The sequence below is a fragment of the Magnolia sinica genome, chromosome 3 (genome assembly GCF_029962835.1).
Source record: "Magnolia sinica isolate HGM2019 chromosome 3, MsV1, whole genome shotgun sequence".
NCBI classification, from domain to species: domain Eukaryota; kingdom Viridiplantae; phylum Streptophyta; class Magnoliopsida; order Magnoliales; family Magnoliaceae; genus Magnolia; species Magnolia sinica.
The window spans coordinates 118857877-118929965 of record NC_080575.1 but is presented as its reverse complement, the minus strand read 5'-3'; the positions used below and the strand labels follow the sequence as shown (position 1 = coordinate 118929965).

The window sequence follows — 72089 nt, the reverse complement described above, 5'->3', positions numbered from 1 at the left end:
ACATTTTCCGTCTTTCTGCACAACTTTAATTCGAACTAGAAACTCCACACCCAAAATAGAAATGGATACATGCAGTATCCCGATGCCCCTTTCTATGGGTCATATCCTGTGACTGTGAGACATTGATTGTATGTTGAATGCTCCTCAAGCGCTGGTGGTGTTCAAATGGATGGGCCAAGTGAACATAGTAAGTTAGTCTTTTTTTTCATTTTCTTTTTTTTTTTCTTTTTTTTTTTTTTTCTTTTCTTTTTTTGAAAGATGAATGCAGTTAGCTGTCACAAAGAAATGTTGGAAACAGACGGTTAAGAATTAAGATGGCCTGGTTGATATTTTTTCTGGCCATGCTTAATCAACGGTGGAGCCCCTTGACTGTAAATGTTTTGAACATAGTTAGCATAACTCTGTTTTAAAATCCGAATGGTTAAGGAATAAAAACTCGTGTAATCAATTAAACCTTTGGAACAAGGTGTAAATTCAAAGATTTAAAGGGAAAAAGAAAAAGAAAAGACAAAACAAACCGAATTGAGCTCTGTTTTTAATCAAAATGCATTTTATTATAAAAAAAGAACTTTTGGGAAATGGATGGATCTATTCAAGGATTACTTGAAGAGGAAGGGTTTGAGAAGGTCAAAGGACAATATTTGTTTACCTATACATTATTACGCATGCATATAGAAATTAGAATTATTTGGATATTTATATATGATATATATTCACTTATACTGTGCTTTTTCCTCCTCTCTCCTGCCTTTTTTTTTTTTTTTAGTGTTTCCATTTTTAGTGATTTTTTAAACCTTCATTTTAATGATCAAGAACGAATTAAACACAAACATTTCCCGCATGCATATAGAAATGGATGGATCTATTCAAGGATTACTTGAAGAGGAAGGGTTTGAGAAGGTCAAAGGACAATATTTGTTTACCTATACATTATTACGCATGCATATAGAAATTAGAATTATTTGGATATTTATATATGATATATATTCACTTATACTGTGCTTTTTCCTCCTCTCTCCTGCCTTTTTTTTTTTTTTAGTGTTTCCATTTTTAGTGATTTTTTAAACCTTCATTTTAATGATCAAGAACGAATTAAACACAAACATTTCCCGCATGGTTTGTTTCTTGCCAAATGGCATTTCGCCATATGCACATTTTCCCATTTGAATAGTGGAATGGTTGCTATGGTGCTACCACCAGTTAATAAATGGTGGCAAATATGCACCACTGATTGCCTTTCTGTTTATGGGATTTTTATATGTTAACCCCTCATTAATTTTATATTTACATTCAAGTACTTAATTAAATAAACTTTGCGTTAAGCTGCCTGATTAATTAATTTTACCTTGATAGTATACTTTTTGTTAGTTTTATCTCACATCTTGTTTGACACCTTGGATTTGGGGGGGATTCTAGCGTATTCCAAATCCCTTGGTCCTTAGGCAAGGTGGATTAGAGGGTATTCCAAATCTAGAGGATTTCAAATCCTCACTTTTTGACGAGTTTTACTATCCCTTCCTTGTACTAGGGTTACCAATCCGCTCTTCTTCTTTTTTGGCTCATTTTTAAAGGCAAGAGATTTGTGTGTGTAACATGTGTCACTAAGCTATTAATCTATTATAAACATGACCCACTGACGATATCCGAAAACAATTAGATTACCAACTGATTCATTAAAATTACATCAATAAAATGATATGAACAATCCAAACATTGGCCATCTAAATTAACTGTTAAGAAATGTTGGTTGGTCACTGCTGGCCCTTTCATGGCTTTGAACTTAATCAATTTTGGCGAAAGTATATGTTTCAATCACTGTATCAAACATCACCTACATATACTAATTAGGGATATTAAAGTTGATTTAGTAATTAAATTCAAACTCCTATAAATATACTACATAATTTTAGTGCATGGTTATTTTTGGATTGCACAAGATTTTGAATCCAAGGTGCCTAACACAATCGAGAATTTGGAATCCAGTGGATTTTCAGTCTAGGTATGCTGAACCCGTGGTGCCAAATGAGGCCTTACGTTCAGTCAAATTTTTATCCTATATGACAAAAAATGCCCTTCGGTAGATTATTATGGCTCTAATAATCATCTTCTCATAAATAATTGCACACCAGATGATTGCTTTGAGATTGTATTGTCATCTCATCACTTGCTTCATTAAAAAATATATATATTATTTCATAATAGATGACGGGGCTCCCCTATGCTAAACACTTATTTTGAATTAGTAATCAAACACTCAAACCTCTCCACATAGCATGCATGTTTTCAAGATGGTTTCAATAATTGTGTTACACCATGGATAGGACATATATACCAAAAACCACCCTAATCATGTGATCCTAATCGTCAACCAGATTTCATGCAATTTGCATGAGTAATGTTGGTTGAACAGTCCCCTATATGTCCATCTGTAAATTTCAATGTTCTTCTGATCAGTAGGTACGGCCAAACAAATGGAAGGTCAGGATCTTGTACATGTGCATTGCGTGCAGGGATATTGAATGCTTGATCTCCAAATTAATATTTATTAGTATTGAATCAGTGGATTCCTCTCTTTAGGGTATTATGAATGCTATGCTAGTGCACTTGATCACTGAAGGATTTTGCCGCATATTTGCGAACATGGCACATGCACATGTACATGAACTGTGAGATATTCATTGGTTGGAATGCAATCCTCCATGAACATGACTTAGCCAAAAAGTAATAATAATTAGCCAAAATGTGGATAGTCAATATATAGATAATTAGTCAAATTTCCATTAATTTCTTAGTTTTTTTTTTTTTTTTTTCATGTGTGGCCCACTTAATGAGTAGGCTGGCCTGATTATTGGGCCATGGAGTCTAGACACTTTATGAATCTAGAACTATTGACTCTCCTCCATCCCTACCAGGTTAGCATGTGTAAAACGATCACATGGTGAATGTAATTCATTCCAGATCGTCCAAATCAGGGCCCGTATCATGTATTTCTTTGATCCTGGTGATGCATCTCCGAACAATGAATTGTATATGGCATATAAACACCACGGTGGATCCCATGAAAAACTAATGGTGGTTTTACCATCTCAACCTTTTCCTAGGGTATGGCTGCTTGGGTTCTAGACGGTCGTGATTTTATGGGTTCAAAATTAGACATGAGACTGTGTACCTGATGGATGGGGTGGATCTCTTGAAAGTTCCACCTACGGGGCTCCTTATGTATATCGGTAGTTTTTTTTTTTTTTTTTTTGTAATATTAGTATTTATTGTTTACAGATTACAAGATTTTGTTGTTATGTTGGGGGCGTTTTGGTCAACACCAAAGAAAAAACTAACAGAAGGTACTGCCGTGGCATTTAGCTTAATTGGCAAGGCAGCTTGATAAAAAGTTCATTTAAGTAGGTACCAGTCTAGATGTAGATATCAAATTAATGAGCTAGCATTGTACAAAAAACCCTTTTTGAAAAAAATAAAAAATAAAAAAAGAAACTTAAAATGACATGTACGTCTTTTGAAGACTTTCATACTCGGGCTGATTGTGATGCTTGTTACTCACGCACGTAGAAGTTACTTAGAAATTGCATACAAATAAGTTGTATTAAACCTTCCAAATCATCGGTCCAAGTTTACATGCACCCTGAATTAAAAAGTAGTCATATTTGACTTTCTCACTTTTGGTATTGGTGGACGTTAAATGGACGGTTGAAAATCGTCCAATTTCAACAAACAAGTGTCCACGAATAAGCTGTTACGATTTTTCAAACAGAATCCGAATTTTAGACTATGACTTGGCTACAGTGGAATATTACCTCCGAATAAAAGCGTACTACTCTGCCAGTTATCGAATTACTCTAAATACAGATAGTAATCTTAAAAATAGCAGCCGATACTAAACAACCATTTCCCACTGAAATTGTCTGTTATAATGGCTACAGTTGCCAGTGGATGAACGGTTCGGATCATGTAGATGCCTGTTATAAGTTCTGGTATGCCTGCAGTATCACAAACATGTATGGCAAAGTAGTATCTTGACATCGGGAGACATCGCGACCAACATAAAAATAGTAATAGTAATGCGAGAAACACGAAATCTCAGCTGTGTTTCGCGTTACACGATAAAACAACGCCCGTTTCCCCTCAGTGCGTGGCTTTCGAGTTTATAAAACGCGTCTCCTTCGAAAACCCCATCCTCGCCCTCTCCTTTATCTTTCCCGCCCTTAAAAAAAATAAAAATAAAATAAAATAATACTCCTTTTACCCCTTGCAAAAAAAGCATTGGAAACTCTCCTAAAAAGCCAAAATCCCTCCACCACGACCACCGTCCTCGATCCGAGAGTTTAAAGCGAAAGCTCTCTCTCCTCCCCCCCTTTTCATCGCACGCCCGATCCCATCCTTCCATGCCTTCTTCCCCTTTCCTTTCCCCCACCATTTTCAAGAACCGAATCTCATCTCTTTCTTTCTGTTTCCTTCCTTTCTTCTCCAGATGGATTCCATTAAACCGGTGTCTTCCAACGTCAACGGCTTAGTACAGACCTTCGCTAAGAAGGTCCTCCGTTTCCGAACATCTGGAATCGCCCCTGATGATGGGCTTCGCAAGGTGAAGTTGCCCGAGAACACCGTTGTAGATCCGTCCCCCAAGGCCTGTTTTTCTCAGCCTCTGGATGGCCCCAGCATCGAGGAGGAGAAGGAGAAGCTCCGGAAAAGAGAAGCCATGGAGGCGCTTCTCGCCAAGCTTTTTGCTAGCGTCTCTGCCGTTAAGGCCGCCTACGCCCAGCTCCAGATTGCGCAGTCGCCGTACGATCCCGAGACCATTCAGTCGGCTGACAAAGTTGTGATTGCCGAGCTGAAGAAGCTGTCGGAGTTGAAGCACTTCTACGTGAAGAAACAGATACTTCCCTCGCAGGAATCGCAGCTGCTGGCGGAGATTCAGGAGCAACAGAATCTGTTGAAGACGTACGAGATCATGGGGAAGAAATTGCAGTCGCAGCTCCAGCTCAAGGACTCAGAGATCCTCTTCCTCAAAGAGAAGCAGCAGGAATTGGATGGGCAGAACAGATCGCTCGAGAAGAGGCTAAATCCGAGCAGTTCTCTGTCTGCTCTCAACAATCTCCATATTTCTGGATTGAATCCCAATCATTTCATCTTGGCTCTCCGCCACACGATCAAATCAATCCGAATCTTTGTTAAGTTGATGATCGATGAGATGGAGTCTGCAGGATGGGATCTTGATGCCGCAGCCCATTCCATCGAGCCGGATGCAGTTTATGTGAAGCCGTTCCACAGATGCTTCGCCTTCGAAGCTTATGTCTGCAGAAAGCTCTTTGGAGATTTCCAGTTCCCTAAATTCTCTACTCCAAGCGAGCATTCGTCGAAACAGAGGCACCGACGACGCCATTATTTTGATAGTTTCATGCAGTTGAAGTCCGTGAAGACGGTGGAATTTCTCATGGAAAGTCCTGAATCATCATTCGGGAAATTCTGCCGTTCAAGGTATCTAGCATCGGTGCATCCGAAGATGGAGGCGGCCTTCTTTGGGGATCTCACTCAGAGGAGCCTTGTGAGCTCTGGCAAGGTTCCAGAAACCCCATTCTTCGGGGCGTTTGCAGAGGCAGCGAAGCGGGTCTGGCTTCTGCACTGCTTGGCTTTCTCATTCGAGCCGGAGGCCTCCATTTTTCAGGTGAGGAAAGGGTGCCGGTTTTCCGATATGTACATGGAAAGCGTAGTCGACGACACAGGTTTTGTGGCCGATGATGCGCCGGATATCAGGCTTCAGGTGGGTTTCACGGTCGTGCCGGGATTTATGGTCGGGAAGACTGTCGTACAGTGCAAGGTGTATCTCAACGGCTGGAAGTCATCCAGCGAGCGATGACAGCATGGGCTTCCTGTTGGAGAAATGCCAAAGGCTACTTGGGTGAGGACGAGTGGCACGTGTACTAGCATACGTGTGTGAAATATGGACCATTCATCAGCTTGGCCCTGCTCCATGCTCACCCAAGAATTTGGTTGTTTTTAGCGGACTGTTTGGTCGCTCTCGCAGTCGGGGATGGCTGATGAACGGCCTGGATCTCACACGTGTGTGCCGGGCTGGACGCGTGGCTCCTATTCCTCGACCGAGTGTCCTGGCAGGGTTGATCATGTTTTTTTGGGTGGTATGTGACGACGCTCGTCTCTCGGAGGCATCTGGTGGGCCCCACACGGGTGTGGCAGGTTTACTGTCTGGAATTTGCAGAATGGGGCAGCTGGATGGAGTGGCGACTGGTGTTTTTGATGTCTGGGATGCTGTGAAATGGAGATGACAAAGGAAAACGTGTGGACGGAGCTGCGATTTTTTTTTTATATATATAAAAGGAGATCCTGTTTTTCTTACTATATAAAAATGCGGGTGCTAAGATAGTATGAATAGGAAGCGACTCGAAGTTGGGACTTGTGATAGAGTAGAAAATCTTGTGTATATTTATCTTTTGTTCGTCTTGGAAACAACAACAGTAAAAATGTCTCTACACCTCTCTCTCTAGATATGCTTATGCGACATCCAGCCCATCCAGATGGCTGGCCCCACCACGAGTATCATTTAGTATAAAAATCTGTCGGTACGTCTCGTGGTTAGAAAACGTTTACAATGGATCATTCCAATGGTTATTCAATGTGCATCGTGGCCCACCTAATGAATCGATCAGGCTGGTTCTTGCATCAGACGATCATTATGGTATGGATAACCATATTAATGGACGGGATGTCACTCACACATGATAGATTGGAAGTATCCACCTCTTGATTTGGAACTTATGCTCCACTGTTGGATGTGAGCATTTCTCATATATAGTCTTATACAAAGTCGCGTTTGGGCCCACGTGGGACCTACTATGATCATGGTGGATGCCACTAGACAGGAGGATTCGACCAGGGCCCGCTGGACCCCAAAATTCCTGATATTGAACCATTTGTCCATTTCTGGCTGTCATCGGCGTAGTCTTCGGGCAACGCGAGATCTACGGTGGGCCCACTTGACGAATGGATGGTGTCGTAAATAGGTGGGCCTACCTTGCAACCCCAAAGAAGTTTGCATCCTAGGAAGGAAGAAAGAAAATGTAGTCGCCAGCCCTGCTTCCTTGGCCTGGCTGTGGCCCTAACCAGGTTGAAAAGTACCCAGACCTGGCCCTCCAGGCCGGCTTACAATGGAAAGACTTAAAACGAACGAAGATTTGAAATAAAGTTTCTTTTGGTGAGAAATGCTTAATGCTCCTAGTTGCCACTTGGGCTGTTCAATTGATAAATCTGAACCTTCTATTATTTAAGTTCAGAACATATTTTATTGGCTACCATGTAAAAACCATGTTGATCAGACGAGCCGATCCATCCCTGATTTGTCTTCAGACTGGATGCAGAGTGCATGGTGAACTCAACATAACTTAGGTTGGTGTTTGGTGTTAGAACGTGGCCGCGAGATTTTATTGAGCCACATGCCCTGTTTAGAGATGGGGTCATGTAACTACAAAAATTGTTGCTTTTGCTACCTACTAGATTGTGTCCATCTCCATCTCCAGCTGTAGCACATGGCTCAATTAAATCCTGCCACATCTCAACATTACAGAGCTACTTGGTGTTAGCTTACCACACAATCCGTGTCCCTTTGTACTCGTGCGCAATCCATGATAGTCCGGACAACAGGCTAGGATTTGGTGAGGCCCATCGTGGATGGTGATTGGTCCTGAAAAAGCTCTATGGACCCATCTTGTTGTATGTGTTTTATCCACCCGTCCATCCATTTTTAAAGCTCATTGTACGGAAATATCCAAAAAATGAAGTAGATCGAAATTTCAGGGGGACCATACCATTGGAAATGGTGGTGACCATTTAAAACTACTTAGGAGCCACGAAAGTTATGGATCAGCTGATACTTGTGTTTTCCCTTCATCCAGTTCCCTGTGGCCTAATCAACAGGTTGGATGGCAAATAAACATTACAGCGGGCCTTAGGAAGGCATTAAATCACTACTGATTTTTGTGATGTCGTCCACTTGGATCTAAATCATTTTTGGCTTAATGCCCTAAAATGATTTGAAAAAAAAGGAAAAAAAATGATTTGAAAGAAAAGAAAAAAAAAAAAAGAAAAGAGGATAAAACGCATACGTCATGTTAGCCCCACGTATCTTTTCCAACACACACGTCGCCACCGGAAGGGTTACTACGAATCCAATTCCCCCAACAACTACATTGATAAAATTGTTGACTGGAAGAGCTTTTGTGTAAATGATCTTGACCGTCCATATTAAAGTCCAATGATCAAATTGGTGTGACATATGTCTTCCTATCCTATGAAAAAAGTGTTGGACGCGGTGAAAAGTCTAGATTGATTAATTGGATTGTACAAGTTCGCCAGTGCAATTAAGAGCACTCTAACTTTATACTGATGCGAGGGGTTTTGAGCATTTCTGTACTTTTTGGGTGACCACATTGAAACCTGACCCCGATCTATTAGGTAAACTCCGGTTATGACCCGTTCCTTTATATGGACCGTATAATCCAAAATTTCAAACATGACCCAGTCCAGCTAAGTATCTTCAAACTACACATACATGGTGAGCAGTACAGCTCACAAATGTTTCTATACCGTCCATTTATTCTTGTATAGTGACCAACTTGATGATTGGACGGTCCCAACAGGCCCTACACTATCACGTTTGCCTGGCTCACCCGGTCTGAATATTGGGCCATATTTTAAGGCTGCGGCCGGGCTTTGGGAGTTGGGTTTTCTTGGTTCGCGACTGGACCCGCTTAGAGAGAGTAGCACCACTGGACCCGCCCACGTGTAGTCGACGTGGAATAATAATTCGACGTACGGCGTACCGCATGGAAAAATAGTGTCCTTATCACGGCAAACGCTTCCTACAACTGGGCACGGTTGTCTGGCGATCAATGCCCTTGATTTTATGTCACGCACAGCAGACGGTTGGATCACCTGTCCAATGGACCAGAATCAGGCGAAAAATCCCTATGCTTGTGGGGCCACCATGTTGTAGTTGTAAAATCCACTCCGTCCATCAAGTTCTCTATATATTAGCTAGATATAAAGTTCATGTGGGTCACACAACAGGGAACAATGGATATGGTATGCCAATCATATCACTATGTGGGGCCACCATGGTGTGTGTATTTCACTAAACCCCTTAACCATGAAGTGAAAATACAAAGATCAGTCTGATCCAACTATTATTAAACATTTTAGTGGTGGTTTTACATTGTTTCCATGATGTGCCCATCAAAGTTTTTTTTTTTTAACGGTTAAAATAATGGTTCTCACTTGATGGACGGTGTGGATTTGGACATAAAATATAGTGGGTCCAACAGAGCTCGGGTGTTAGATGCTTAGACAATTGGGTCCATCTCTAATCTCCCTCGTCCATGATAAGGCCCATCACTTCATTCCAGATTACCCGTTGATCGTATGCTTCGTCTTCTAGCATTCCGTCCCCTCATGGGGTTTGATTTTCAGCCATTGGCTGTGGGCCAATGTCGCTATCCAGAGTCCTCTGATTTGTCGAAGTCGTATTCATGCAGAGAAAAGGACGCGTTTTCTGGCACGCAGCATCCAGACCATTGCTGGCTCCTTAGTACAGCAGGAATCTTTTCTCGTGCCGTGTTGATAGTAGGTGTATGAAGGCAGTAATAACTGGTGCTCTGGGGGTGTATAACCATCCTTACGCAGGCAAATGGCTTATGTGTAAAATCTGCGGACCTTCTCCAATCCAAGGCGTTCAAATGGTGGGACCCACTATAGATGGATCATTAATTCAAATATACATGAAAGGGTGATGCTAACTGTCCGATTAGTAGCATCTATTAAATTGATTGTCTCCTCACATGCAACCAAAAGATGTTCATCATTCAGAGGTTGGGATTCTGAAAACGAAGTGACGTATGGGAAATGTACCTATTCGGTCCGTGTTTGGACGGTTTGGGATTAGCGACCTGTGGTCTGTAGAGTGGTCCTTGGTACGCACGTGAGTACTCGTACTCCGCCAGCGTAGAATCGTATGCAACACCCAAGCCCTGCAGTGCCGCCACGTCGTGGAAATCCAACGGTCCGTCAGGTGATAACCCTTATCTTCACTATAAATGGAAAATATCATCGGGATCAAAATTTCGCACTGACCACACAGATGGGAATAATTTAAAATTGTGCCCAACCATTGTGTATCTGTTTTATCCATGTCGTCCATCCATTTTTCCAGTTAATTTTAGGGCACTAACCAAAAAATAAGCAGATACAAATATCGAGTGGACCAAAATATAGGAAAACGGTGTTAATTGAATGTCCACTGATACAAATTTCAAAGGTCCTCTGTAACATTTATTTACCATCCAAGTGTTGATGAGGCCACACGAACCTAAACGAAGGGAAAGCACATGTCAGCTTCCTGAAACTTCCGAGGCCCTAAAATGTTTCTAACGATTCCCATTGTTTCACATGGTGTGGTTCACCTTATATTTAGATGTGACTCAATTTTTAGCTCATAAATGGACGGCGTGGATAAAATAGATATTTCATGTGGCCTTACAAAGGTTTGACGCCAGCTAGCTCCTGTAATGTGGTTACATAAGGCGGTAATTGATTTTAAGTTATTTTATTTATTTATTTTATAAATGACTACTTTACCTCTGCCAATAACCTTCCTAATGAGTTTTCAAAGAGCTATTACTTGGGGTTTAAGCATTTCAACGTGTCAAAGTTATTTAACATTGCTACGAAGACACCCACCTCTGAAACCTAATTAATGCTCATTATGATATTTATTTGCCATTAAATTTATTTATAAGAAAACACCTACCTGTGAGAAGGGAAAACAAAAATAACAGCTTGATGCAAAACTCATATAGACCTTGCTACGTTTTCAATGCTAGGCATGTGTTTATTCCCTAATATCTTTGGGCTCATAGCCAAAGGTGATATGAAAAAACTGAAGGGATGGTATGGATAAAACATGTACATTATGGTGGGGCTCATGGTACTTTCCCACATCAACACATTAATGCCTTAGATTGTGGTACCTTCCCACATCAACACATTAATGCCCTAGGTTGTATTCAGGTGGGCTCTATGGTCTGACAGTACCTCGATGACACCAATTCACTTTACCTTTGGAAGGTCGGTTATTAAGTGGGCCGTGATGCTTGTGAGAAATCCATCACCAGCATCGAGGTTTTTAGGTCATATTAGGATTTGGGCTCAAATTATGGGTAATTGGATGAAATTATTAATTTTCAGATATTTTTATCAAATAAAACTTTTTGAATCAAATACTAAACCTCAATGTTTTGAAAAAATTTCAAACAATTTATCAAACAGGCATTCCAACCCTTAACATTACTTAAAATTCAATACACAATAAATCCAATACTTATTCAAAATTATTATTTTTTAATTCATTTTAGCAAAGGCACCAAAGTGGAGAGCATATTAGGTGAGACCTGGCTTCACTGCAGCCCTTGCCATGAGGCCTACCTTGATGTATGTCTTATGCAATCATGCTATCTATTGGTTTCTCCACATCGTTATAGTGCATTATTCTAAAAATTAAACAAATTGAATAACCAGGTAGACTATACCATAAGAAGCAGTGGTGATTGAATGCCCTAACACTAAAATCTTTTTAAGCCGCGCCTTAATGTTTCCATAGTGTTTATTTACCATCAAATGAAAGGAAAAAAACAAATATAAGCCCATTAATGGTTAATCACCATTGTTTCTTATGGAATAGTCCACCTGATAATTGGATTAGTTTTATTTTTGAAATAATGCCCTCATATGATTTGGAAAATGGAAGGATGGCATAGATAGATAATACATACATCAAGGATAGGTCTCATGTAATCTAATCTCACATGAGTGTTGGATTAGGCTGTATTTATTTATTTATTATTATTATTTTAAATCCTCCGGTCATCGTGTTTAATGAAAGATGCACACCTTGGTGGCCCAATAGGCAACCCTATTGTTGGCATCCCATCTCCTTGCTCCCGGCATTGTGGCCCATATCTATTGTGGATCTCGATGGTTTTTGACTTCAACTCCTCGTAGCGAGGAGCGCACCTGATGGACGGAGTGGATTTCGCGTATAAAACATGGTGGGCCCTTTACGCGCTGCGTTAAACGGCTGTTAAAGAGGATTACGGTCACCGAGCCGGAGTGAATGGTTTGCATTAATTGAAGGCCGTCCGTCCAAAAGATGTTTCCAGGGGATTTGATAGATAACTGCCATTATCAGTTCTCTCATCCACCGTACACCTGGTAGGCACGTAGGTGAATGTAGACGGTTCAGATCGCAACTCTGCATGGAGCTTCGCCTGTAAATCTCATTGATTTGATGGCATTAAACAGCCAATTGATGGCATCGCAAAATGGATATTACCATCAACGGTCCAAATTCAATGGGCAAAATCAGACCGTTAAGATCATTTTAGGGCGTGTACGGGCGGTGGGATTAGAAGGGATCATGTGGTTTGGGATTCAAAAAAACATAATTATTACCCATGGCAGGGTTTGTCCCCGTTGTCATGGGATAAGATTAATTGCATGCTTTGTTGGTAATATGGTGGCACATTGAATGGATATACCCACCATTATTTGAAATTATGAAGAATCACACACATGTGTTATATCTAAACCGTTCATTTGTTTTATAACCTTATTTTATGGTATGGGCCTAAAAATGAGGCAGATCCAAAACTTATGTGGCCCGAAAGAAGTTTTCAACGATAAGTATTCAATCCCTATTGCTTTCTATGGTGGGATCCACTTGAGCTTTAGATTTATCTGATTTTTTGGTCCATGCCCTTAAATAATCTCGAAAAATGGGTGGACGGTGTGGATATAGCCCACACATCATGGTGGGACCTACACAACTTGCTAATAATGAGTAAAATTAGCACGGACCCAATGCAATTCCATCTAAACTAAGTCCAAGCTTTTCAAATTTTCCCAAACATTGGCACACGACTAGATGCAATTCCATCCCGCCTAATCCCTTCCAATCCCACCGCCCAAACACGCCATGTTCTCTATTCATTACGGGGCGGGACCCATGATTTGGACCTCATGGATGGACACCTTACAAAAGAACACATGAATTTACAATCAAACCTCACACGAGAAGCTACCATGTGCTCGACTTGTGTGGGGCCCACCATGATTAGTACGTAGAATCTACACTGTAAATACCGTTAGGCACCTTATTTTGACCGTAAATCCCAAGAATCATCGGATCCAAAGGGTTTGGATTGGCACATGTGCGTACAATCAAGATATTTTCGTACGTATCAATGATTGTCAAAACATGATTCATAAATCCAGTAATATAAAGAATGCGATGGCGTTAATTTTGGTATATCCCTTCATCCTTGTGTTTTAAACCTGATGAATGGTTTGGATGGTTCCCTACAAAAAAAGGTGGACCCATTATTCCATCTGGAAGTTTATATGGTAGATGGTGAATGTCCTTGATTACTCCCTTTGGTGTGGCCCATCTGAATTACGGATTAAGTTGGATTTTCGTAACGACGCATAACATGGTGTGGCCCAACGGATGCACGGTGTGGATTCTACATAAACATCACGGTAGGACCCACACAGCACACATGTACATAAATGTGTCCACGGACGCGGCGGCACCCGTGTGTACCCATCGTTGTCCGGGTGGACGTGATACTTACATGCAATACGAGTCACGTGCGACGAATGATTCATGGTTATTTTGAAGACGGTGGGAAACGAGGGAGCGGATTAGCAGGTAACACCCAGTAACATCTCAGTGGGTATTACCTTTACTGGGTAGGGCCCACCTTGATGAATATGCTGTATTGAAATACAGCCCGTACGTTATTTCAGAAAGTTTTAGGACGTTATTCCCAAACTTACGTTATTTCAGAAAGTTTAGGACGTTATTCCCAAACTTAAAAAGATCCAAATCTGGAGTGGCCCACACCACCGGAAAAGGTGGTGAGTAGCATTAAAAGCTTCTCGTAGGCAGCAAAATTTTTGGATCAAGCTGATTTTTGTATTTTCCCTCCATCCAGGTGATCTTATCGGAAGGTTTGATGGAGAATAAACATTACCGATATGCTTACATTGGGCCCTGGGAAGATTTTAATGGTGAGTGTTCAATCGCCATTGTTTCATGTGGTGTGGTCCAAACTGAGATTTGGATCTGTTTTATATTTGGGATCTCGTCCTAAAATGAGCTTGGAAAACGGATGGACTGCGTGGATGTACAAAAACATCATCAAGATAGGCCCCACAGTCAGGGTAACACCCAATCCGCTCCCCGACAAACAACCCCAGTTGTATATCATTCGGTACAAATGCATCAAACAGAACTTGAACCCTCTGCAACGGCTACAGTACCCGAGTTTTGGTGTGTGTGTGTGTGTCATCCACTCCGTTCATCAGTTGCGCCCCTCTATGTTAGGGACTGGGAACAAATGAAAAAATCAGCCCGATCCACCGTTCAAGTGAGCCACACCGAAGGGAAAATTTGACGATGAGAAGACACCACGAAACTTTGTAGATGGTGTATGAAGCCCACCGTAGAGTTTATATGACATCCAACGCGTTCAGCAGCTCCGACACACGAGGATGAAGAGACAATGGAAAAATCAGCCGGTTGTATATATGGGCCACCTAAGTTTTGGGTGGGAGGGCTTTTTGATATCTACGGTGAAAATGAAGGGGCTCACGTGATGGATGGGATGGACGTCCCACATAAGGTCCCTCCCTCGTAGAGAGTAAAACACAAGCGCCTCTCACGTGCGGACATCGCACACGAGTGCAGCATCTGCATTGTTCATCGGCGGTACTCGGAGAGTGCCTCTTACGTGCGGAAATGGCACACATGCGGCATAAGGATGTGGTTGCTAAGCTCAGATCCGTTCTGGCCTGCTAGATAGTAATCTAAGTTTCCAAGTCACCATTCCAACTAAGTTGGCGATGGGCCCATCTTTGGACCGGGCTTCATTTGATGAACTTGGCGCAAGGCTGCCGGATCAACTTTTGGGTCGGGCTTGGGTTCAAGTCAATTCAGCCTGATATGGTCATGTTTTAGGCCATTTTAATGTAGAGTTAGGCAACTTCTCTATCTCTAATGTCGATTGTTGATTTCATTTCTCCTAAATATTTACTTCTTTGCGTATGTATGGCTCACTTGTTTAATAAAAGAATTAGGAATAGGGATTTTATCAATTATTAGGTCGGGTAACAATTTTTTATTTTTATTGTGCTCTGGCTTGGGTTATGCATTGTGAAATTCAATTGGGCTGAACTGTTATTATGGCCATGTATGTCTGGAGTTGCACTTGAGATGAACCGAGTTGTGCTTGGCCTAGCTCGCCAGCGGGTTACACCAGCTTGAGCTCTGCTTAGCTCGATCCTTGAGCCTGACTGGAAAGATTGGCTTAGCTCAAGCTGAGTTCCAAGCCAAGTTGAGTTGAGCTCGGTCTATCTTGGACTCGGCTCGAAACTTTTTCAAGCTCAAAAAATTAGCTTAACTCAGCTCGAATCCAATTTCAAGTTGGGTGAGTCAAGCTTTTTGGAGTTAAGTCAAGTGAGTTAACTAAGCTAACTTAGCTTATATACAGCTTTATGTATGGTGGTCCCAAACCTTGGCCTGGCCCATTTAACTCTTGAGCTTCATTTCTGTTGTCGAGCCAGGCATCCTTGGCTCTAATCCAGCCCACGTTTTGATCCAAACAATTCATCAGTGCGGAATTGCCCCAAATAAGTGCCTCTTGATCTTAAGAGAAAAAGGACCACTCTGGTCCTATTCATATAAGCAGCTAGAAGTTACACGGATTCCTCAAACCGTTGTTACATGACATTTACATCATTGGCGACACGCCCGGCCCAGCTTGGCTTTGGACCTATTAGCTTGGGTTGGCATGTATGGCCTGATAAATTTCAGTCTTGACTTGGGCTAAGTCATGTTAGCCATACCTGGCTAGGCCAGCTCAACTTCAACTCTGTGCATGTTTTATTTTACTTATGCATGGTTTCAACCACGGGTCATGCCGATGCATGCAGACGTTGGTTTTCATTTTTCTATATGTGTGGCCAACCCGATCAAGAAATCAATTAGGAAATTCATAATGCGAAATAGGGGTTTGATTTACGCTCTCTCTTTTTTGTTTTTTTTCTTTTCTCCTTTTCCCTGAACTCAGGCTATGGGCTTCATAGTGCCTGGCTCGGGTTGAGTCTAGCCTCTTGAGCCTAAACATAGCCCATTGCCAGTGCCGCTCCTACTTTTAGCAGTTGAAATGTTAATAATATTGAAGCTGTAGTGGACATGCCACTGTAGATGATTCTGGCCATTAATGTGGAAAACACCATGTGAACTATTGAACATGTGTTTCAACGCTCCCGATTCAACTTTAAAATTTAGAAAGCCAAGATGATCCTTTCAACATGTATTTTCCATAATTCATGTAAATCACGGTAAACAAGTAATTATTACTTTTTCCCGTTTGAAAATATGAAAGTAATTCCACCTCGAAAATCAAAACAAAAGTGTTTACTTAAATATTTGGACCCCACTGTAATGTATATGATATATCCACACCGTCCATCTATTTTATTAGAACATTTTGGAGCATTAACCAAAAAGGAGGCAGATCCAAGGCTCAAATGGCCCACAAGAAAGGAAACAGTGGACTTAATTTGTCCACCATTGAAAGTTATCCTCTTCATTGGGCCCACATTGATGTTTTTTCATCATCTAACCCGTTCATAGGGTCACACGGGCATGGATAAGGGTACAACACAAATATCAATTTGATCCAAAACTTTTAAGGTCCTTAATAAATTTTTAATGGTAGGCGTTCGATTCCCGTTGTTTTGTGTGGTGTGGTCCACTTGACCTTTGGATCTACATCATTTTTTTGCTCATATTATAAATTTAGCTGACATAACAAATGAGCTATGTGGAAAAGTAACATACATCACGATGGGCCCCACATTGATGTTATAAATTTCTCAATTTAAGCATTGAAAAGGTAAGTTGTCACATCAGCATTGGGAAAGATGGGGTAATTACGTGGGTAAATAATTATTACCCATTTACATGGTAATTACACTTGAGCCGGAAAATCAAAATGGTCTTAGAGCATGGACAGTGGAAGGTTTATGTATGTTGGCCAGATGGGGTGATGCACGTGGGCAAGCTTGAGTTTCTACTGATGCAAAGGAACTCAAAGATCATACCTTTTTGGGGGACCCTTTTATCTTTCAAATGCTAAGATGATATCCATGAAAAAGTATCATCCCTTACAATACATAAAATTGGCTGGTTCGCATCATTAATCATGTAAATAGATTTATATGGATATAAATTGTTAGGATTTTGAAAGACAATGGAAGCATAAACTTTCTAAAAACATGAATTTCAATTAAATTAATGAATTCTCGTGTTAGATACATAAAACAAATATGCATAAACTTAATTGATGTTGTTGAAAGACAATTTGATGTCCTATGGCTAGCTTCCACAAAAGAAGTTTCTTCATGATCTATCTCAAATGAGAAGTACAAAAAATCTCTCACACACCCCACGCTAGGACTACAAATGCACTATGAGATGTGTCCAACCCACTCATTTGGACATGTGGATGGGGTTCTCTCTCTCTCTCTCTCTCTCTCTCTCTCAAGTAGTGACATCTATGGGGTAATGAAATTTGAGGTTCTCTCTCCCTTTCTCCCAGACACAATGAATATATAGGGATAAGGATTTTAGGGAGATACATGAAGTATAGTGCTCCATCGCTCTATAAGTTTTGAGATGCACAGCTTCGTTTAAAGTTTGTGATATTGATTATCCATGTATTCATATTTACCTAATTCTTCTGCTATTACCATCCTTGGTTTAATGTCTAATGTAGGTCCATATCATGAATCAATATATCTTAACTATTGGATGCCTACGCAGATTGATTTAAAACAAATTAACAGTTAAATTGAATTTAAGTAGTTGAAAAAAATCCCAATTAATCATTAGAAATTATTAGATGCACGGGTTAGCCTGTAAACTATAACTATGGGGATAAGCACTTGCCATTGAAAACTTCTTGAGGGCATAGAAGTTTTGGATCAAGCTGATATTTTGTATTTTGCCTTCATCCAGGTCCATTCGACCTTATAATTTGATGGCAATTCACCATCACAATGGCCAGAGGAAGGTTTCAACGGTGGGTGTCATTATCACCTCTACTTCATATGGGGCGGTGTGGTGTGGTCCACTTGAGTCTTATATGAAGGTTTCACCGGTGGGTGTCATTATCACCTCTACTTCATATGGGGTGGTGTGGTGTGGTCCACTTGAGTCTTATATCATATATCTCGGTGGCTCATGAGACCTCTGGTCGGCCCCATGGATAGTACCCAATCCACATAAACTCTGTGGGGTTGATGGACATACCCAATCTGCATAGCATCCTATCTGTGGGGCCATGAACGTACCCAAACTTTGGGGTACTTACTGTCCATCCATTTTACCAGTTCATTTTAGAGTTCATTTTAGGTATTAGCCTAAAACTAAACCATATCCAAAGCTTACTTAGCCTTTACTAAAGGACATAGTTTGAATTGAACTCCTACTATTGAAAAACTTCCAAAGGATGAAAGAAGTCATGGATCAAGCTAGTATTTCTGTTTTCTCTTCATCCATGTCTTTGTAACCTTGAACGAATATGTTGGATGAGAAATAAACATTATTGTGACCCTTATGAAGGTTTCAATGGTGGATATCATTATCCCCATTGTTTCCTGTGGTGTGGTCTTCTTGAGCTTTGGATAAGGTTTAATTTTGGGCTGATGCCTAAAATGAGCTGGAAAAACGGATGGACGGCGTGGATAAGATACATACATCCACGGTGGGCCCCGTACTAAGTAACTCAGTAGGCAATATGTTTCCCTCCTGCAGAGGTGGCAAGACAGATACTGCGCGGTCTGTTTTTCCCAGACCGCTCGCCGGTTACCATAAACCCGAAGTCCGGCCCAAATCGGGAATCAAGCAGTGGGCCCTAGCTGGACCGTTCCACTTGAACTCGAAAGTCTTAAAACCCTTCTTCTCTAAACCCTTCATCTGTCGTTGCCCGAACTGGCTTCCCCTTCTCCTTTCAGTTGCCTTCCTGACCTGCCAAAACCGAAATCGACTGGTGAGTTTTTATTTTTTCTTCCTTTTCATTCAATATTTTAAACGGTCTTTTTTCACCCTTCTAGTTTTCGATTTTTTCTTTTAATTTCATACACTCCATCTGATTGTCGAAGAGACCCAACTATGAGAACCCTTAAATCAACTGACTTAAAAAATATATAAATAAATATCTCATATTTTTCTCTTCCCTTATCTTTCTCATTATCTTAATGTGATTTCCGCCATTTCCATCTGATTTTCGCAAATCCAGTTTTGGGTTTCCTGTTTCTATCAAATATCTCAAATGGGTTATTTTGTTTTTCCCCTTTCCTTTTATTTTTCTATATATATATATTTGCAATACATGAATTCGCTTCTCTTGGTTTGGATAGAGATGTGGAAGGTGTATGTTGGAAATCTGGATTCCCGCATCACGGAAAGGGAATTAGCGGACGAGTTTCGCGTTTACGGTGTTGTGAGAAGGTACTGCTCGTGTAAATGATTTTCTACTGCATTCTTCTTTCATTAAACATGGGGAAGAGGTTTGCTAGAATACATCATGACGTGTTGCTGAGGTATGTTGGGACTATAGGCATTGGATCTGTGATCCTAACTGTTTATATGATGAGCCTCTCTGTGGATGCGGGGTGACCGATAATAAAACACTCATAGTATAATATTTTAACACTTTGATCATTTAACTCATTTCCTTTGAATATGGGACTGTCTCCTTAATCATTATTTTCGTTGAACAGTTGACTCCTTAACCACTGTTTTGTAGGCCACTGATCGAAAGTTCATGATCTTATAATCTTGAAGAGTTTCAAGGACTTTTATCCATCTATCTCATTAGATCAACTGTTTAGTTTGGAACATGACCCCAGGTTGTATCAACTGTTTAGATTGGAATTAGGGGTAGCAATGGGCCAGGCTAGGTCGGGGCTGGGTTTGGCCCTATAGCCTGGCCCTAATCTCTTAAGATCTGGCCCTAATCCTAATTTTGATCCCTTAAGTTGGTCCTAGCCCTAGCCCTAACCGGGCTGAAAAGGCTTTGGATGCACCCTCCAAAGAGGTGCTTGAGGCATAAACAATGTTGTCAAATAGCATATGCAATCGTGTGCGATTGCATATGCCTGTGCGCATATGCAATTGCACATTTTTTTTTTCAACAAATTAAAAAAAAATCAGAAAAAATATTATATGTCATCGGCCCTTGAAATACATTTAATTTAAGTAAAATAAAACCAATTACATTTACATAATGAATTAAATATTAACTATTAAGTCATCATTCATCCACAATTCTACATTCTACAATATAGTTAACTTTATAACTTAACATTTAACAAATATGAAATATTAATATTCAACATTCAACACTACATATAAATATATAATGATTTATTGTACATCAATAATCAAGAATCAACATCAACACACTTAGTAAACAAAATGAAGAAGTTATTTATTTATTATTTATCTAATCACATACATTGCTCTAGTTGCCATTGTGGCATATCACCACCAGGTCTACCACCACCACCACCACTATCATCATCATTCGAGTCATCTCCTTCTTTCACATACACTTCTTCTTCTTTCGTTTCTTCATCATCTCTACGTACTAATACTTCATCAACATCCAATGGTGGATGATCTTCACCTTGATCATCATTATCACAATCTCCTCAATCTCTTCAACAGGTTGACGGCTACTACTCGCCCCTTGGCTCTCCCCTATCCTTCGCCTTCGAGTGGTACTAGTACTACCTTTACTAGGTGTCGATCCGTATGCGATATCTTCAATTTGTGCTCATGTTAGGTCCTCTCCAGCAAATACCAGGTCCTTCGCCTTTACGAGCCACTTGTTATCTGCATCAAACTCATCTAAGCAGTTAGGGTCAAAGAAAAGCTTGGTTTCTTTGACCCAAGGTGATTCCTTTTCTTGGTATGAATCTGCAAGAAAGAAAACGCATTTGGTATTAGCTATCTGCATCAAACCGGGCTTTTCTTTCCTAGCTTGGAATCGTTCTCGCAAATTTTGATTGTATTAAACGAAAACCAAGTCGTTGAGCTTTTTTTGCTCAAGGTGATTCCTTTTCTTGGTATGAATCTGCAAGAAAGAAAACGCATTTGGTATTAGCTATTTAGGTAATTAATTTAGCTTAGGCCTTACACTAAAAATTGAAGTTTAGTAGTTTACAATTACTAAACAGTAAACAGTCTAAACTTACCGCCTCGAACATGCTCCAATTGCGCTCGCAACCACTGGTAGAACACGTTAGTCCAAGAATTCTCATAGCCAGCTTCTTTAGAGCTGGATCCTTCTTGTTCGGGTCCACTCCATAGGCAGCCCACCAGTCAGCTGAGAAAAATAGTTTAAGTAGGTTAGAGAGTAAAGACACTTTGTGGAAAAACTATTTGTAAGACACTAAGAGTGTAAGACTGACATTCATTGAGTAGTACTAGTACTTACTGGGTAATTTCATTGTCCGATGCCTTATTACGATATCCCTTGAGAGTATCCATTCACTTTTTGTGTAGAAGTCCAGCAAAGTTAAGGTCTTGTCCTGTTCTCCTCTATCTGGAATAATTCTTTCTAAGACATCAATAAATCCAACCATATGCATAGTTAGTGCTTCTGCTGGATCAACAGAAGGGAATAAACAGGCTGGGTTAAGGATGTAAGCAGCTGAATACAATGGAGATGACATTTGATTGCCCCATCTTCTATCTATAATATCTAAAATTGGCTTGTAATCACGGTCTCTATAGTAAAAATGGTCCATGATCTTATTTTTCGCCCTCTCCCTCGCATCATATATGTAGCCCATTGCAGGCTTCTCATCCTCGTCTACTAATCGCAACGCACTGACTAAGGGCTCGGATGCTTTTAGCGCCTTTACCACTTGAGTCCAAAAACTTTGAGAAAGATATGTTTGTTGAACCCGTTTCCTTCAGCTTTCTTTGAACAAGGCCCACTTGTAAAATCGGCCGACACTACAAAGCTTCTAAGTTTTGATTTCTTTGCATGTAGCCTTTGTAGTGTTAAAAAGGCTGTAGCGAAACGGGTGACTGCTGGACGTAGCAAGTTACCCCCAATGTGTTTTCTCATTCGACTAAGAAGAACGGTGTGTTTGTACATAAAGATCGTGATTCTTTTAGCCCTTGTAATCACATTTGTAAATAATCTACCAATATCTTCTAACATAAGATCAACACAATGGGCTGCACAGGGGGTCCAAAATAAACGTCGCCTTTTCTCCATAAGAAGACGATCGACCATTACATAGGAGGCTGCGTTGTCTGTAATTAATTGTATAACATATTCCTCACTTATTTCTTCAACTACACTATTTAGTAAGCTAAACAAATATTCACTTGTGTGTGAATAGCCCGATATATCCACGGACTTCAAGAACATTGTCCCAGTTGGACAATTTATCAAAAAGTTAATTAGAGACCGCCCGGATCTATCGGTCCATCCATCAGCCATTAGTGAACACTAATATGTTTTCCACGATTCCTTATATTTAGTTATGAAGGATCATGTATATTCAACTTCAGTTTTTAGGTATGTCTCCTTCATTTCATGATATGAAAGAGGTTTAAGTCCAGGTCCAAATTGACCTATAGCCTCAACCATTACTTTGAAGCTTCTCGATTTAACGGCATTGAAAGCAACGCCGGTTTGGTAAAACCACTTAGTAATATATTGAATAGTGGTTTTCCTATCTTTTTGTTTATATCGGTTCTCTAAAGTTGTTTGAGCCGACCCTTTCCCTCTACCCCTTCGGTCGATCACATCCTCGGGGTGTGGTCTATACCATCTATCCATGAGCTCTTTCCCTTGGGCTCTTTTCGAGCCTGTTGGTTGTACTTGTGGTCTAGACTGGCCCGTCGAAGTATGGGGAGTGAGACTAACTTCATCTACATTAACTACGTTTATATCTTCATATGCATCTTGTTTCAAATATTCCTCCTGACGTAGGGCATTATCGCATCTCTTTCTTGACTGTTTTTCCATACATTCCATGATTTCCCTTCGGATTTCTGGAGTAATTTTGTCGCATGCTTTTGCATTTGACCCCGGTAAATGTGCAAGGTATTGCTTGTGCCTTGCAATGCCACCGGAACTCACAAACCCATATAACTCACATACTATGTGAGTCTTTTCTGTAACACTACGGTAGTGCCCATACTTCCAATCCGGGCCATTCGATTTGGGTTTCAAAGAGAAAGATTGGGAAGAAGACATTATGCTGGTGCCTTGGTGGTGTGTGTATTGATTGCTAGTATAAAAAGTAAACTAAAAACTAAAGTAAGAGACTAAGTAAGACTAAAGAGTAAAGAGATGAGAGAGACTAAAGAGATGGGACTTGGGGGAGAGAGAGAGAGAGAGAGAGAGAGAGAGAGAGAGAGAGAGAGAGAGTTACTACACTTACACTTACACCTACAAGTTACACTTGTAGAGTTGTAGTAAAAGAGAGGGGGGAGAGAGAGATTTACACACAAACACAAGTTACACAACAATTACAAATTTACAAAAAAAATAAAAAATTCTTCACTTCTTGGTCTTGTCTTCACTTTTGCCTTGGCCCTTGGCCCTTGGCCCTTGAGTCTTGAATAGTGGAATATTGTAGACTTGTAAGTTGTAACAACTAACAAGTTGTGTTGTAAGAAACTTGTAAGACAAAGTAACAAACTAAAAAAAATAAATTGTTAGAAGTTAGAACTTACAACTTAGAACTTGGATATGAATATGCTTATGAATATGTATATGATATGATTATGAAACTTTAAGAGATGATGAGAATATGAGATAAGAAAGAGAGATAGAAACTAGAATATGAGATAAGAAAGAGAGAAAGAAACTAGAATATGAGATAAGAAAGAGAGATAGAAAGAGAGATACAAAGAGTCTAAGAGAGATAGAAACTAGAAAGAAAGATACAAGAAAGAGATAGAAAGAGAGTTGTGTGAATATGATTATGAATTTATGATTAATTTTTTGTAACTTGAAAAAAATTAAAAACTAGAAAGAGAGATCAGTGGATGGAGGAGCTTGGTTGTCTTGCTTGCTCTTGAATCTTGAATCCTTGTAGTAGTGTACTTGTTTCTTCCCTTGATTGAAACTTCAATATTGAAAGAAAGATGGATGGAGGAGTGGAGCAATTATGTAAGAGAGTGTAAAGACTAAAGAGAGAGCAAAATAGAGATAGAGAGAGAGAGAGTTTGAGCTTTGAGTGCATGTAGGAGTGCTTAGAACCCCTTTTTATAGAAGAAAAATCAAGATTAAAAAAAAATAAAATTCCAAACGGTCAGATTTCTAACCGTTGGCCAATATGCGATCGCATATGCTATATGCGATCACATACATCGCATATACTCACACTTGTGGCATATGCGATCGCATATGTGCAATGATCGCATGTGCCACTGGCGCATATGCGATCTGGGCTTGAGTATGCTCACATGCGATCGCATATGCGAATGTGCGATCGCACTTGACAACATTGGGCGTAAACCCCCCTTTGAGCCCATTTGGGGTTTTCGATGTGTGTTTGGATGCACTTTGCAAACCCCTGTTTCACCACCCCACTTGACAAAATGGGCACTAAAATGTCGACTCGGATTGGTTTTCATTGAGTCAACTGAAAAAACAGGCTTGAGACCCGCTTTTTCTTTGAAACCCTGTTTTATGCAAGTGTGTCCAAACGGGATGTAAGGGATCAGAGGTTTTTAATAAGTCCAATTTAAGATATATATATATATATATTTTTGGGATATCCTCCATTCACAATCAATCCTACTTATAAATAGTTTGGATCATTAAAATGTGTTCTTGGATCTAAATATTGTCTTTAACAACACATGTTAATTGAATGAGAACCATTAACAAGTGTTTTTGAACCATTTAACAGTGGCCTACTTAATGTCTGGACTGGGCCACGTGCTCAATTTCATGCCTTGGCTTGGTCCTTGGGCCAATTTTAGGGGTACAATCCCTAGCTCTACAGGGCTGGGTTGCCTGATCTTGGTGAGGGAGCCTTACCCATTGCCACCACTAAGTGGGACATGACTCAGATCCGACGGTTGTAGTCCCACCATATCCTATACCAATCCATTGGATGTATTCTAGCAAAATTCGTGGGAGAATTCTGTAGAAATCAGTAAATAGATATATTGTATATGGTGATTATGTTCTTTAGGGTTCAGTTTTGTTGATGTGATTTAAGTCATTTTGTCATTTTCTTGTTTTTATGGGATCTTTGGGAAATTTAAGTATATAGATATTTTATGGGTAGTTCTTTTTTTTTTTTTTTTAAAAAATTTTTTCATTCTTTAGTTGTTTTAGTGTAGTTACTTATTGTGCTTGGTTGCCTACTTCAGTAAGTGTTAGGGTTTTCAATGGTCTATTTGTTTGGGTATTGAATATTGGCGTAGGTTTCTTTCTTTCTGAGTTTTTGTATGAAACCCCAACACCTGATGAATTTCACCTGCATCATACATGAAGATTTGATAAAATGACTTGCTAAGGCTCTGTGTGAATGCATTGTTGAATTTAATAGCATTGATTGTCTCATACAGGAAATGACCATATTTTAGTTACCGTCTAATGAGGAAATAGCCTCAAATAGCAGTTAATTTCCTTTTAAGTCTGATTTAAAAGTAAAAGAATTTGATTTGGAGGGAAAGTGATTACTGCATGATCTTTCCCACTCTATTGAACTAATTGTTGCTGTTCTATTCAATAGGGTAGCTAACTGCAGTTTAATTCCATGAATTACTTAGGGTGTGTTTTGGTGTTCCATCTTTTTTACGTAGACGGGATGTGCTTTGGCACAAATCAACATATGTGTTTGCCTAATGTGTCTTTTGTTATGTGCTCCATCAGAATGCACTTCCCTTGCAAAAGGGGGTGAGTTGGGTTACTCCTCCAGCAATTTAGCTTATGGGGGTACTTCGAAACAACCCTTTAAACCTTTTAGGAGTAGGCCTACGACACTAACAGAGATCTCCTGAGTTTCCTGAAATAGTTATCTATAATCAACTTTCATTTATCTGACTATATCTGTATGATGCCAAAATCTCTGTTTAATGCTCTTGCTGGATTGCAATGCAGACTTGCCAAAGTGGGGAACATTGTATTTTATGTTAAAGTTGGGAACACTTCATGTATTAGCACCTTGTAATCTGAAGCTGTTATGGATCTTTAGGATTATATGGAGTTGAAAGAATAAACTATAGGAAACATTATCTCATGGGCATAGCATGCAGAGAATGTAAGGATGGAAGAGTTGAAGACTTGAGGGTCATTGCTACCCCCCCCTCACACACACACACACAAAATATCTTGTCTTAAACTAGACTTTGACAGTCCATGTGAGTGAGTAGGATGCATGGGGTAGTAGCCTTGTACTACCTTTAGCACAGCTATGCAGTGGAAAGAGGAGCCCAAATTGGCCTTCTCTTTCTTTTTTTTCTGAAGACAAAAAAGCTTCACAAAGGGCTTTGATTCTCAGATGTTGTACATATAAATTTGGGGTTACACAAAACCAACTTAGTCTCTCAAGGTATGGAATCCTAACTGATATCTACCAAGTCCAGATATTGGAGTGGTCATTTTGCCACAGGTGTGCAACAACTAAGTCAAGATGGTCAAGTCTTTTTTTATAAAAAAACACCAATGAGGAAATGCATATGTGCCCAATTGAAAACAAGCAAAGAATTACTTGTACGATGGTTGGCTGGGCATTGCATAGGGCCGAATTCTGGGTTGATTATTTTTTACTTTATTTGGGATCAGGACCTGGCAATCTAGGTCGTGGAGGAGCAAAAGAAGTCTAAGCAAAATCTGCCTAGAAAAGTTACATAAAGCTTACATTTGATAGATGCTCACGAAATGCTAGGATGTTCCAAGATATGAAAAAGAGCACGTTTATGGCATTCGTAGGGCCTTGTGGTGAGGTGGGCATAATTAACATTGAAAAATATATAATTTCCAATATAAAAATTTGGATTTTTCTAATTTCTCCCATTTTCCACTTAAATGTTTTTTTTTTTTTTGGCCACAAATCCATGTCTCAATGAATGGGAATCACACACATATATGGATTCCATTACAATTCATGCTAACATTTGAAAAAAAATTTGAAGTTTCTATGGATTTTTCATTGCCTTTGAGTTCAGACTCGTCACCGCTTCAAGTTAAGATTTCTTCCCCAAATCCAAACTTTGATTTAATAAAAACCAAGAGTGATCGAAATTACCTAAGGAACAAAATTCAAAAAAAAAAAAAAAAAACCACCTACAACATGGAGAATTTTTGGGATTTCCCATTCTTTGTAGTTTTTTTTTTTTGGCCTAGAAGTTTCCCTGGCATCAAGGATAGTATCGATGATATCACTGATGCCAGGGAATTTTCATAAAGGATTCTCCTCAAAATATTGATGGTATCGCCAAATATCGTTGATATTATTGAAAATATCGACGCTATTTTAAAATTTCTAAAATGCCAGCAATTTCAGTATCGCTGACTTTGCAATACTGACATTATTGGCGATATAATCAAAAGTATCGCCGATATTTGGAACACTATAATTTGAAATTATAGATTATAAATTAATTGGAACCATTAAAATTGATAAATTAATCGTAGCAGGGTATACCTATTACTTGGCCCAATTAGTAATTGGGTTTAAATTAATAGCCAAACCTGCACCCCCGCCAATTTACTTGCACCCATACCAGGCCTGCTCTCAGATACCCATCAGGCCTACCCAGTCCATTGCCACTCCTACGAACAATAGCTTCCAAGGTGATGACCTTTGTCATGTGAGAAGGATGTCCACCAACGATTTTGAGATGATGGCTTTAGGACTAAAAGGTGTAATGTTAATGGGGAAGGTTTGGGCAACAAGCTTTTTCGGGTTTCTTTGTTGAATCTTCTTGAGGCAATTTGGAAGTTAAAGGGGGTAGGAATTTGTAATATGGAAGCTGTAAACTCATCTTTGTTAAGTAAATGGGTTTGGGGGTTTGGGGTGGAGGAATTTTCTCTGTGGAGGGAGATTATAGCTACCAAATATGGTCTCTCATCTATGGGTTGGTGGACCAAACAATCCTCCCTTGATCGTGTCTCTTTTGTTTGGGAAGGAATTGCGAAAGTGTCTCCTGCAGTGGTGGAGGGTATTAGTTTTTTGGGGTGGGAGATGGTTTTAGAGTGAGTTTTTGGGATGGCACCTAGCGTGGGGATACCTCATTTTGAGTTTCCTTCCTGAATCTTGCTCTTTTATCTCCTGCCAACTCCGTGTCCAACTAGGGGGTGTGGGTTCCTCCCTATCATAGGAGCCTTAGTGATTTCGAGTTTAATGACTTCTTGTGTTTTTTTTTTTTTTTTTTTTTTTTTTTAAATTTTTTTATCTCGTTTGCAGAGAGTGGAGTTGTCTCAGGATGTTGTTGACTCTCCGGTATGGAGGTACGGGAAGTCCGACAATTTCTCAGTTAAGTCGTTATATCGTTGTCTGTCCTAGAGCTAGTAGGATGTGGACTATTCTCATACATCTTTCATATAGTCCTATAGAGCCCCTCCTAAAGTGGCAGTTTTCGCTTGGTTGGTAGGAAAGAATAAGATTCTAACTATCGACAATCTTCGCAAGTGGAACCTGGTGCTGCCCAGTGTTTGCATCCTTTGTTTGGAGGCGGAGGAGACGGTGGATCACTGGTTCATTCACCGTGCTTTCGCAAGGGTGGTTTGGTTTGGAATCTTTAAAGAGGCTAACATTTCTTGAGTGTTGCCAGGGTCGATCGAGATCTTGTTTAGAGCCTGGCATGGGGGAGGAGGGGGTTCCTTAGGGATTCGCATAAGGAGGATAGTGATGCTGCCTTTTCTATGGTTGATTTGGCTCGAAAGAAAGAATCGGACTTTTAGAAGCAAGAAAACTCAACTTTGAGAGTCTTCAGTTGGGTTTTGCTTTGTATTTCAGAGTGGGTGTCTGTTTTGTTGGCATAGGTAGGCTTGCTAGGTGGGTCTGTATAGTTTTTTTTTTTTTCCTTTTGCTTGCATTTTTCTTTCTTTTTTGGCTTTGGCTCTAATAAAGTTTAGCTCATCTTTCCCAAAAAAGAAGAAGCTTTTTCAATGATGGTGGGTTGACTGATGGAGATTTTCCAACAACTACAATAGTGATTGTCTTTAACTAGGGTTGGGTTATGTTGGGTGATTTTCCAACAATTTAATCTGTTTGGGAAGGCGAATATTGGATTACTATGATGCTGTAGATATCAACAAAGAAAGCAACGCAGTTGTAAATCATGCCATCCATGATTAAAGGTAATTTCCAAAGGTTCCGATCATGGTGTGCCGTAAAGGCCGTTACATGGCCGTAAAGGCCTTTACGTATCGTAATTCGTAACAGCCGTAACAGCTATTATGAAAACAAAATGACCTGTAACCGCCGTTAATGGCCCGTTAAGCCTCCTGTAAAGGCCGTAACAGCCCGGTAATGGTCTTTGGCAGGGCAAATACAATTTTTTTGGATGTTTTTTTCAATGCTATTGAGCAAATACAACTTTTTTGGATTTTTTTCTTTCGATAAAAAAACAGACCGTAACGGCCGTTATGGGGGCTGTAGCAGCCGTTATGACCCGTACTGTAAAGGTAACAGTGGTGGCTGTTATGGCCACAGTTACTGTTATGGAATACCTTGACTCTAATGCATAATTTTGTCAACAAGATCGACTGAGAGCCTGCTGAGTTGATACCAGCAAAGTGAAAAGTATAACACCAATTATAACTTGCTGGAGAAGAGGGGAATGAACTGCCATGGTGCTAGTAATCCCTAAGGGTGTACGGATATGCAAGACTGGATGTATTGAAACTGACAGAGAACTAAACCTGAAAGCCACTTTTGAGGTTCAATTTTGATTTTGGGATTGAGTATTGATGCTTATCTTGAATCTGGGAGTACGATTTTGGAGCAATCAGCTGGTGATATCAAATGGTTCATATTTGGAAAAATAGAATTTAATTACCTCTGATTACACACATTTCTAGTGGAGTCCCACCACTGTAGGAGAATCCCTTTCCAAAATAACCTAGTTAGGATTGTTGCTGAAACCAAATTAAATACTTTGAGCAATGCAAATAAGAAATAAATAAATAAAGAAACAATCTTAAATGAGTCTCACTTTTAATTGCGTGGCTTTAGAAGCCCTGCTTTGCCTAACTTCAATTCCACACATTTGGGGTCACATGTTGGCCTTTTGGGTCGACATAAATGTTGTTTGGGCCATGCGATTGTGGATATGGGGTTCACATCTGGATTAACAAGGATGAGCATATGGTGGTTACTAAGATTGAAGCACGTTGCAAGATTAAGAATGGCTCTTCTGGAGTAAGGAAACTTGATGATTGATGCGTACCTTTTAGTAATAACATAACAACTAGCAGGCTATTACGCCCAGGGGGCACACATGCCAGCAACTTCAACAATCCATCTGGGCTAGTGAGATGTGTGGGAAGGGGGGCTTGTAGTACCAGCTAGCAGTTTTTTCTTTATTCAAATACACAAATAATACGTAGAGATTTGATACTTGGATGAGAATAATCAGCCTTTTGTATATGCCTGTCAACAGGCAGGACCTGGGGTTGTTGTCTTCGGTCCAGATTTTGAACTGTTTGGGCCAAGCCTATTCACAATTTTGATTTTGCTTAGCCCAGGCCTGGTCCATTATATAATGGCACTACTCCCTTATCTTGATCAGTGTTCCTAATATCGATACTATCGGCCGATATTATCGGTATCGCTGGCCAGCGAGACGAAACCCTTCCGATACCCTTGGAAATAAAAAAAAAAACATAATTCTTTTTATCGTGCGATATATCGCACAATATCGCATGATTTTTTTTGCGAAATCACCAATATTAGCTATACTATCATGTTGTATCGGCATATTTACCGGAAAATCGAAAAAAAAAGGGGAAAATCTTTCAATCCATGTAAGAGGGGATTTCGGTACTTGTGGAAGAAGATTGCGTGATCCGGAAGCTGAATTTGGTGGGCCACACGATCGAGAGCTAGTGGTGTGCCGTAAGTGTGAAAGAACTTCGAACTCCTTTTGTTTTTTGTCGAATAAATCGTAGATTTACTATGAAAGGGAGATTTCGGCAACAAATCTGCCAAAAATCGTGGGATTTGGGAGATTTTTTTGAGAAATTTTGGGGATTTAGGGTTCCGGAATGACCGGAACCCAATCTCGGTTGCGAAAATGGCTTCGGAAGCCCTTTTTGATATTGCGGTGGAGACAAACGTACATATGGTTGGTCTGTCACAGACTCTATGGGGTCCACCTTGATGTATATGTTTTATCCAAACCGTCCATCCATTTATTCATATCCTTTAAGGATGTTAATCCAAAACTTAAGAAGATCCAAATCTCGGGTGGACCACACCAGAAAAAGTGGTGAATGACCATTAAAAATATTTTATAGGCAACGAAAGTTTTGGTTTAAGCTAATCTTTGCATATTCCCTTAATTCAGTTCTGATTGACCTTATCAACGGGTTGGATGACAAATAGACATTACGGATCTACTTGAAGCAAGCATTAATATGTTTTTAACGGTGAACGTTCAATCATCACTGTTTCATGTGGTGTGGTCCACCTGAGATTTGGATGTATTTCATTTTTGGGACAATGTCCTAAAATGATCTGTAAAAACAAATGGACAGAGTGGATATACAACATATCATCAAAGGTGGGCCCTACGGTAAGGGTGACGCTCGGTCAGCAGTTACCCGCGTAACACATAATCCACGCCCATTAAGATAATGGAAAGACGATTGGGTGCGACTTGGCTGAACTAAAGACGGTGTGGCCCTTAAAGTGGGGCCCACATAGATTTATGTATTATATATCCATTCTGTCCATCCATTTGGAGAGATTATTTTAGGTCATGAGATAGAGAATGGGTCAAATCCAAAGCTCAAGTAACTCCTACCGTTAAAAAATTTATGAGGGCCATGGGAGTTTTTGATCAAGTTGATATTTGTATTTTACCTTGGCCCATATTTTTATGAACTTATGAACAGGTTGGATCTCAAATAAACATCATGGTGGACCCCATAGAAGTGGTTTCAAGTTTCAACGATGGGCATCATTGCCCTACTGTTATCTGTGGTAGGGTCCACTTGAGCTTAGGATTGGCCTTATTATTTGGCTCAGGCCCTAAAACGATCTCTCTAAATGAATGGACGGTGTGGATATAACACATACATGATGACGAGGGCCACGGTTAGGGTGCCATGCACATGTTGGTTTTGCAGAGGCGCAAAAAATGGCGGGACGTAAATTTCCCTGTGAATGCATATGCTGGGATGTAGGTGGGGCCCACCATGATGTTTCTGAAAAATCCACACCATCCATTGGTTTGTCCAGATTATTTTAGGACATGAAACCAAAAATTAGATGGATCCAAAATTTAAGACGGCCATAGGAGAAGGAAAACTAGTCAGATTTTCATACCGTTGAAATCTTTCTGGGCTCCACCTTGATGTTTATATGCCATCCAAACCGTTTATAAGGTCATTTCCACCGGGATGAAGTGAAAAAACCAAAAAACTTAGCCTGATACGAAACTTTCTTGGCCATACGAATGTTTAAACAATGGTCACTGAAACTCCACTCTTTCCTCTCGTGCGGCCCACTTGAGTTTTGCACCCACCTGGTTTTTGGTCTCTTGTCCTAAAATGATCTGAAAAATGGATGGACGGCGTGGATTTTTCATAAACATCATGGTGGCCCCACCTAGCATCTCAGCGTAGGAACTTCCTACCAAAGGCCTTCATAGGAAATCTAGGTTTTGGAAGAAGCTGATATTTGTGTTTTCCCTTCATCCAGGTTTGTGTAACCTAATCAACAGGTTTGATGCAAAATAAACATTGCAGTGGGCCCTACGAAGTTTTTATGGTAAGTGTTTTAATCACCATTGTTTTCTTGTGGTGTGGTCCACTTGAAATTTAGACCTGTTTCAATTTTGGCCACATGCGCCTTAAAATGACCTGAAAAAATAGATGGGCCATGCAGATAAAACAAATATCATGGTGGAGCTCACAAAGCATTATCCAGTAGCCACCTCGCTAATGGCAGCGTCAATACGCAACCCCTAGCATAAGTAGGCAACTTGTGCGTCCCACTTGGTGGATCCCTAACTATGGGGGCCACTGTAGGGGATGTGCCTTACATCCACACTATCCATCCATTTTGAAAGCTCATCCAGGTCTGTGTGACCTTATGAACAAGTTCGATCTCAAATAAACATCATAGTGGGCCCTAGGAAGGTTTCAATGGTGGGTGTCACTGTCCCCACTGTTTTCTGTGGTGGGGTCCACTTGGTTGTGTTTTCATACATGTTTTGATACATTTATAAATGTTATGCATTATATTTGAATATAGTTGTCTTAGTTCAATCAGACATCGCATGGCTTATGACCCTATACAAAGGAAACCTATTGTGTGCACTTTTGTTTTGAGATGTTATAATTTAAAAGTGTGTATTAAAGTCTTTTTTAACAATCCCTGAAGTTTCATTGAAAAATTCAATCATTTTCCCAATGTTTCCCCATGTTTCCCAAAAAGTGCGATAAATTATGCAATACAAACAATATATCCCGTGCGATAACCGATATGTATCTGTATCCCAACGGTGCGATACATTGCGCGATACCGATATTTTGAACATTGATCTTGATCAAGATCAAAATCCAGTGTCTTAAAATCTGATTGGACAAGATGATTGAACTAGACATTGCTACAAAAATGGGCCAAGTTGCTAAAAAACCCGTTTTCGGAAGAAATGATTCAAATAGCCACCTGGGTCAACTGTCCTACCATCTGACACAGCCACCAAAAGTGGGTTGGGTCACGAGAAACCTGCTTCAGGAAATAAACTGTTCAAAAGCATGTGAATCAGCTGGGCAAATTGTCTGGATCAGGCAGACCATGTGGTTGAACCATTCTAGTCAACTGGTTAAACTTTTTTTCTTCACCATATTCATTTATGATGTCACATTATCATCAAAGTTGAATTTACGGTTGGCCTGGGCTGCCCAAGGCTAGGGTGCATTCTGGGTTTTGAAACCTTGCTGAAACCCTATCTAAAGTGGAGCCAAGCCCATTCGAAGTAGTCAACAAAGTCAGAAAAAAAACCACAGAATAATCATTAGTAGGGATATGGATGGGCACTCACTTGTTAAAGGAAGTTTTAGATGTGTAGAATAGGTTAGGTAGCTTGATTGGCAATAGAGATCTGATTGGATTTGGAGGTATCATTAGGGACCATTTTGATGGTTTTAAGCTTACCTTCTTGGATCTTATTGGCACAATAATCGAACAGAGCAGAGGCCCTGAATTGCTGGGAATAGAAGTATGTTCTGCTCATTTCCAAGGTTTTTTGTGGTTGCCTCACTTCCCACGGACCCTCTTGACATCATTGGATAGATTTGATAAGGTGTGAAGTTCCTTCTGATATTAGCTGATGCAATAGAAGAAATTTTAGAAAGAAGTGAGTTTTTAGGTGTTCTTTGGCCAAGTGTATTATCGTGGCGCCAATTAGTCCAGATTCACTTGCTAAGTGACAATGTAAACCTTCGCTGTTGATTAGGCCTCTCAGCTCTCTTGATTCAACTTTGTTTTGTTACTTCCCTTGCACTGTTGTTTTCCTTGCAATGAAGTTCTGTTTTCTGTAAAAGATTTTATGTTGTTTATCAATATTAGAAATTGCTTTATTCTGGCATGCCTGGTTTGCTTCTATCTGGATCCAGTTTGTAGTAGAGTAAAACTGATTAATTTTATGTTCCTTTTGTGCATAATAGTCCAAGTATTTTGGAGGTAAGAGTATTTAATCAAGAAATTACCTCTCTTGACATATATCAGTTTTGCTCTCAGTGTATGGGTTGCACGGAATCCTCCTGGTTATGCATTCATTGAGTTTGATGATCGTCGGGATGCAGATGATGCTATTTCTGCATTAGATGGTGAGTTTGATTCAACTTTTATTTCATTTGTAGTGTTTCTATGAATGCTATACATTGCCCTGCAACCACAGATACTGGAGAACAATAACTTGAATATTTTAATTAACATTTACGGTCTCTGTCAGTTTCAGAATTAGTTTCTTGTTCAAGTGTTTAGTTGATCAATGATACTTCCTTTTGAGTTTCCAATCAATTTTGGATGTTCCTACAATGACTATAACTTAACAGTTAATACTTGTATCTTCAAAGAAAACAAAATATTAATTTTATGTGCACATTTTATCCATTAGCCATATCCAGTTCTAGGGAACTGAGTTTGAGTCTCGCATGCTTAAATCAATTTTCAGCTATAGGCCATGTTTGGATGCACAAGCAAGTTGAATTGTGAGGAAATGAGGAAATGACAAGATCTAATAATGGTTCCTAGCATTCATAAAGAGTAAGTAGCTAGCTCTTAGACTGCAGTTAACTTCTTCAAGTCCAATTCTTTTTTTATTTTTTATTTTTTTAATTAATAGAATACTGTAATTTTATTGAAAAAGAAGAAAAAAGGAGGGCTTGTTTTCCATAATGGGCATCAATTGCCAATTATGGAGAATCCCTTACAACTTCTTTAACTAGGCAATCCGCAATTGAGTTACCTTCTCTATTAACTACAATAAAAGCAGTTTTTTTTGCTCATCAGCCCTTGCTTAATATCATTGATGCTGAAACTTGAATTCCAAGAAGCCTGGAAGAAGAAGAAACCGAATAAATTGCACTTTCTGAATATCCTTCCACCAGCAGAATACCATTAAAAGATTCCCGAATAGTTTTGATGCCCACAAGGATGGCCTCAAATTCGGCTCTATAAACTATTTGAATCACCAAAAGCAATATTGGTCTGGAGAAGGCCATATTGACCACTCCATGCTTGTCCCCAGCTAGCCCACCAATGCCCAAAGGCCCAGGATTCCCAATTGGGCAACTATCTAGACTCCCATCAGTTTGTGGGAAGTGGATTCCATTCGATTTAATCTTTGGGCTTTCTTTTATAATCATCAATAAAGCCTGATCAATTCCTAGCTAGGTCCGTTGGTGAGACACCACAGAATTCCTCAAGTCTAACTTGAAAGTATCATGATTGTAATTTGGAACCAGGACCTTTAGTATTGAAGAAATTGCAAATGATCATTTCTACTCTTTTGGTTTCTAATTGCAATTCAATTGTGCACTCGAATGCACCTTTATGGTTGTAAGGTTTTTTATTCGGATGATTAATAGCTGCATTTGCATATGACAACTTTAGCGGTTAGTTCTGATATGCGACATGGTACCAGATGCTCATTTGTTGTAGCGGGCTGTTATTCTGCTAGTACCATTCTTAAGCCATTGATGACTAACCGTTGGTTTTATCCTCTGGACATTGAAAATTGTTATGTTATGAGGTCTAACATTAATTGTTTCTTGGAAATGTTGATAGATTCAATTTACCATGTTGGGGCATATTTGAGATGTGGAATGAGTGTTTCTAGGAACTTCCACACTACATCAAGTACCTTTGCATTTAACAGTGGAATGTCCATATGAGTGTTTTGCTTTTGGTTGTAGTGCTGCATTAGTTCAACCCAGTGTTTTAAATATTGACGACATCGGCTGATATATCCCACGATATATCTTGTATCCCACCTGTGTGATACGAAACACACAGGTAGTGCAATATATCCCACATGTTCGATTTGGTGAGCATTTTTGAATTTCAATCCTTTTATTTTTTGTAAATCATGTTAAATTAGTGTCAAATTGTTACAAATCCATGAAAAATCATGAATTGGGAGCTTTGATTTCGAGATTTGGAGGAGATGGGGCCGAGTTGCGGAAAATTGAAAAAAAAAATCAAAATTTCCCAATTTCTCGCAAATAATTTGCAATCTTTGTGTCCAAATATAAAATCAAACATGTATGTAACCTAATCATGTGATTCTTATTTTGCTTTTGAATGTATTGCTTGTGTTTATACACGTCTTCTTACATTTATGAATTATACGAATAGACATTGAATATATTTACATCAATTCAGTTAGACAACACATAGATTTAGGACCCCATACAAAGAAAACCTATTATGTGTACTTGTTTTTTTTTTTTTTTTTTGGGTAATGATTTGATTTGTAAGTGTGTATTGATGTCTTTTTTAACAATCACTGAAGTTTCATTGAAAAATTTGACCAATTTCTCAATGTTTCCCCATGTTTCCAATGACAATGATACATTACACGATACAACCGATATATCCCATGCGATAACCGATATATATCCGTATCCCAAGAATGCGATATGTAACGCGATACCGATATTTCGAACATTGGTTCAACCAATTAGTGTAATTCTACATAACATGGAATAACACTCAAGTTGACACCTTAGGATTTGTTTACTTCCTGATCTGCCTTATGAAAAGCATTTGTGGGTTATAGGTTACCCACCGACTGTCCACATGCCATTACCTTGTCATTTACCACCATAACTCTACCGTAGTATATTGGCTGTCTGGAAGGGTTGTCAAAAGCCATAAATATAAGTGGGTCATCTCATCCATCTGGAATAACTTACCAACCAATGTGTATATTTTTAGCAAGATACTATGGTCACTCTTTTCTTATTGAGATCATTTCATCCACACGTTTGCACTAGTGTCTTCTTGACCTTGTATCTGCACCTTACGCAACATGAGCTAAGTGGTGAGCCTTACGGATTTGGTGTGCTTGTGTCTGTATACAGATTGAAAATACACGGTTCTTTAGATTCAACTGCCTACCATGTAGATTGCAGCAGGTGTTTAACAGCAGTGACCACTGTCAATGCTGACCCATGCAAGGGTTTAGAATCATGAGAAATGATGTACATCTGCATACTTGGTCATAAACCAAAATGATACTTCTCAATATTCACTGCAGTCTTAATCATCACGGGCACAAGGCACTCAAGCCATGATGAGTGACAAATGGTTCCATGATGACGCCTTTGCGCTGGCTCTAGACACACTAAAAGGTCTTGCCAATGATGAGTGTTGGATGAGGTTCCATAATGATCAATTCCTAGACCCAACTTGATGGCTGATTGTCAACTATATTTATGTGTTTTTAATTTTCTTCATCTAGTTTAAAATTTTGTTATTAGAGCATGTATTGGGTGGCTCCAAATGATACATTTTGTTGCTCGTCAAATGGGACACGGGGAATTGTCTATGATTCGATGAACTTTTCTTGCTTGAAAAAAAATCTCATAAAGCGGAAAAATGAGTAAGACTTTTGAACTGTCCTTGCAGGAGTTAAAATATAAATTCATCACACGCAATATGACAAATGTTGTTGAATGACCTATTTATTGTTATGTTTAGCGAGTTGTTATGTTTCTTACATTTTAATGGCATACTAATTGAGCAATATGGTCACGAGTTAGGAAAATAGTATATGCATGAGCATAGTTGGGCCCAATGTTTGCAGTATCGATACTATTGGCCGATATTATCGGTATCGTGGTCCAACGATACGAAACTGCCCAGGAGTACAAAAAAGTAAAAAGATATTGCGCGATATATCAAACATATCACATTTTATCGGTGATATCGGCGATATATCGCATGATATCAAGGATTTTTCTTTGTTTATGATCTAGATATCGGTCGATATCTGTCGAAATTCGAAGAAAATAAACAATATATATGAGAAAAAAATCTCTCTAACCTTGTTACTCAAGATTTGCGTGGATTTGGTGTACCAATCATGATCGACAACGCTGGATCATGTAAGAAAACCTAAAACTTTTTTTTTTGTTTTTTTTCTTTGAAGAGAATTGCTTCGAAATGAAACCAGATTTCCGCCGGGGTTTATGGGGATTTGGGTTGGATTTTGGAAAAAAAGAGATGAAATTAAGGAGGGATTTTAAAAAATTCGAAGTCTCGAGATGAGGCAGGAGGGCTTGCGCATTCGTGGCTTTAACGGAGAAGACGAGGAGAGTTTTGAAGAATTCTCTCGCTCTACCTTTATTAAAGGAGTGTATTTGGTGCGACTTGGCTGCACCAAATATAGTACAACCCTTACGGTGGGGCCCACATTGATGTATGTATTATATATCCATGCCGTCCATACGTTTTGTCGGATAATTCTATGTCATGATCTAAAAAATGAATTAGATCCAAATCTTAGATGGACCATACTCTAAGAAAGAATGATATTTGAACCTCCACCATTAAAAACTTGCTAAGGCCCACTGTAATGTTTATTTGTCATCCAACCTGTTGATAAGGTCACATAAATGTGGATGAAGGGAAAATAACAAATATTAGGTTGTTCAAAAACTTTTGTGACCCATTCATAAGTTTTAATGAGCCATCACCACTATTTCCTACGATATGGTCCACCTGAGATTTAAATCTGCTTTATTTTTGGGCTCATGCTCTAAAATGATTTGTAAACACATATGGATGGCTTGAATATGCAATAAATATACCAAAGTGGGCCCCACCACAAGTGGCTCACCGTCTTGGGTCAGGCTAGGCCGCACCTAATCCTCTCCCTAAAAAGTAATCAAACTATGTTTTTGTGGGCCCCACCATGGTGTATGTGTTACATCCACATTGTCCATCCATTTTGAGAGATCATTTTAGGGCATGAGCCAAAGAATGAGGTCGATCCAAAGTTCAAGTGGACCCCACCACAGAAAACAGTGGGGATTGAACGCCTACCATTAAAAAATTCTAGGGGGCCATGAAAGTTTTTGATCAAGCTGATATTTGTGTTTTCCCTTCGTCCATATTTGTGTGAACTTATGGACATGTTGGATCTCAAATAAACGTCATGGTGGGCCTTAGGAAGGTTTCAATGGTGGGTGTCATTGTCCCTACTATTTTCTGTGGTGGGATCCACTTGAGCTTTTGATCAGCCTCATTCTTTGGCTCATGCCCTAAAAAGATGTCTCCAAATGGATGGACGGTCTGGATACAACACATACATCAGGGTGGGGCCCATGGTCAGGGTCCCGCCCACATTCCCGATCTTTCGTGTCGCGTGTGTAGATTGGGTACTACCCAACTCCGTCAGAAGTGGGAGCTGATTTGTTGAGACCCCGAATCTACCAAGGTGTGTGGGACCCGTGGGGCCCACCTTGATGTATGTGACTACATGCACACCATTCATCTGTGTTGAAAACTTATTTTAGGACATGATCTAAAAAATAAAGTAGATCCAAATCTCAAATGGACCGTAATACCAGAAATAGTAGTAGTTGACCATTAAAAACATATTGTGGGCCACAAAAGCTTTGGATCATATTTGCGTGGACTACTTAAGATTTGGGCATGCTTCATTTTTTGGATCATGCCCTAAAATGTGATTTGAAAATAGTTGGACGGTGGCCCCAAAGATGAAGTATATCCAAAGCTCAAGTGGACCACACCACAACAAATAGTGTGAATTGAACAAATAGTGTTGAAAAATTCTTATAGGCCACCAATGTTTTGGATCAAGGTGATATTTGTGTTTTCCCTATGTATTGCATATCCATGCCATCCATCTATTTTTACATATCAGTTTAGGTCATGGTCCAAAAAATGAAGCAGATACAAGTTTCAAGTGGACCACACTGTAAGAAATAGTGGTCCACCAATGAGGTTTATTTGCATGCTGCTTTATATGGTCCCAAATGTTGCCTTATATGCACAGTCCCAAACAATGGTGCACCAATGAGGCTTCAGGTGGACTGCATTATAAGAAACATGGTCCGAAAAAGTGGTGTTTAAACACCTTACCGTTGAAAACTTCCCGGGGCCCACCATGGTGTCTATTTGACATCCAACCATTGATCAAGTCCACTGGATGTGCACATGGGCTAGGGCCCACGTGTGAGGTGGATTTGGAGTTCAAGTGGCCCCCACTACAATAGGACAATGGGAATGAATACTTACCATTGAAAACCTTCTTGGGCTCACCCTATTGTTATGAATGATACAGATCTCATGCATTAGTGTAGATCATACATGTTTTGGTACATTTATAAAAGTTATGCATTCAATTTGAATATAGTTGCATTGTTTAGTCAGACAACGCATGGCTTAGGACCCTATACAAATGCAACCTAATATGGGCATTTCTTTTTTGAGATATTATGATTTAAATGTGTATATTAATGGCTTTTTTAACAATCACTAAAGTTTCATTGAAAATTTCAACCATTTTCCTAATGTTTCCCCATGTTTCCCAAAAAATGTGATAAATTATCTGATACAAAGGATATATCCCGTGCGATAACCGATATATATCTGTATCCCAAGGGTGCGATATATAGCGTGATACCGATATTTCGAACATTGGTTGGGCCTACAAGTTTGTATACATGAGCCAATAAAAAAAAGAAAAAAAGGGGAAAATGTGTGCATGAGTGATCGTGGGGTTTGCAAGTTAAAAAAGACCCACAAAGGGAAAAAAAAATGTGTGCATGAGTGATAGTGGGGTTTGTGTGTTTCATGCTTCCAACATGAAATTATAAACATAGTAGTTGCGTGCATTATACAAACATAATGCTTGACTTTTGACACCATCACTGTCACCATCAAGTCCCAACTCCCAATACTGCAATCCTCATTAATCATCACGCATATCATCATCATTGTCATTATAATCATCTACACCTTATCCTAACCAATGTTTTCCATGTCGTTATCGTGTAATGTATCACACCATTGGGATATGGATGCATATCAATTATCACATGGGATATATCAGTTGTATTGCATAATGAATCATTATTGTTGGGAAACATGGGAAAACTTTGGGAAATTGGTCAATTTTTTCAATGAAACTTCAGGGATTGTTAAAAAAGACATCAATACACACTTAGAAATGAAAACATTCCAAAAAACAAGTGCATGCAATAGGTTTCCTTTATATGGGTTTCTAATCTATCCAATGTCTGATTGAACTGTTGCAAGTATATTCAAAGTCTATTGATATAATTTATAAATGCAAGAAGGCATTTATGGAAACACAAGCAATACATTTAAGTGCAAAAGAAGAATCATTAAATCAGGTTACATACATGTTTGTTTTTTTGTTTGGACACAGATTGCAACCGATTTGGAAGAAATGGGAAAATTTTGATTTTTCCCAATTTTCTGCAACTCAGCACATCTCCCCCAAATCTCGAAATTGAAGTTCCAAATCTATGTTTTTTCATGCAAAACATGAAGAATCATGGATTTGTAACCATTTGACACCGATTTAACATGATTAACAAAAAAAAAAGAGGAAAAAAATTGAAAATAAAAAACGCTTCTTGGATTGAACAGGTGGGATACATTGGCATTACCTGTGTGTTTCATATTGCACAGGTGGGATAGAAGATATATCGTGTGATATATCGGCTGATATCATAGATATTGAAAACTTTGATCCTAATTAATTGGGGTCAGCTACATGAATCCTTTTCCGTCATTCCACTCTATTAGGGGCGCAGATTAATGTTGGAAGCTATGGCATAAGTTTGACTCTGGCTACCAAGTTGATGCAACTTCCTTCTTTATTTGGTCTGGGGATCTGCAATGAGAGCATAAAACTCCCACAGGCGCACGTAATAGACAATTACATAGGTTGATTACAATCAAGTGCTATCTAATAGTCTATTACATACGTTGTTTACAATCATCGTGCAAATAGTATTTGAAACCTTGAAATCAATTGACCCTGTTCACATGGTGTGTCGTGAAGGCGGTTAATGGGCCGTAAAGGCCGTTACAAACTTATAGGACCGTAGAAGGTAACGGTGGCAACCGTTACGTGTTATGGGGTTGTAAAGACGGTAACGGCCGTTACAGAAAAAATGACCCGTAAAGGCCATTACAGCTCCTGTAACAGCCCGTTATGCTCCCTGTAAAGGCCGTAACAGTCCATGACGGGGTCAATACATGTTTTTCAGATTATTATTTTTTTTAAAAAAGTTTTTTCAATAGAAAAAAGAGACCGTAGCGGCCTCCGTAATGGCCATTACACCCTGTATCATAAAGGTAACTACGGTGGCTGTTACAGCCACCATTATCGTTATGGAATACCTTGCCTATACATGACACTAGAACCATAATGATCATCATTGCCCATTGAAGCCAAAAATCATTTTGGAAGTTATGCCATAAGTTTGACACTAGCTACCAACCTGACGCAACCCTCCTGCTTTATTTGGTCTGGGAACAGGAAATGCAGGCATAAAACTCCTATAGGCGCAATGTAATGACTATTACATAGGTTGATTACAATCAAGTGCTGTCTAATAGTCTATTACATAGGTTGATTACAATCATCATGCATATAGTATCTGAAACCTTGAAGTCAATTGACCCTATACATGACACTGGAACCATAGTGATAGTCATTGCCCGTTGAAGTTAAAAAGGAAGAATAAAAGAACTGTTTGGGGGAGAGCAGGACTAAGGTTTTGGGAGCTGTGGACCAAATAAGGGTATTTCCATTGAGCAAGGTCTTATTCATGGCATCATATCTTCAATTATGGCAGGTATTTCCATTGAGCAAGACCTTTCTCATGGTTTCCCATGTGTTCCTATCGTCAATTTTGGTTGTGGTATTTAAAAAAAAACGGTTTTGTAATGGCTGTTACATGATGTAATTATTGGAGCCATTATGCGATATGGGGTTGTAATGCCTGTTCTGAAAAAAAAGGGCATGTAACGGTTTTGTAACTGCCATAAGAGCTGTTACTGGCCCATGATGGTTCGTTATGGGGCTGTAATAGTTTTTGCCTTAAAATTTTTTGACCATTTCAGGGTTGTCAATGGATCAGATCTGGATTTGATTCGAATTCGGTCTGATTAAATCAGATTCAAATCAATAGTTGGATCTATCGGATCAAATTCGGGGCACCAAAACAGGATCCATTTATAATAATCTGATTCGATTCGATAAAGATCTGATCCGACATATCTCTATTATATATAATGCATATCTCTACTATATATAATGTCAAGATAATTTGACCCTCACAAATTGCAAAGGGATTTGAAAAACCATGAGTGTATTTCTGTATAAAAAAAAGAAAAAAAATGCATTAACAGTATATTGGGATTGAATTCGGATTTTCAAATCTTTAATGAATTCGAATTCAGATAGGGTTGTTTAGGATTTGTTGGATAACAGATCGGATTTGGGTCTCAGCCATTCTTAATCTGATCGGATTTGGATATGCACAGATCCGCTCCGAATCCGATCTGTTTACAGCCCTAGTTATAGCCCGTATCATAATGGCAATAAGGCTAACCATTGCAGCCACCGTTATGGTTATTGAATACCTTGATTTTGGTAAAAATAACAATAAATGGAATATCTCTCTTCATAAGAAAACAACTGACAAATAAAGATATTTCCATTAAGCGAGGCCTTACTCATGGTTTTCTATCATCAATTTTGGTATAAGGTAACAATAAATGGAATGTATTTCCATGAATAAGGCCGCCGTCTCCTCAAGATAACAATAAATGAAATATCTCCCTTCAGAAGATAACAACTGGCAAATGAAGGTCCCCTCCTCCTCCTCAAGATAAATAATAATGGAAGTTCTCTCTTCATAAGATACAACTACTAAAGAAAGGGGTTTTCCATTGAGCGAGGCCTTATTCCATGGCTTCGTATCATCAGTTTTGGTAGAAGATAACACTAAATGGAAGATCTCCCTTCAGAAGATAACAAGGAGGAGGAGGTTCATGGTTTCCTATCATCAATTTTTTGTAGGAGATTACAACAAATGGAAGATCTCCGTTCAGAAGATAACAGGGAGGAGGTTACAATAAATGTAAGGCCATGACTTCCAACAATCATTTTTGTAGAAGATAGCAGTAAATGGGATATCTCCCTTCAGAAGATGATGACGACGAGGAGAGAGGAGTAGAAGAGCTTTTTGGGTCGGTCAATTGCATTTTTATGGATGTTCAAAAGAGTTTTTTTTTTTTTTTTTGGCTGCTTTGGTGTTTTGTGGAGAATAAAAGTTTGTGGTCCACTTGATACAAAATATCTTCGTTGTAGTTCTTTATGTGGCTGAGGTTTCTCGATTGGGGTTAGTGGGTTGATAAAGGCTTGTGCGATTGGAACATGAACTTTTTCAGCACATAAAGTGGCCTGTAGGGAGAGAGGATGTCAGTTTTTGGTGCGGTTTGTGGTGGAGTGACTGCTTAATTCCTGCTTGATATTCCTTAGTGACCACCAACCAAAGAAAAATCCCAAGAATCATTCTGCAGAATAACATTTTTTAACCTGACCGTTTGGTCAGGCACCAATAAACAGGCTGCAAATGGTGTGTTTTCAGTGTGCTTGGTTGTGAAGATTGTTCAGATCTGGCAACCTCCTCTGGAACATTTCAAATGGATCTGAAATTGGTTCTTTCCTCTGAAAATTTCAATCTGTTTGGAAGGTCTTAAGATGAGGGATTCCAGTTGACGCAGCAGTTCAGTGGAAGGGCATTTGCTTGGTTTCTAAATGCTGTTGTTGTTTGGTCAGCCTAAAAACAGATAACATTGATCATCTGTTGTGTTAGAGCTCATGGCTAAGCTTATTTGGCAGGATTTTTAAATATTAGTTTATACGCTCAGCTGTCAACTCAGTAGCGTATGCCTCTGTGGTTCTCCAAGGCGATTATTTCCATCCAGGTTCGATTCATTATTGGTCTGGTCCCATCTCTCCTAGCATAGTAATTATGGAAGGGCCAAATTCATTTATGCATGACGGTGGGGATTGGTCAGTTAACAGGAAAATCAGAAATGTGGATCAGTTTCTAAAATTGAATATGGATGGATGCTATTTTCAGTCTTTTGACCAGTATATTGTTCTTTCATGCACGAATTATCTCTATGACTGTTTACAATTTCCTGTTTTGAATGTAAAGTTGAGAAGAATAATCAAATCCCAGTGTTGTCCAAACCTTTTGAAGGATGTTTTCATGTAATGTGGATGAGGCTTCTTCATGAAATCCAGGCCAAGCAAGTGGAGCTGGAATGGCTTGGGATCATGATGTTAGTTTTTGACATGCATTTTTTCATCATTATGGGGCAACATCTAATATGATTGCAGAGTTAAGGGCATTACTTGATGCAATTGAGTGTTATGCAGCAATGAGAAGACGCCATACAGTGGTTGAAAGTGATTCAATAGGCTTGATTGATATGAGACCTGTATTGGCCGATTTTTTTTTGGCACGAAAATATTTTGAAAGAATGATGGGAAAATAAGAAAAAATGTAAAACATCAGATTTATTTATTTATTTATGTATTTTTATTGATAGTGTATCAAACCATTCTTTGATAAGAAATTTGTCTATCATAATGACCTGCCGAAAGTAAACCTAATAAGTTCTAATTAAACACAAATCAAGCATGATTTGCTGGATCGAGGTGTATTACATATGAGTACGACAAAAAAAAAAAAAAACCGGAAAATAAAGTGATGGTTTACTCCTCCTTTTGATACTTCCCAAATTGGTCTATTTTGCTTTGATTCGTTGAATTCCAGTCAACATTTTATGTTTGATACTCAAAACAGGCCTATATCTAGTATAAAATTAGTTTTTAAGCTTCCTACATGGTCGAAGTTGTAGCCGTATGTGTGTGTGGTTCTATGACTGGGCACGCATGTAGATACACCTGGGTCCTATGTGTTATTGGTCTTAATCCTTAGCTTTTTCCCTTTTATCTTTATGCTTTTCTTATTTGTCGCATAGTCTCTTTTTAGTGCTTCCATCTTATTAAGGGCATATGTGTAATTGTATCGTTTTTCCTATTTTTATAAATAAGCTAGGGTTGGACGATTCTTTTCTTCGTCTTTGACATATATCAGCGCTGAAGTTATTTTCGAACAAGGTATTTGATATTAAAGATTTAGGCCTGTTAAAATACTTTCTTGAAATTGAAGTTTCTCGGTCTAAGAAGGGCATAGTTCTATCTTAACAAAAATATGCTCCTGATTTGTTGATTTCAACTGGGAATCTTGGTATCAAACGTATTGATTCTCTATTAGAAATTAATAGGAAGCTCATGGCAGATGATGGGGAACTTCTTGATAATCCTTGCATGTATCAATACTTAGTTGGAATATTGATATATCTGATGATTACTCGATCAGATTTGTCTCATGCAGTGAGTTTGGTGTGCCAGTTCATGCATGCTTCCCTTTCTAGTCATCTTGAAGCCGTTCGTCACATCTTGCACTATATCAAATCGTCCCCAAGGCGTGATATTCTCTTTGGTCATTATCATAATTTTGATATTAAGGGTATTCTGATACAGATTAGGCAGGTTCCCTGGATGATTGTTGCTCTTCGTTAAGCTACTGTACTTCTCGGATAAATAACTGGTATTTCTGGAAGATTGTTGTAGCTTGTAGCAGATATGACGCTAGATGAGTGTCTGGGGGTGTCCTTTGAGTTGATCTGGCAACTGTGGATAAAAAAAATTGGAAGTTCTGGTTATCTAGGATATTCCAAGGTGAAATTTTGAGCAAGAATGATTATCCAGAGGAAACTCCGAGTAAAACCAGCAGTAAAAGTGAGATTCCTGAGTAAAATAGGTAATCGCAGATGAACATTAGTGCAGATTTGAGGCCATAGGAGCTCCAATGCAGTTCAAATGAATATTCTGAAGTTCTGGTTCAAGTCCGATGCCAAAAACAAAAGAAAATGACCTGATTTTTGGTGCTGCAGCTGCTGACAATAGCCGCTCGTCTGGTGGGATAGATTTCTTCTTATAGATGGATCAACAACTAACAATAGATGCCCCTCTGATGGGATAGATTTCTTTTTCCAGAGGGATCAGTCGGTCGAGATATCTCTTTTGGACAATGTCGTGGTGCACTAGATCAGCATTTGGAGAATGGTGATGGGGTTATCACCTCACTTTCACCAATTGTGATGAATTAAAATCTGCTGGTAGACTTTCAAAATTGGGATTGTAGAAATCTCCAGATAAACATGAAAGATAAAGTGAAGTGGAAAAGAGTAGGTAGAATAGAAAAATTGGATGAGATTTGCTCTTATACCAAGAAAAATGAAAGATTAGAGAGGAACATATGATGAAAGGAAGAGATTCTTGTGTCTTCTCCTCACTATTGTAAGTCTATCTAAAGAAGAAATAGTTTTACAAAGGATAAGACATGCAGACGGGCATTTGTAGATGGGTGTCATATAGTGGATAGTGCATTGATAGCACATAACGTTATTGATTCTTGCAAAGGGAAGGGTTTGAAGGGGGTTATTTGCAAATTGGATATTGAAAAAACTTATGATTATGTGGATTGAGACTTTCTAGATTTTATGTTGGGTCATTTGGGGTGCAGAGAGAAATGGCAAGCGTGGATTCAGGTTTGTGTCAAATCAGCAAAATTCTCGATTTTGGTTAATGGTTCTTCGAATGGCTTTTTTTTTTGAAGCGTCAAGAGGGTTGCTTCAAGGAGATACTCTGGCGTCATACTTATTTGTGGAGGCGTTGAGTAGGATGATTGATAAAGGAGTAGCTGTTGGTCTAGTGAAAGGTTTTAAAGTTGATAATTCTTAGTTTCAAATATTACAGTTACAATATGTTAGATGATACATTGCTTTGTGCTAGGTGGATGAATCAAAGGTTGATAATCTTCAGATGATTGTTCTATGTTTTGAGGTGGTATTGGGTTTGAAGGTAAATTCCGGTAGAAGTGAACTATTGGGAGTGGGTTTAACGAGGAAAGGGGCAGGCTCCTTTGCTAGGATCTTTGGTTGTAGGGAATGTTCATTTTTGACCGCATATCTTGGGTTACCATTATGTATTGTGAAGCTGGCCAAACACCTATGGGACAAAGTAATTGAGAGATTTGAAAGAAAGTTATCAAGTTAGAAGAGTAGGCTCTTGTCTTTGGGAGGAAGGTTAATGCTAATTAAGGTGGCAATGTCTAACTTACCAGTCTACTACATGTCCTTTTTTTTAGTGTCCAAAAGCGATGGTGGATGAGCTCGAAAAAATTAGGCGAGATTTCTTCTGAATGTGGGGCGGAAGAAAAGCGCAAGTTTCATCTTATGAAGTGGGAGGATGTATGTAAGCCATGGGATAAGGGGGAGCCGGTCTTAAGTCTTGGGAAAGATGAATTTAGCGTTATTAGGTAAGTGGGTGTGGAGGTTTGCCATTGAAGAGGGTAGCTTATGGAGAGAAGTAGTAGGAAGAAAGTATGGGTTTTGCAGGAGGTTCTTGGTGGATTAAGGCTTCAACAATGTATAAGGCTTTGTCTCTTTGAAAAGAAGTGGTCTTGTTAAAAAATAAGGTTTAGGAAGGAATTGGTTTTCTTTGGGTCATGGTGAGGGGATTAGATTTTGGGAGGATGTTTGGCTAGGGGATAAAAAATTGTGGGAGTTGTTCCCCCTTTTAGTGGGGATTTTGCAAGAGGCCAACTTGTTGGTGCCAAGGTGCTATTTTTTTTTCTCGAGGAGATGAAGTTATTTGGGCTCCTCTTTGTAGGAAAAATTTAAATGAGGAAGAGGTAGATGAGTTTATGAGATTGTTAGTTTTGTTGAGCAAGGTGGTGCCCCATGGTCTTACATAGAGATGGTTAGAAGAAAAGTCTGGTAAGTTTTTAGTTAAATCTCTCTACCAAATGATTGGTGGCAGGTTAAATGTCAACGGGGTTAGTCACGCAACTTATCTTTGGAGATATGCGCTCCTCCAGAGGTGGCCACTCTACCTTGGCTAGTGGGAAGTAAAAATGTGCTTATGGTCGACAATTTGCACAAGAGGAAAATAATTCTTCCGAATTTGTGTTTTATGTGTTATCAGGATGAGGAATCATTGAACCATCTTTCATTCATTGTATGGTTGCACAGAAGGTCGGGGAAGGGTTTCTCATCATTTTGGCTATTGGTGGGTTATGACGGATTCTATAGATTCTTTCTTTCTGTCTCGGCATGGCGGGGGTAAAGGGAAGATAGGGAAGAAGGTCTAGTGTCTTTGTGTTCTAGCTGAGATTTGGGTATTATGGTTGGAAAGGAATAATTGCCGTTTTAGGAATCGGAAAGATAATACTATGGACGTCTACAAAATGGCTAAAGAGCATGTTATGGAATGGGTGATCAAATCAAAGGCTATTGCAGCAGATCAGTTTCCTGAAAATTGGGCAGATTTGTAGTTTCTCTCTTTATGCTTTTACTTTGTCTTGTAATTCTTTAGGCTTTGGCCTCTTTGCAATAAAATCATCAAAGTTCAAAAAAAGAAAATAAAAAGTCATACTCTGTAGGTGTAATTAAAGTTCATGCACATTATCTAGTATAGTGCTCCAGAGGTGTACTCAAGTCTAAAGTCACTAACAATATCTATGCCTCAGTTAAGGGGTGTGTAGGTGTATGTGTGCGTGGGCCTATGATTGGGCCCATAGGTACATACACCAGGGTAGGGTCTTTTGTGTTATGAGCCTCAATCCTGAGCTTTTTCCCTTTTAATCTTTCTTTTATGCTTTCCTTATTTGCCCCTTAGTCTCTCTTTATTTTTTCCTCTATATTAGGGGCATATGTGTAATTGTACCTTTTTTTCTCTATTATTATAAATAAGATAGGGCTGGATGTCCCAACTTTATGTGTTCTTCTTCTCTTTCTCAAATTCTCCTCTCATTCTCTGACGGAAATGAAGAAAGAAGTGGAAAACGAGAGTAAATTTGAAAATAAAAAAAATTCAAAATGGGCCTTTATAGTGCTGATAAGGGGTGTATTGGCCAATGTGGCCCAGTTCTTCTTAATGGCTGGGTTACCTCCATAGTGCATAAGGGGGGTGATGGATAGCATTAAGTAACAATTGATAAGGCCATAACATAGCAGATATTCAACACCATTGTGTATTTTCCCATGAACACTGTTGATCTGTCTGGGGTTGAGGAACATTAGTATCATGAACCTAGCCTTGCTAGTTAAATGGTGGTGGAGGTTGGGAAACAATGATCATTCCTTGCTTAGAGATATTCCTTTTTTTTGTTTTTTTGAAGATTTGCTTAGAGATATTCTTGTTGCCAGATATGGGGGGATGTTAGAGAGGCCTCAATTACATCTGAATCCCAGATTTGGAAAGCTTCTTGTATGATTTGGAGTGCTATCTCGTGGGCAAGAATCTTTTGCTCATGTCACTTTTGGTTTAGGATTGGAAATGGTGAAAAGGTGAGAACTTGGGAGGATTGTTCGTTCTCGGACATGCTTTTGATATAGTTCTTTGAGGATCTGTATGCATTTGTTGTAGGCAAAGGGATCTACTGCATCATTTCTTCGGTTGGTGGGGTGATATGATGTCCCCCTTTGTGGTGAAATTTGAAAGACCGAGCCTTTGAGTCTTGTTCACTTGCTTTCGTTGATCCAAGCTGTTTACATTCCTTTCTCAGATTTTGATAAAAGAATGTGGGTACTGAATCGTAATGGTAATTTCGTGGTTAATTCTTTGGTGATCTTTACTTGGTAATGCTGCTACCCAATCCCCAAGTGTTCTCTAAAATTTGGGTTGCCCTGGATCTGCTGAAAATCGGATCTTTTATTTGGACGGCTGCTTCCTTTCCCTGGAGGATAGCTATGTGTGATATTTATATGGGCTAGGAGATTTCATTTTGCCGGGTTCCTAGATAGGTTTATGCTGATGCGGACTACCTTGCTAAATCTGGTGCGAGTAGGGCTGCGATGATCATGTCAGTGATGAGATGGTCTGGTTTTGTTTATGTTGTCTCTACAGTCATGTTTTTCTGTAGCACCTTGTTGCATTTGTTTTTACATTTTTTGTGTCTTATGGGGCATTTTTTCTTGTTCCCTTCATTGTAGCCTTCTTCTCTTTAATAAATTTGATTTTTCATTAAAAAATGTCGTCTTCATAGGCTGCTTGAATCATCATCGATACTTCATATTGATACTACACGATCTTTGCATGCACCTTTTTCTTGATATTTTTGGTTGTTGGGAGTTTTGTTAAAGTTTTATGATTGGTTGCCTACCAAACATCAACCTTCCTCCTTTACCCGGGCTCTTGGAACAGGTCATGGCAGAGGCTCACATTGATCACTTATATGCCAACATGGTCTCACCCAACATTGACAACCAACACAACTTTTATATGCACGTCCCATGCTAGTTTAATTATCTCATGGGCTTCATGCTATCTAACAAGGACACTCCACTCTTTTTTACTTTTTTGTAATTGTGTTTTGTCGCCATCTACAACTGAAGCTATTTTCCCTCTTCGACAATTGATGGAGAAATATAGGGAACGCAAGAAGGATCTCCACATGGTCTTTATTGACTTGAGAAAGCTTAAGATGGCGCCCCTTAAGAGTTGATCTAGTGGTTATTGGAATGAAAGGAGTTTCTAGAGGATATATTGACAATATTAGGATATGTATGAGGGAGTGGTTACAAATATGAGGATCACTGGTGTCGAGACAAGTGGTTCCCAATTATTGTCGGCTTGCATCAAGGGTCGACATTGAGCTCGTACCATTAGTGAGTGCATGAAGTGCAATTTAATAACAATAGGAGTGAAAACAAGGAATTAGTTAAGATTGCTGACCAAAAAGTTCCTCGAAATGAGCCAATAATTCATGAGTGTAGAGATTTAGAAGGATTTTGCCCATAGATTTCAATGCTAGGTGGAAAAAAATGGAGATGTGCCTCTGAAGTTTTATGTCATCGTCATGTACCATTCAAATTGAAAGGGAAATTTTATAGGATAGCTATAAGACCAGCCATGCTTTATGGGACAAAATGTTGGGCAGTTAAGGAACAACATGCTCATAGGATGTGTAAATGTGTAGTTGAAATGAGGATGTTGAGATGAATGAGTGACAAGACGAAAGGATGGAATAAGAAATGAATGAATTCGAGGGAACTTACGAATAGCGCCAATAGGTAATAAGATGCGAGAAAATAGACTAGATGGTTTGGTCATGTGCAATAGAGACCAAGAACCACGACGGATAGGAGTGAGTTGGTACAAGTTGAAGGCTCTAAAAGGCCAGGGCGCAGGCCCAAAAGGATGTAAATGGAGGTAGTAACAAAAGACTTGATGACCTATGATATAACTAAAGGTATAGCCCTTGATAAAGTGGAATGGCATAAAAGGATTCATGTAGTCGACCCCAAGTAATTGGGATAAGGCTTAGATGATGACGACAATGAAATGTTGTGTCGCCATGTGACTAGCTTTGGTTTACACGTTTAATTATTGTATATTATATTTTTGGTTCATCATCATAGCCTTATCCCAACTAATTGGGGTCGGCTACATGAATCCTTTTACGCCATTCCACTCCATCAAGGGCCACAACTTCAGTTGGAGCATAGGTCTTCAAGTCTTTTCTTACTACCTCCATCCACATCCTTTTGGGTCTTCCCCTTTTATATAATTATATATCGTTGGGGGTTTTTATTTTCTTAAAAGTAATTATAGTTTTATCATTTTAATACTACTATGGATAGGTGGGAAAATACAACCTTTTAAGTGCTATCATCTCCGGCACCAACTTTGGGAGCCAAAGTTTATTTTTTTAGTTGATTTTGAAACTTAGGTTTTGAAACCCTTGCCCAATGGAATCAAAGCTTGACAGTCGTTTTCATACGTGATTTCATAATTTATGACTTGAATGGCAAGGGATGAGTCTGATGGATTTAGAAGTAAAGTAATTTTCTCTCAGTTGTTGGATTTCATTATGAATGTCCTTTTGTCTAATCATGAATATTAGAAGATAAGCTAAGCTGGATTCAAATGCATGGAGAGGCTTCCTTTGTGATTTCTAACCATGCAAACCATAACCTAACTTTTTATTAGTTCGAGAACTGTGTAGGTGCCTGCTATGGCTGTAGGAGGTGGGGCCCAATTATACAATTTGCCAGTAGTCTCTTGGCCTTAGAGGGAACATTTCAACTCGTAGAGAGTAGCTCTTTCATCATGCCCATCTTTTTCATTGACCTTTTTTTTTTTTTGTTTTTGTTTTTGGTGTGTGTGTGACAATGCTCAAGAGCGGTGTGGCTAAAGGAAGGAGACAAAAATACTTGTTTCTTTCAGAGTATTGCGAGTGCTCGAGCAAGAAGCAATCACTTTAGCTCTTTGATTGTTAATGGTGAAAGTAACTTCGGATAAAGGAAAGATTTGCAATGCCACAATTTCGTTTTATAAAAATATTCAATCCATCGACCATTGGAATAGACCGCGACTTGATTATGTATCTTTTCAAACAACATTGTAGGAAGAGGCTACTTCTCTTGAGGCGCAATTTACAGTCAGAGGTGAAGGCTGACTTTGCGGAGACAAAGCTCCAGTCTAGATAGTTTCTCTATCACATTCTTTTAGATCTTTTGGCACTTGCTAGAAAAGGACATGATGAAATTTATGATAGAATGCGTCGAGCGTAGCGGGCATTCAATGGACATTGGGGCTTCTTTCATAGCCCTTATCCCTAAGCTTGAAGGAGTAGAACAATTGAAAGATTTCCGCCCTATAAGTTTGATGGGGGGCCCATACAAGATTCTTGTGAAAATTCTTGCTCTGCGACTTAGGGGTGTGCTATATAAAGTTGTTGCCGATAATCAAGGGGCCTTCATTATGGGAAGACAAATTCTGGATACAGCTCTTATGGCTCATGAATGTATTGACTTCGGATATGGAGAGAAGAAAAGTCGATTGGCGTGCAAGCTTGATATTCAAAAGGCATACAATCACGTCGAGTAGGACTTCTTAGAATATATGTTGGACATGGTGGGGTGTGGCCAGAAGGGGAGGAACTAGATGCGATCATGCATGCAATCAGTTACCTTCTCTATTTTGGTTAACGGATCACCAAAAAGGTTCTTCAAGGCAACAAGGGGTTTAAGGCAAATGATCCCCTCCCTGCTTATCTATTTGTGATAGTCGGTGAGGCTCTTAGTAGGATGTTGTCCAAGGAGGAGGAGAACAACATAGTGGCTTCAAAGTATCTATTGATAGCCTTTTAGCTAGCCACCTTCAATATGTGCATGACATGATCCTATTTTGAAATACGGATGAGACTTTGGTGGAAAACCTCTGTAAAATCATTGTTTGCTTTGAACCGGTCTCTTGGTTGAGGGTAGATGTGGCAAAAAAATGAAATGTTGGGGATCCATGTATTTGCCAAAGCGTTGGATGGCTTTGTGAGAGTTTTTTGTTACAAGACGGGCTCGTTTCCCTGCATATATCTTTGCCTTCCTCTTTGCTTAGGAAAGCCCGTCATTCACCTATGGGACGATGATTGAGAAAATTGAAAAGAAGTTCACCAATTGGAAATGCCATTATTTATCTTTGGGAGGGAGGCTAACTCTCCTCAAAGACGTTTTCAAATATGCTAGTACACTTTGTCTCTTTTTAAGGGCCCTGGTTCGGTGTTGAAGCGGCTAGAAAAATTGAGGGATTTTTTGTGGAAAGGCTCTCATGATAGTCGGAACATCTTCTGAAATGGGCGGATGTCTTGGGATAGTTGGAAAATCCTCTAAACATGGCTCTCTTGGGAAATGACACTAGAAGCTCGGTTCTGAATTGGGAGGCCTTTGGATGGAGATCATTGTAAGCAAATACAAGGTTCAAGAGGGAGGGCGGTTTATTAAGCAATCATCTCTTTACCGCGCCTCTAACATCTGGAAAGCTATTACGTCGACGGAACACCTAGTAATGAGACAAGTATCACTCGCTATTGGCAAAGGGGACCAAACCCGTTTCTGGGTGGATATTTGGTGCAGCAACAAGCCTCTCCAAAATATCTCCCTCGGTTAGCTAATTTAGTCCTAGATCACTTCGACCTAGCATTGCAATGCTATTCCTTTTGTGGGGGTGCTGTAGTATGGTGTCCTCCTTGCCGTAGAAACTTATCCGATGATGAGATGATAGAGTTACAAGTCTGCTGGATTTCCTCAAGCATGTCGTGCCTTCCCCCGAGGAGGACTTGATGATTTGGAAAGGGCATAGTTCTGGAAAATTTATCGTGGCTTCTTTCTTTGGGTCTTATTCGAGCAATTCCCAAGGCCCTTCCCATCCATATCTCCATTGGAACTATGCGGCCCCTCGATTGGCGGCATTTGTGTGGCTAGTCGGTTGAAAGAGAATTCTAACCATCAACAATCTACAACACGGATCCGTCATCTGGTCAAATATTTGCTTGATGTGTATGAAAGACGCATAAACAATCAATCACTTATTCATCCATTGCGCCTTTGTTTGGAAAGTGTGGGACTACTTCCCTGTCAAGTCTCATGTGGCTTGGGTCATGCCGGATTTTGTCGATGCTTTTCTTTGGGCTTGGCATGGAAGTGGAGGCAGGAAATCAAACAAAGTTGTATGGAGGTTAATCGTTATGTCAACTCTCTGGGCAATCTGGAAAGAGAGGAATGAGTAGTGTTTTAGAAATGGGAGGTCCATGGAGACTGAGGTGATAAGGATAGCTATGGATCTTGTTAGGGATTGGGCTCCTCATGTAAAGTCAGCCACAGCTGATTCATACATTTGGGTGGCAAATTAGTTTTTGCATTGTATTCTTTTTCTGCCTTTGGGTAGGCTTTCTAATAAATTTTGCATTGTATTCTTTTTCTGCCTTTGGGTAGGCTTTCTAATAAATATTTTTGTTCACTCAAATATTTTTCCAGATAACTCTTCATTTCTGGATGATTTTGGGGGTCTTTTTGTTTCCATCTTTCTTTCCCCTTTTTTTTTTTCCTTTTCTTTTTGGGTTCCATTTCATACCATATGTGCCAAACTGCACTGTAGAATGCAAGCTTGATTGCGCTTGGCTATATGAATCTTTACTTCAAATCTGTGGGAGATCCAGTTATGTTCCTCTTGTAGACTTCTTTCTGGGTTTCTTTTAACCAAGTGACCTATGGTGGATTTCCATATCCATGAGGAATAGGAACCGGGTAAAAGTATATGGTCATGATGGGTTCAGTCAGCAGACTCAGCATGATACTCACCATGAGTCTCATGCCTAATTCATAAATGTGGTGCTTTGGGAGATATCCTCTTTGCAGTGTCTATTTCCCTCAAACTTCTAGGATGTTGGTGTATGCAGTCCCACATGGATGTTTGAAAAGTATTTCATCCTCCCTGATCTGGAGTTTCTTTTTTTTTTTGGATGTGGAGCCTTGCAACTTGATTGATGATTAGAGACTAAGGAGATCAATTCTATTTATTCCTCCCAGAAGCTGATAAGATTATGAGATGCTGGGGAGTTATGATCAAACACTCTTTGCTGTTTATGTTAATTGGGTAAGAAACTGAGAGCTTATACTGACCATAGAACTTGAAGAGCCAAGGTCTTGCACAAAACCAAATTGTAGATCAATCTGCAATTTCGCTGCATACTGATGTTTTACACATAATCCCCATTACGAGTTGCAATTTTCTTCTCATTGTAGATTCTTATGAACATGATGATGCCATTAATGCATCCAGTGTGCATTTAATGGAAATATTGCAGTTAGGTCATGCCAGCTCTCGATTTTGAAGAATGATCAGCAGTTGCATTTTGTGTAAAGTATAACAGGATATTTCACGCTGTTCATGAAGTTATGTGATCAACGGTTCATATATGTCAGCAAAATACCTCTCATGTAATTGTTGCTGCCTTTAAACCCCCTAAAAACAAATAGGAGAAACCAGTCCCTGGCTAGGCAATGCTTGGTTCTCTGCAACTCATTTCAGTTCTTATCTCTCAAGCTGGATCAAAACTCCAATTGTCTGATTAAGTAGAGATTTTGAGTAAACTCCTATGCTGACTCCCTTGCAATTTGGCTGCGATCTGTTTGTGTGGCATGTGGGCTGTTATGGTTCCCGCTGTTTGGATTTGTTCTTTTCACGATGTTTGCTGGTTGTCTTGTTGTTTTGAGGCCTTTTGACTTTGATTTTCTTGGTTGATTGTGATCAGGCTTTTGCCTATTGGTTGGCATTAGAATTTCTGGGTGTTGTTCCCAATGTATGCAATATCGATTGTATAAGATATTCTTGGTATCGCACTCCAGGGATATGAAACATCCATGGAGTATAGCTGGAAATGAAAAAATCTTGCGTATCGTGTGACGTATCACAATGTATCGGTGATATCTCGCGATATTGCTATATATCACAACTTTTCCCTTTACAAAATTTTGTGGTATCTATCGATGATACCTATGGATATTGATATATCGTCGATACATTCCAGGAACTGCAAGGGAACTTCCCAAAGCCTCCCAAAATCTATTTTTTTTACACATTTTTCTTCAATTTTGTCTCTTCTAAACTGCTTGTGGGTGGATTTCGGTCTATCATTTGCTTCGACTTGGGAGAAAAAACCTACATTTGAAATCAGAATCAAGATTTTCTTGCATTTGGGGCTGTTTCTCAAAAGGTGAGTTATTTTGCATTTTCATCTTTTTTTTTTTTGTTTAAATCATATAAAATCAGTGTGAAATCATAAGAAATCATTGATTCTTCATGTCTTGCATGGAAAACGAAGGATTTCAATATTCGATTTTGAGGTTTGGTGGTGGATGGCCCGATTTGGGGAAATTTCAAAAAATTCCAATTTCTCCCAAATTGCTTGCAATCTTGCACTCTAAACATGAAATCAAACATCTATGAGGCCTAAGCTACTGATTTATTAAGTTTCTTTTAAATTTTGGGAAACATTAATAAAAAATTTATAAAAAATTATAAAAATACAAAATTTTCAAAATTTCAATTCTAACAGCAGTCAATTGAGTCCAATTTCTAAGTATTTAGGAGTGTTTGATGAAATGATCATCACATAACACTCGAAATTCTAGATTTGAAATCAATTTCGTTAATCTTACACTTCAAACATGTATGAGGCATGATCTACTAGTTCATTTATTTTTAAAAAAATATTTTTCAGAATTAAATGATACTTTTTAATTAAAAATATTGAAAAAATAAAAATATCTTTTCCCAAAAATTAGTTTCTACTTGCGGTCAATTGGCTGCATTTTCTTAGATTTTTTGAGCATTTATAACTGTTATGAATTCACTATGTATATAGTTGCATCCATTCAGTGAGACAAGGCGTAGCTTAAGGCCCTATACAAAGGAAACTTATTATGTGCACTTTTTTTTGTGATGTTATGATTTCAAAGTGTGTATTAAGGCCTTTTAAAACAATCTTTGAAGTTTCACTGAAAAATTTGATCAATTTTTCAATGTTTCCAAAAAAGTGTGATACATTACCCAATCCAAACAAATATATCCCGTGCGATAACCGATACGTATTTGTATCCCAAGGGTGCGATACATAACGCGATACTGATAGAATAAACATTGGCTGTTCCAAATAAAATATGGTATAATGGGATGGTTATTATTTCAACTGCACTTGGAATCAGTTTTAAAATTACAAGATTCATTTTGAGAACTCTAAATAAGAAGATTGCATAGATTATGCTCCTATCTCAAAGTTAAGATTCTTTGGTATTACTCATTGTCTTGTGTTGCATGAGCAGTCTGGTTGGACACCTGAGATTTACTGGGTGCTGATGTATGGGTATGATATTTTTTGGGTATTCTGCCAACCGCACATCCTCCAATTGGGCAAATGCATTTGGCTATAGAAAGAACCCCCTATATGTTTGTCATTAGGAATGTAAAAAAAAAAAAAAAAAAAAACCTACAAATACTTGCATACATAACATTGAATTCATGCATGTTTTTGCTGTGCGCATGCGGGAGGGAGGGAGGTAGTGATGCTTAGTTTGGTTTCATCTGACTAGGCCCATTTTGGTTAGTTTCAGCACAGTTTGGACTTTGCTCGCCAAGGTCGACTTGGTTTGGCCAGAACAAGTCACAGACAGAAACTGAGATTTAAATTCATGTTGGTAGCATTTAAGCTATATCCTTAAACAGAGCCTATATATTGTGACAGTAATTTTTGGGGTTTGGTTGATCCTTGCCTTTCCAGTTTGATGCCCACAAGCCTTGTCGTAGCTGGGTAGATTACGAGTTCACTGAAGGTTAGGATTTAGGAACTGAATTCTATGTGATCCATCCATGTCTCATTGTGTATGTAAATAACAGGAAAATGAAGCAAAATGGACTGAATTCTGCCTATTCTAGAACCCTTAATCAAATTGCAAAAGAATAGAAAATGAGGAAAATACCCCCATCTACATAATCCACCAGTGTCTCATCATACAAGAACTCATCTACATCTTTCTAAAAGACGCGAGTCTTCTGGGGTCAACTGGAGACTTAGCGAGTTAACACGATTTGACAAAGATTCTGTAGATGGGAAAAGGTCAGATTTCAAATAACTGCAGACATTGCATGTCCTTCACGCTGAAGTCGAGATGAACTCGTTCCAAACCATCTTATCCACTATAATACTTCACCTTTTGGATAATGGCTATCCAATTTGAAAGAAGTTCTAATAAGCATATGCTTGCTATATACCGCCAAACCACCTATTTTCCTTGATGCAGGGGAAAAAGAATTGCAAAACCTGCGACTAATGTATCAGATTGTTTCATATAATAATGAAAATAAATGGGTGCAGTAGCTGATTTAGAAGTTCTTACATTGTATCCCATCTTCTGCCTTGATTGGGGCTCTTTTACATTCATTTTTGTGGATTTTGTCCATTCCGAAGTGCATAAGGTGTTGTTTCCACTTGTCAGGAAAACATGGATGGCGAGTAGAGATGTCTCGGAATTATGGAAGTGGTCGCAGCAGCCGTGGTAGGGACAGCAATGAAGTGAGATGCTATGACTGTGGTGGGACTGGACATTTTGCTCGAGAATGTCGCTCTGGAGGTTCAAGAAGTTCATACAGGCGCAGCCCGAGTCCACATTACAGATCGGGCAGCCGCAGGTATATCTGAAATCTGAACTGAAAGTTGACTACCTGTATCATGACATTGCTTTACTCAGAACTAATCTGCAATAGTTTTATCTTATTCTATCGAACAGACGCAGCCCTCCAAGAAGCGAGCGTGACTACAGCAGATCTCCTCGGCGTGATAGGAAGGGTTCATACACCAATGGGTATGCTTAAGTCTCTTTGTCATAAGCCGTTTGTCTTTATGGCAATTTAATTGACAGATATTTGTATTATTAGATAAATGAATCTTACGTGTTATCAGGTGCAAAGACTCTTATGTGTTTACAGTTGCAAGTGGATTCTTTATATCATTATCTTATATTATATTTCTAATAGTTAAGCTGGAAAATATTAAGTATAGAGAAATTTTTTTAGTAAAGATTAGGAAGGTGTGGTTAAATGTGGAGAACAAAATTTAGGTAATATTTAGGGTGGATTCCCCCAAATTGGTATTTGGACAGAGACATAGGCGATGCGGATATTCATCCATTCTGGCAAGCACATGTGGTGGTGTGGAGAACTGGAACTGCATTGGATGGGATTTGGTTTTCCCATCACTTCCACCCTGAAACAATATCCGATGTATTTAAGCACATACCTGATGTGCATCATGTATTATTTTGGGAGGAAAAAATCCAACCGGTCTCCATTCTAGGCACAACAAATTCACTGTTTGTAAAGCTGCATTAGAGGCAAAGATATGGAGGTTAACATTAATTAATTTATTTTTTTAAAAAAAAACTGTTTAGAAGAGAGGCTGTTTGGAAAGCATACAAAATAAAAAAGAAAGAAACCTATGTAGAAGACAGGTGATTTTAAACACTTACCAGTTGCTTGACTTTGATTTTATTATCAAATATTTGGTATGAATTCTATATTTGAGTGCAGTATCACAATGGATCGAACAAGGTGCCAGTATCACTCTGATGAGATGACAATCATTTGATTAAGGGCCCACAAACATGGAGGGTGAGAGACCATTTTCAATGGTTCATTTTAGCTGGCCCCAGATGCATGGCTTTGCTTATCCAAGCATGGATATTTTGGGTCATGTGCAATCAATGGTAGTTTTGTGTTATCTAGCAATCTTTGTTTATCATAGGTGGCTCCACTTGTTCCTGCATACAAGTTTGCACCATAAACACGCAAGTTCTAAATCATTGCTCTTCAAAACAGTTGCTACATTCTTTGAATCCTGCATTATTATTTTATTACATACACCCATTATTTTATTACATATCGGGCGTATGGAGATATTGAAGGGGTGATTTCTGGCACATGTGGCAAACAGCATGGGATCTAGGCCATTCATTGAGTGGTGACCACTGAAATCAGCCTGGCAAAAAAAAAAAAAAAACAAGAAGCACAGGCTGGTCGCCTGGTCCAATGATCAAGTGGGCTACACATGATAAAAATGGATGGTCAGTAAAACGATGGCGACTCATGAGCTATAGTCAGCAGGTTTGGCCACCTTATGAGTGAACCTTGATTCTTGTGCTGGGGCATGTTCATGGTAACTCCACCTGCCCAAGCCAGATGTGCTGCAACATTTCTCAATTGCCAATGAATTCTTTGGCAACATTCAGATTGACATATGAGGTTTGTTCCTAAAGAATAACAGCACTGACAAGAGGAGGGGAACTGCTGTCTATTAACACAATACAAAGAAAACAAAGTTAACCTTGTGTGATTAGAAGCCCTTGATCTCTTAGCCCCAGATGCAGGGGGGGGGTGGGATGATATTATTTCAGCAATAAATAAGTAAATAAATAAAAAGCAGATTGAATGCTAAAATAGGAATGCATCTTTGGTTGTCAATGCTTGGTTCGTTGAGTTGTGAAGAAGTTTGATTTTCTGATAGGTTGGTTCGTGTTGCATATGCAGGAGTCCAGACAAAGATCGATGGGGCTACACAGATTGACAAGAAACCAAGTGACCCAATGCAGATTGAGAGCAAGCAGCCGTCCCACTGTCAGATTAACTTCAATTTTTTGAAGTATATAAGTCTCCTCTTACCCATCTTTACAAAGAAACTCATACATAACCATCATCTTAGGAAACCACGAGATCCTCTAAACTGTCTTGCAGTTGTGGGAGCTTTTAAACCTATTTTGGTTTCTATATACCCTTTTATTTGAAAAACTAATTGAGGCTGCACAAAAGTATTTGGATTTGATTTTTACCTTATATTCTACAATTGGCAATGGAATGGTTCATTTCCTGCAAAAGATTTCATTTCCAGGCACAAAACAGAGAAACACTTTTTAAGCCCCCTTTAAATTTACAGACCCAATAATCCAATCAAATCAAACACCACATGAAAAATCAAAAAATTTCACTCTGAGAAAGTAAAAAAGAAAAAGAAGGAAACTGTATTAGCCAAGTAATATTCAAGATGTGGAGAACCAGCCAATTTGCACTACTGCTGGATCTCTTGTGCCTGCACATGACAGCAAGTAAACTCAATTGGCTCGAACAAAAGAGGTGGTATGCCATTTTTTTTTCCTACAGCTAATGGCTGAGTTGATCTGGAAACTCTTCCGACCCTGTTCTGAACTCTCCTTGATACATTCACTGTCTTGGGTAGGTAGCGAAAATTGCCTTGCTCAGGGTCACAAAGGAACATCAATTATTTCAAGTCACAACTCAGCCTGAATAAATCCTGTTTGTAAACTCTCTTTTCCTGTCCATTCAATGTATAGAATTCTCAATTTTAGCAAGAGCCTGGGTACAGCAGCAGAAGGCTTTTGATTGCTTTTTGCTGAATGAAATCCAGACCCATGTTTGAAAAGCTGAAAGTTTCTTTCAGCCATTAATGGAGGAACTGATGTTTTCTCTTTCAGATGAAGAATAGCACTCAACGGAGGATTTCAGGGGGACCCTTGACTTCCCTCTTGAGATGAGGATGGCTGGTCAGTGGCTTCAGCAAGGGCATGGAGCATTGTTATGACCTCCACTGTGTCGTCCAGATAATACTTGGCCTTGCTTGGCTTCTGCCCGACCGTGCAAGCATATACTGCCATGTTGGAGAGTGTGTCCCTTGCCATTGCGCTAATACCTTCGAACATATCCTCATCCGATCTGTCATCGCCGATACACAGAACAAAATCAGCTTGCCTCCCGCTCTCTGTCATCGACGATAAGATCTTCTCTGCAACCAAGCCTTTGCTGACTCCCTAGAAACCAACATCGAGAAAAAGAAAGAAATTTAGAAAGTCAAACAATGACAATGTGACTGCATTAGCGGAATGTAAGATAGCTACAGATTATCATTTTCATCCAATGGTGGTAATCTAACTATCCCAAAATAGTCTGTCACCTTACAGGTTGATGCCAATATGGGTACCATAGGCAAGTCACTAGGATTTTGGAGGAAAAAGGCGCGTAAGGAACCTAATAGGACTGGATGTGTTTTGAAAGATATCTTATGATTATCCATGATAACAAGCCTGTTACTGATACATGACTAGGAAAAGAGGGTACTTGTACAGAGAACTGATCACCTACAGGGGCCTGTCTGCACCATAGACATTGAATGAATGCATTAAATGAGGAAGAAAAAAAATTCAACATTTAATGCATCCAGCGGCTGAAGATGCCCCCTACCACCAACCAGTGTTCTAGGTGTCCGTAGCTGATCAATTCTCAGCTTGAAAACAAGTGTAGTGTACTGTCAAGCCTCGCACTCTGGCAGTTGGGATAAAGGCAACAACGTTCAGGACAGTGGTTGCAACAAATATTATGAAACTCTATCACATTTTATGAACAACCAGGCTAATTTGGTGCCAAATATCATGATATTTCTTGCATCCAAACGCATCCTTAATATCTCTGCTTCTATTTTGAATCTTTCGATCAAGATATCAAAGAGTTTCAGGGGTATGGCTTGTGCATTGCACATTGAGAGAAATGTAGGGGTTTACAAGACGCGAGGGTGGAAGGAGAAGCCGCCGTAAAAAAAACGAAAAAGAAAAAAAAAGGTGAGAATAATTAGTTTTCTCTGGGGGGCCCAGCATATTTAAGGTGAGGGTAAAGTCTAGAGACCATCCTCGTACCTTTTTTGGAGAGCCGACAAAATCTCACCGCATATTGTTAAACATACAGCTGGAGTCTACTGTAAATTACGTATATATCCTTTCATTCGCCTAAAAACCATTCCCCCATCTCCTCAACCATGTCAATTTGCTACGCCCATGCACATGGCCGCACATATTACAGCATGGCACACATGTGAAGTATCAAAGCCATCCATCATGTGAATATCATTATGTTGATGCTATTGCAGAAACCTAGAGGTGGTCCACTTGGTATCCTTGCCAAACATTACAAATGCGTGGACGGGTTAGAAAATTTCGGCCGATTTTGTCACAACCGTACATTTGTTTGATTAGTTGTGGCCCACTTGACCAGTGGACTGACCTGATTCTTTTTTCTTTTTTTTTTGGGGTATGGAATCTACATAATATAGTGGTGTGTGCATTAGCTGACTTTCAAATGCTTGTTGGCTTAGCAAAAGCTCGGGTCACATATAAATGTATAATAGAGAGATGCATACTCTAAAAAAGAATATGAAGGAGAGATGTATGGACATACCTGAGGCTTGACTTCTACAATGAACTGACCACTCTTCACGGCAACTGGTTCGTTTGCCAGCACGCTCTCTAGATGGTCTAACATCTCCTTTGCCTGGGCGGATCCGAATCCCAGGTCTGCATCCCTATGGTGCCAAACCAATGCACTCTCTTTGGTTTCAATAGAAGAACCATCTGTAGCTTCAGTATAAAGGTTCATCACAGGTTCAGCAATCTGCATCCACCCAAATTCAGTACTTAGGCCGCAAATTTCCCATTCTTGGTCTCCTGCCCACCTGAGAAAATTACAGAATTAGAAGAGTGACGACAACACTCTCATTTTAAAAATTTACATGAAGTGATTGACATAATAAGCAAATATACCTCATGAAGTAGCCATGTTCGGCTGCTATTCCAAGCTTCTCACATGGAGAAAACCACTTGCCTAAGCTCTCCCTCCCTCTTCCACTGACGATAAAAACAACATTTTTCGGATCGCTGCAAAGGGTATTCAGGATGGAGAGGACTTCAGGATCAGGGGTCTTGTTGATGGAGGTTTGGGGCATCACGGTGCCATCGTAGTCCAACAGTATGGCCCGGTTCTTGGCCCTCTCATACGATGATACGATGCCATCAATGGACAGCTTCCTGAAATTGGGATCGAGGGCTACCACTCTGAAACCGAAACTCAAGCCAATCCCCCAACATCTTCTTCTGAAATGATCTTTGCAAGTTCTCTCCATGTCTTGCAAGAAGCTCCGTGACCAGTAAGCAACATTGTGGCTGCTAACGTATCTGTAATGCTTCTCGTGTCGCAACTGCTTCTCCGGCTCAGCCATTGAGATCGCCTCATTCATTGCCTCTGCAGTTGCTTCCACATTCCATGGGTTAACCCGGATGGCCCCACTCAATGACGGAGAACACCCAATAAACTCTGATACGACCAACATGCTCTTCTTGGGACTGCTCGAATCAGAACCAGACTCAGATCCTGAAACTCCCTGTCTACAGACTATGTACTCGTATGGCGTAAGGTTCATGCCATCCCTCACAGCCGTAACAACAACACATTCTGCAATGGTGTAGAAAGCAATCCTTTCACTGACCGAAACTGGCTGATCAATGAAGACCACTGGTTCATAGCCGGGCTGGCCCAACTCTTCATTGATCCTCCTGCAGCTTGCCCGTATTTCGGCTTGTATTTCCTCAAGATCTCTCCCTCTACCTCTTGCAGGATTCACAATCTGTACCAAGACGGCCCTCCCCTGCCATTTCGGGTGCTGCTTGAGCATCTGTTCCATTGCCAATATCTTCAAATTGATCCCTTTGAAGATATCCATATCATCTACGCCGAGTAACACCGTCTTCCCTTGGAACTGCTGTTTGAGCTCCTCTACTCTCCACTCCTTATCTGCAAGACTCAACACTGATTCAATCTGACCCATGTGCACACCGACTGGCATGATCTTGATCCCAACTGTCCGTCCATAATATTCTAATCCAATATAACCCCTCTTTGACTGGTACTCCAAACCCAGCATCCGGCTGCAACAAGAAAGGAAATGCCGGGCATAATCAAAGGTGTGGAAACCGATCAGGTCTGAATTGAGAAGTGCCTTGAGGATCTCTTCCCTAACGGGAAGCGTCCTATAGATCTCTGATGAAGGGAATGGGCTGTGGAGAAAGAACCCCATCCGCAGACGGTTGAACCGCCGCCTCAAGAAGGTGGGAAGCACCATAAGATGGTAGTCATGGATCCAAACATAGTCGTCTTCTGGGTTTATCACCTCGATCACCCTTTGCGAGAAGATATTGTTCGCAGCCACATAGGCCTCCCACAAGGAACGATCGAATCGTCCACCATGCTCAACGGAAAAAGGCAGCATGTAATGGAACAGCGGCCACAGCTGCTGCTTGCAGAATCCATGGTAGAATTTGGACAAGATATCAGGCGGGAGGAAAGCAGGAACACATTTGAATCTATCCAAAAGAGTCTGTGAGACATCATCCTGTTCATTCATGTCAACATCGACCCTCAAAGATCCAACGTAGATCACCTCCATGTCTTCAGGCAATCCATCTTTCAACTGCAGCAGCAAAGAATCCTCGTCCCAACTGAAACTCCAACCCTTATTATCAGGCCGCCGTTTGGCTTTTACAGGAAGCTGGTTGGCGACAATGATTATTCGATCCTGGGCGATCGACGATGGAACATCTGATGTCACACTATTGGCCTGATCATCGTCAAGTTCAGAGACGATCCCAGGGACGGTCATCACACGTGGGAGGCGGGGCTTCCCTATGCGGCCCATTGCTGGGAAATTCCCCGACGCCAGATCCAACAGATTGGTGTATGATCTAGACAACATTTTTTTTTCTATTTCTACAAAAAAATCTCAAATACCCCAAAACCAAAACCCAAGAATCTTTTGTTCTTCCCCAAATGGGTGTAATTGAAGATGAGCTATCGAGGAAAAACCTGCTCAAAAGGGAGTATTCAAAACATCAATATGTCTATATCAAAATAAACCCCAAAATCTAATGCAACAGATAAAAAACAGATCCATGAAAATCCTTCAGAATCTAATGGAAAGATTTGAAATTTCTTTTTGGCTATAATTGAACAAGATCCATAGAAAAGAACCCAGATTTGAATTGATGGGAATTGCAGAGATCAGAGAGCAATCAATGATCTGAGGAAAACCCACGTCAAGAAAGCAGAATTAAAAAAGAAAAAGAAAAAATGGGACCGTTTCTTTTCATATCTTGATCAAAGCAGATATATAAACCAAAAAAAAAAAGACGAGAGAGAGGAAATGATTGGAAATGAAACTTACCTGATTAGAGAAATGATTTTTGAGATCTTTTGAAAATCAAGATCAAATGAAATCTCTCCTTTTCTTCTTTGTTACTTAGAAGAGCAGAAAAAGAAAACGCTAGGGTTTGGCCTTCCATTACAATATAAACTCTCTCTCCCTCTCTCTCTCTCTCTCTCGGGCTGTAAAGGAAGGATTTGAATATTCAGGGAGAAAAATAATAACAAACGCATGCTAAGGAGGCTCGCCCAACCTGCTCGCTTCTTCTGCCCCACCACGTGATGATCTTCACCATCTATCTAGAATTGCGTGTGGGCCAGTGGGAGAGATCTTTTCTAAGCAGTCCAGCCATCTCTGAAGGGACTTGATCGATGATGAACGGTTTGGGTCGTCACCTCGTGGTGCAAAAAGTTCCGTCCAACGTTTTTATTTTTCTGAGCTTTGACAAACAGTACGATCTAATGATGAGTGAGAATTTTTCCCTTGCTGTCCATTAACATGATTACTTACAGATGTATGGTCTGGATCATAATTATACGTGAGATATTCCTCTATTGCCCATATGAAGTGGGACCCACCAGATGAACGGTAGTGATCATCTAATTGTTGGGCATAAGCGCGCGAGCCACGACCCACGTTAGCCTCCTTTTTTGAGAAAGGAAAAGAAAAGAAAAAAAGAGGGAAATTTCTTTTGCTGGGGATCGATAGACAGGATAAGGTCGGCCAGCCGACTGCCCTTCCATGCCAGCTGGCACCACGTAGTCGCCCCATCACGCGCACCCACGCCCCGGTCCAGCTCCACGCACGTCGGATCTGCGTATCCGTATCAACCGTCCTCGGCGAGTAGCATCTGGACGCGTGTGAATTCGGCCCCACTGCGGCCTCCTCGTCGTGTCGTGTATCTGCCGTCCGACACGTGGCTAGTTTGGAGGGCTCGCTCCGCGTCCCGGATAAGGCTGGGAGCGGAAGCCGACGTGGCGCCTTTTGACTATGACGTAACAGATGACGTGAGACATCCACGTTTTTATTTCTCTTTCTAGGCCGTGATTCCATGAGAGGTTGCTCATGAGAGGGGGCTGAGTACGTGTCGACGACACGTGTGCGCGGAATACGGTTTAAAGATCTGAGCCATTCGTCAGCTATGGTACATCGTGATCATTCAATTGACCAAAAATTAAATCCATCTGCTAATTGAATAGTTGAAGCTTTTATGACAAAAGATGTAGTCAGGTAGAAAAACAGTTGACAGCAAAAATTCAATATACACGTGTGGATCACATGATGATTTTACTAACCTGATTTTTTGTATATATAATGTTCAAAGTTATCCCTCCCTCATGAGTGGTCCGGATCTACTACACGTATGCCTTATGTATAGATCTCTGACACATATTCTCCCCGCTCATCACATGCGTACCCATGTGGATGCCATGCAAACAATATCTCTGCTCTTTCCTTACGCCTCTTTTCAACCAATTATTAAAATGGAAAAGCAAAAAAATAAAAAATAATAATAACTGAAATAATTACATACTTTTAAGTAAAACAGTTACTTATAACTAATTATAAACCAAACTTACTTTTAACTCAGTGCACATTTCAATACAACCGAAACCTTATTGCAGTAGATAAGCTACTTATTTCAAATAAATAAGTTTAGTTTATAATTAATTATAAACAAATTTTTTTATTTAAAAGTACATAATCACTTCAATTAATTATTTAACTCTTTTAATTTTCATAAGTTATTGAAAAGATGCATCAAAGACGGTGAAGGAGAGTACAAGCCAATAAATGTATTGTTTGCCGAACCTACTTATCTTCTTAGAAGTAGATGCAAAAATAAATTAACTGTGGTAAAAGTAGCTTATCTTTAAGCAACTTAATATCCAAACACTCTCTTATTTGCTGGTAGCCGAACAGGCCCTAAATTAGGGCTCTTTGCCCCCACCTTTTTTTTTTATTTCAGCTGGTCCGTTGGTTCTTTGCCAATTAATAAACGGTTGACTATGCTGATAGTTCGCATCTTTTTCTGAGTAGTGGTGTCTCTTTCGATGGTATACACTTATTTCAATCCAGGCCGTCCAAATGATAAGACACTTAGTAGATGGACCATGACCATAAGAGTGATTGAATATTAAGGCTCATCGTTAAATCAGTGTGAATAGCAGGTTATGCCGAATCGAGAATAAAAGCCACAATTTGGACGGTCAGATTGCATACGATTAACACCTGAGATTACATAGCGTGAGCATTAGTGGCGGACTATCACCGTATTCCAGGACATTAATAAACGGGGAGCGGATTAGGTGCAGCCCTGACCATGGGGCCCACCTTGAAGTATATGTTGTATATCCACGCTGTCCATCCGTTTTTCCAGCTCATTTAAGAGCATAATCTCAAAATGAAGCAGATCCAAATCACAGGTGGACCATCTAAGAGGAAACAGTGGTGAATGAACGCCTGCCACTTTCCAGGGCCCACCGTAATGTTTATTTTCCATCCAACCTATTGATAACGTCACAGAGACCTGGATGAAGGGTCAAACAAGTATCAGCTTGATCCAAAACTTTTGTCGCCTGCAAGGAGTTTTTAATGGTCAATCTAAACTGTTTCTTGTGGCGTGGTCCACCTGAGTTTGAATATATTTCAGTTTTTAGCTCTTGCTATAAAACGAGCTATAAAAACTGATGGACGGAATGGATATAAAATAAATTAATCAAGGTGGGAACCACAGTCAGCGCCGCACCGTGTTGGGTGAGGCGGGCAGTATCTAAGCCACTCCCAAATAATCCGTTTGTGGGGAAAAAAAGAGAGGACTTCTGTCCTTGAGCTTTTCTAGATATCCTCGTCTTCGAAAGGCTTTCGCTTTCAAGGGTATGTTCAATATTGTGTGAAAACGTAGGGGTATAATTGTCTTTTCGATGAAATTGTTAGCATTTGATGGTGCTTTTTATGAGTGGGTAGTGTCCGCGGACGCGGATTTACCGCGGAAGCCTTTCGCAGTAAGTTACCGCTCAAGGATGCTGGGTGGGACCCACCGCTGTGTTTGTGAAAAATTCACTCCGTCTATCCGATTTTCGAGCTCATTTCATGACATATAATCAAAAATTAGTAAGATTCAAAACTCAAGTGGGATGAAGGAAAAAATTTGGGAAAGAAATTCATACCATTGAAACTTTTTTGGGCTCCACCTTGATGTTTATATGTCATCCAGACAGTTTATAAAGTTATTTCCATTTGGATGAAGTAAAAGCACAGCAAATTTACGCTGATACAAAACTTTTATGGCAGTATAATGTTGTAACGGTGCTCGCTGAAAAACCACTGTTTCCTCTTGTGCGATCCACTTGAGTTTTCAAATCTCCTTATTCTTGGATTAATACATGAAATGAGCTCGAAAAACGAATAAACGGAGTGAATTTCTCAAAAAATAAAAATGGTCCCACCGACCATCCTTGCACAGGAACTTCCTACAAAATGCTTTTCGCACGAAATCCGCATTCAGTTTCCGCGGACGCAGATTTCTTGCTAAAGCCATTAGCAGAAGTTCTTGCGCTGGGAACTCAGATGGAGCCCATTATGATGTTTGTATGAAATTCATCATATTCATCTGTTTTTTGA

The 72089-nt window shown here is 39.6% G+C and overlaps 3 protein-coding genes across 5 annotated transcripts in view; 2 read left to right on the top strand and 1 right to left on the bottom strand.

Annotated features, from left to right (window-relative positions):
- Positions 1–6502, top strand: part of LOC131240951 (protein GRAVITROPIC IN THE LIGHT 1-like) — a 10306-nt gene extending 3804 nt beyond the window's left edge. For both annotated transcript variants that reach the window (XM_058239514.1, XM_058239513.1), the window contains one exon: positions 4484–6502. In XM_058239514.1, the coding sequence (XP_058095497.1) occupies positions 4484–5869 (1386 nt within the window). In that variant the 3' untranslated portion in view covers positions 5870–6502. The remainder of the gene's footprint in view (positions 1–4483) is intronic.
- A 12540-nt stretch (positions 6503–19042) lies between these two features.
- LOC131240950 (serine/arginine-rich splicing factor RSZ21A-like) lies at positions 19043–63265 on the top strand. 2 transcript variants are annotated; one of them, XM_058239512.1, is made up of 6 exons: positions 19043–19196; positions 19567–19657; positions 35119–35207; positions 60877–61069; positions 61168–61242; positions 62963–63265. In XM_058239512.1, exons 2-6 carry the CDS (start codon positions 19569–19571, stop codon positions 62997–62999), a joined length of 483 nt encoding a protein of 160 aa, XP_058095495.1. In that variant the 5' UTR covers positions 19043–19196; positions 19567–19568; the 3' UTR covers positions 63000–63265. The 2 variants fall into 2 exon arrangements, with proteins under 2 accessions (XP_058095495.1, XP_058095494.1); XM_058239511.1 differs by having other exon boundaries at positions 35107–35207.
- A 162-nt stretch (positions 63266–63427) lies between these two features.
- LOC131240949 (probable alpha,alpha-trehalose-phosphate synthase [UDP-forming] 7) lies at positions 63428–68913 on the bottom strand. Its single transcript, XM_058239510.1, has 4 exons — positions 68487–68913; positions 66034–68128; positions 65672–65945; positions 63428–64254 (listed from the first exon to the last, which is right to left on the bottom strand). Exons 2-4 carry the CDS (start codon positions 68016–68018, stop codon positions 63949–63951), a joined length of 2565 nt encoding a protein of 854 aa, XP_058095493.1. The 5' UTR covers positions 68019–68128; positions 68487–68913; the 3' UTR covers positions 63428–63948.
- Between the last annotated feature and the right edge of the window lie 3176 nt (positions 68914–72089).

Coding starts and splice junctions, on each gene's coding strand:
- LOC131240950 (XM_058239511.1), top strand. CDS start 19,569: ATGTGGAAGGTGTATGTTGGAAATCTGGATTCCCGCATCACGGAAAGG. Junction 35,208..60,876: donor TGCTATTTCTGCATTAGATG/GTGAGTTTGATT, acceptor TCCACTTGTCAG/GAAAACATGGATGGCGAGTA. Junction 61,243..62,962: donor AAGGGTTCATACACCAATGG/GTATGCTTAAGT, acceptor TTGCATATGCAG/GAGTCCAGACAAAGATCGAT.
- LOC131240949 (XM_058239510.1), bottom strand. CDS start 68,018: ATGTTGTCTAGATCATACACCAATCTGTTGGATCTGGCGTCGGGGAAT. Junction 65,946..66,033: donor GAACATGGCTACTTCATGAG/GTATATTTGCTT, acceptor TAATTTTCTCAG/GTGGGCAGGAGACCAAGAAT. Junction 64,255..65,671: donor TTGTAGAAGTCAAGCCTCAG/GTATGTCCATAC, acceptor GTTGGTTTCTAG/GGAGTCAGCAAAGGCTTGGT.